Source organism: Heterodontus francisci, chromosome 48, assembly GCF_036365525.1.
Source record: "Heterodontus francisci isolate sHetFra1 chromosome 48, sHetFra1.hap1, whole genome shotgun sequence".
Classification (NCBI taxonomy): Eukaryota; Metazoa; Chordata; class Chondrichthyes; order Heterodontiformes; family Heterodontidae; genus Heterodontus; species Heterodontus francisci.
The window spans coordinates 4,887,744-4,949,397 of record NC_090418.1 but is presented as its reverse complement, the minus strand read 5'-3'; the positions used below and the strand labels follow the sequence as shown (position 1 = coordinate 4,949,397).

The window sequence follows — 61,654 nt, the reverse complement described above, 5'->3', positions numbered from 1 at the left end:
CCTTCAATCCCATACTTCCATATTTTCTGCAATAGCCTACCGTGGGGAACCTTATCAAACGCCTTACTGAAATCCATATACACCACATCCACGGCTTTACCCTCATCCACCTGTTTGATCACCTTCTCGAAAAACTCAATAAGGTTTGTGAGGCACGACCTACCCTTCACAAAACCGTGCTGACTATCGCTAATGAACTTATTCTTTTCAAGATGATTATAAATCCTGTCTCTTATAACCTTTTCCAACATTTTACCCACAACCGAAGTAAGGCTCACAGGTCTATAATTACCAGGGCTGTCTCTACTCCCCTTCTTGAACAAGGGGACAACATTTGCTATCCTCCAGTCTTCCGGCACTATTCCTGTCGACAATGACGACACAAAGATCAAGGACAAAGGTTCTGCAATCTCCTCCCTGGCGTCCCAGAGAATCCTAGGATAAATCCCATCTGGCCCAGGGGACTTATCTATTTTCACACTTTCCAAAATTGCTAACACCTCCTCCTTGTGAACCTCAATCCCATCTAGCCTAGTAGTCTATATCTCAGTATTGTCCTCGACAACATTTTCTTTCTCTACTGTAAATACTGACGAAAAATATTCATTTAACGCTTCCCCTATCTCCTCTGATTCCACACACAACTTCCCACTACTATCCTTGATTGGCCCTAATCTAACTCTAGTCATTCTTTTATTCCTGATATACCTATAGAAAGCCTTAGGGTTTTCCTTGATCCTATCCGCCAATGACTTCTCGTGTCCTCTCCTCGCTCTTCTTAGCTCTCCCTTTAGATCCTTCCTGGCTAGCTTGTAACTCTCAAGCGCCCTAACTGAGCCTTCACGTCTCATCCTAACATAAGCCTTCTTCTTCCTCTTGACAAGCGCTTCAACTTCTTTAGTAAACCACGGCTCCCTCGCTCGACAACTTCCTCCCTGCCTCACAGGTACATACTTATCAAGGACACGCAGTAGCTGCTCCTTGAATAAGCTCCACATTTCGATTGTGCCCATCCCCTGCAGTTTCCTTCCCCATCCTACGCATCCTAAATCTTGCCTAATCGCATCATAATTTCCTTTCCCCCAGCTATAATTCTTGCCCTGCAGTATATACCTGTCCCTGACCATCGCTAAGGTAAACCTAACCGAATTGTGATCACTATCACCAAAGTGCTCACCTCCATCTAAATCTAACACCTGGCCGGGTTCATTACCCAGTACCAAATCCAATGTGGCATTGCCCCTGGTTGGCCTGTCTACATACTGTGTCAGAAAACCCTCCTGCACACACTGGACAAAAACTGACCCATCTAAAGTACTCGAACTATAGTATTTCCAGTCAATATTTGGAAAGTTAAAGTCCCCCATAACAACTACCCTGTTACTCTTGCTCCTGTCGAGAATCATCTTCGCTATCCTTTCCTCTACATCTCTGGAACTATTCGGAGGTCTATAAAAGACTCCCAACAGGGTGACCTCACCTCTCCTGTTTCTAACCTCGGCCCATACTACCTCAGTAGACGAGTCCTCAAACGTCCTTTCTGCCGCCGTAATACTCTCCTTGATTAACAATGCCACACCCCACCTCTTTTACCATCTTCTCTGTTCTTACTGAAACATCTAAATCCCGGAGCCTGCAACATCCATTCCTGTCCCTGCTCTACCCATGTCTCCGAAATGGCCACAACATCGAGATCCCAGGTACCAACCCATGCTGCAAGCTCACCCACCTTATTCCGGATGCTCCTGGCGTTGAAGTAGACACACTTTAAACCAAGTTCTTGCTTGCCAGTGCCCTCTTGCGTCCTTGTAACCTTATCCCTGACCTCACTACTCTCAACATCCTGTACACTGGAACTACAATTTAGGTTCCCATCCCCCTGCTGAATTAGTTTAAACCCCCCCAAAGAGCACTAGCAAATCTCCCCCCCAGGATATTGGTACCCCTCTGGTCCAGGTGAAGACCATCCTGTTTGTAGAGGTCCCACCTACCCCAGAAAGAGCCCCAATTATCCAGGAAACTAAAACCCTCCCTCCTACACCATCCCTGCAGCCACATGTTCAACTCCTCTCTCTCCCTATTCCTCGCTTCGCTAGCACGTGGTACGGGCAACAACCCAGAGATAACAACTCTGTTTGTTCTCGCTCTAAGCTTCCACCCTAGCTCCCTGAATTTCGGCCTTAAATCCCCATCTCTCTTCCTACCTATGTCGTTGGTGGCTATGTGGACCATGACTTGGGGCTGCTCCCCCTCCCCCTTAAGGATCCCAAATACACGATCCGAGACATCACGAACCCTGGCACCTGGGAGGCAGCACACCAACCGTGAGTCTCTCTCGTTCCCACAGAACCTCCTATCTGTTCCCCTAACTATGGAGTCCCCAATGACTAATGCTCTGCTCCTCTTCCCCCTTCCCTTCTGAGCAACAGGGACAGACTCTGCGCCAGAGACCTGTACCCCATTGCTTACCCCCGTAAGTCCCCCCCCCCCCCCCAACAGTATCCAAAACGGTATACCTGTTGTTGAGGGAAATGGTCACAGGGGATCCCTGCACTGCCTGCTGGCTCCCTCTCCTTCCCCTGACGGTAACCCATCTACCTACTTCTTTTACCTGAGGTGTGACTACCTCCCTATAACTCCTCTCAATAACCCCCTCCGCCTCCCGAATGATCCGAAGTTCATCCAGCTCCAAACTTCATTATCCAGAAAGCGATTAGAATGTAGAACTTGCACAAGGAGTAGTTGAGGCGAAAAGCATAGATGCATAGGAGGAGAAGATGGATAAACACGAGAAAGGATTAGAATGATATGCCGTTATGGTTAGAACTCAAGCAGCAATTTACAAAGAACAATTGCGAATTATATTACCCATTATTGTTCTTTGGGTACTTGTACGTACTCATTTAAACCTGTCTGGCATCCTTCTTGGCCCCTCTACACTAAGCATAACCCAAACCTTCTAGGATATACCCCAAAAACTGGAACTGCTGAGAAATCCATTCAATCATAGGCACAGCAAGTTCTGTGGTCAGACACAGGCCTTGGCCTCCCTTACCTGCTTTTTAGCTTTAGCACAAGCTTTTTCTGTTTGATTTGCTCTGTGGTTGATGACCCAATCCGGAACCTTGAGGACAAGAAGTGTTCTAACTGTAAATAAAATCTAGATTTGAAAATACTTTTCCCTAATTCTAACAGATGAGAAATAAAACTAAAGTAATAAATCCTATAGACTAACAATCTTAATATTAATGCAATCTAGCAAAGCTTGATGCTGAAAAATTACATTTCAACAACTCACAAAAGCTCACACATCATCACAGAGTTAAGAGATAAGGCTGTAGACAACTCTAAGTCACCCTATTTATTCCTCTCCCTCTAACAACAATAATTAGTTATTAACAATGCTATTTGTGATACTGCACCTGCCAGAAGTCAGCAGACACACCAAAAGCAGTGTATTTTAGCTTTAGAGAAAAACATAGGCTCATTTAACTCTTGCAATGCCTAAACCCTCAAAAATACTCTCATGGGCCCATTTTCTTACATCTCTATTATGTTAAATGTGTCATTAATAAATAGAGTGGAGGCCCCAGCTAAGATCCTTTGGGATACAATAAGTCACATCCTTTCAATTCATTCATGATTATCCTCTCTCTTTTCTACTGCCTAACCAATCTCCTATCCAGGCCAATATTTTGCTCTCACATCCACGAGTTTTAATTTCAAGCTAACAGTCTATTATTTGGAATCTTATCAAACGCCTTCTGGAAGACCATATAAACTATATCCATAGACATTCCCTTGTCTACTACTTTAGTTACTTCCCCCAAAAATTCAATTAAGTTTGTTAGATACAACCTAACTTTTACAAATCTCTGTTGGCTTTCTCTAACCTGCTCAAGTTTCTGTAAGTGCTCAGTCCCTCTGTCCTTAATTATATCTTCCTTTAACTTAACCACAACAGATACTATGGTAGTAACCCTTTTATGCCTTGCTAACTCTAAACAGTGATGCCTTTCCATGAAACATCGAGATCATAAAATGCCAAAATAGAGACAAATATTTAGCAGGCCTGGAACATCTTGATAATAAAAGTACTAAAAATATTGGTGAAGGGTGATGGATGTGAGGGCCTGTGGATTAGTGTAGAAACGTGGAGAGATCATAATCAGTTTGAAGAAATTGGAAAGGTCCAAGTTGAGCTTAACTGGCTGTAACAAGCTGTTCTTTTATGGTGAAATCTTATGTAATCTAAGTATCTTGGTTCACTTAACCCGTAACAAACCTTGAAGTGTTTTTGACTCTGTGTTTCAAACTCATTATTAATACAAACACAGGACACAGCTTTTGTCTATATAATAAAACAAAAATATATGTCTATGAGGCAGTTAAAACAAGCAACTGGAAGAGGACAGGTGGATGAAATTGGTGTCTGATGCACACAAGGAGTCAGAGGGAAAACCTCCCTGTGGCTGGAGTCATACCTGCCACGAACGAAAATGGTGTGGCTGTTGGGCTAATTTTCACAGCCCCAAATCTTCACTGCAGGAAGTCTCCAGGTAGACATCTTTGACTCAACCATCTTCAGCTGCTTCATCAATGACCTTCCCTCTGCCATAAGGTCACTAAGCTCAGGAGTGGGGCATGTCTACTGACAATTCCAATGTTCAGCTCCATTCACAAATCCTCACACAATGAAGGAGCCCATACCAACAAGACCTAGATAATATCCAGATTTGAGCTGATAAATGGCAGGTAACATCCGCTCCACATGGGTGCCAGGTAATGGCTATCTCAAACAAGAGGTCCCAAGATCTCTGCTTAATCGCCAGCACCCGCACCATTGTCAAAACCCCCACCATCAGCATCTTAGGGGTCACCATTAACCAGAAGCTTAATTGGTCCAGCCATATCAACACTCTGAAAGCAGGGTAAGGACAGGGTATTCTAGATGACAGACGCATCTCCCAACTCTCATATCGGGTGTGTAATGGAACACTTACAACTTGTCAGGATGGGTGCGGCTGCAACAACACAAGATTGATACCATGTGGGACAGAAAAATTTGCTAAATTGGCACCCCTGTCATTAAACACAATGTGCACCTCTTCCATCATTGGTGCACTGTGGTTGTTCTTTTACAATCTCTAGGATGCACTGCAGAAACTCACCAAGGTTAGATCAACAGCACCTCCCTCCCCCGCGATCTCTATCAAACAGAAGGGTAAGACTAGCAAGGTCATGGGAACACCATCACCTCCAAATTCCTTTTCAAGTCACAAACCATCTTGACTTGGAGCAACATCAGCACGAGGACGACAGCAGTTCACTAAAAGGGTCCACTCCCACTTTTTCAGGGCAACAATGATGGATAATAAATGCCAGCCTCGTCCCATCCTCAAAATAAATAAAAAATTGTTATCAAGGAGAAAATAATGAGTTGGAAGGGATCAAGAATGGAGGTGACCGTGTGCCAACCATAACCACTTAGGTATAGGGGCAACCTTGATTCTGGAAAACATTGATAGTCCTAGTGTGTCCCAGGCATCACTTGTGGCCAATAGACCCTTCAAGTGGCTTTCAGCACAGTTGCTGCTCTTTTGTGCCTTTGGACTCCATTCACATGTCACCAGAGCCAAGATTCAGTGTTGCTCCCTTCTCCTTTTCTTGCCTGTTCCTGATAACTTTCCTTTCTTACCCTCATCTTCTGGCTAAAGGCAGCAAGGGGATGCTCTTAAGAGCTATCAAGAGTAAATGAAAGGGCCCTAGTTAAAAGCCCAGGGCCTGCTGGAATTCATTTCTTTCCATAAGGAACTGCTTGGTCTCTATTTGGCAATTGTACAACATAACAAGTTTTAAATCTAGAGCTCAGGCCCAAGTCACATTGCTCTGTGGCACAGGTTGGAATGCTCCAGAGAGCAGTCTTGAGCAAGACTGGGATCGGGCCCTCAACAAAAGCCAATGAAAAATGGCAGCAGTAGACAAATAACATCAGAAATAAGGCAATCTGGCAAAAATATTATTTTCTTTTATTGTAACAATACAATAATTATAATATCTTTGGGGAATAGTGGCGCTGAAATTATTTTGTGGAAGCAAAGGTTTAACTTGGTAATACTCAATTCCTTTGTGCACTATTATAAATGAAGCAGTAACTTATTTACTTGATATGTGTCAGCACCTCTCTAAGACTAAGGAGTTTAATACCAACATGTTAAGCCTTTTCACAATAATATCCTCAGGACCATTTCAAGCGCCTTAGAAAATTTGTTTCTGAAAGACTGTGTGCATTTTAGCCCTCATTCTATCACAGAAACTGGAAATTCAAACAAGTAGCACGAAAAATGTTCTGTCCAGCAATTGAAGGGTTAAGATGACATATCTAATCAGATTTCGTAGTAATGTATGAGGTCAGAGCCTGCCAATGGGGACAGAGCAAAATGGATGACAGTCTGAGTGCTGTAAAAAGAGCCACAATCAGGATGCGCCTTCCCACTCTTATATGGCTGACAAGAAACCCACTAAAGGTTCCATGATAAACCGCTGCATTCAATAGAGGGAAAAAATTCGCACAGAAATAAAATGGCTTTCAAGGACTTGTAATTGCCGACAGGCAATATGTAAAGTCAAAGTGACAGGGTGTCTAACACCAATCCATCGTTTCTCTGCGCTTTGACACTGCACTGCTGAAGTTCAGTTGTCTTGCCAGACTGAGGTGATGCGCTCCATGGAATTCTGCTTTACACTGCAATCTTCGTGTTCCGGAAGCTTGAATTGTCCCTGAAATGACAGACAAAACAGTGACTCAAAGCAGCATGGGTCAGCAAGAAGCGATCGGCCACAGAGCACTGGAAACAATTACTCACCAAGCATCGTGCACAAAGCCCCTGCCCACAGAGCATCAGGAGAGAATACTTACCGAGCAGCAGGTGAGTTTGGAACACAGATCACACAGCACTAGGCAGCCAGAAACAACCAGACACAGATTAAAGGATAGCTGGGAGACACTAACAGATTACCGATAATTGATGCTGGTAACAAGCAGTAGCAGTAACATGGGTGCTGAGCCAGGTTAACAATAATCTAAAATAGACTAGACCCCTAGTCCATTAGGTTTCAGTTTTATAAGTGTAAAATAATTATAATATGCCCTTATTAATTAGGTGACTAATTTCAAAGATTAATATATTAAAACATCGCCTCAAGCTAACACTCAGTCTGTTTTATCTCCTGGACTCGTTTTGATTGTCTGAGGGGGGGGGGGGGGCGGGTGGTGAGGTCAGAGAGAAATTTTACAGAGTATGTTTAGGGATACAAACCCTGGCTGACATTCCTTCTTCCTTATCTCAAGAGCACTGAACCATTCTGGATGAGATCAGTTTAACTCAGCACAGACTGAGAATGATACCTGGGACCAACCTAGTCATCAGGCTCAGCATCTCTTTAAGCATTTACTTCACTCACAGCTGCGGGGAGCTGTTGATGAGTTATCTATCGTTCAATTCTCAGTAAGAATTGATGGTGAGCCAATCTTACTTGATACTGTCTGTGTGCGTCTTGTACTCCATAATGGTGCTAGGCGGTAGGTTCAAAACACGGCGCAATGTGTCACGTATCCGAGCAGTAGTTGCTTGATCACTGGCTGTTTTGTTCCACACCGAAATGATATCTTCCTGCAAGTGAAAAAAGTTAAACAGGAGAATTTTTCACACAGCAGCCAATTTTCAACATAGAAAGTCCCATATACAGCAAAAACCGTCTTTCACAACCTCAGGATGTTCCAAAGCACTTTACAGCCAATGAATTGATTTTTGAAGTGTATTCACTGCTGTAAAGTAGGAAACGAGACAGACAATTTGCACAAAGCAAGATCCCAAAGACAGCAATGTATGAACGACCAGTTAATCTGTTTTGGTGGCGTTGGTTGGGGGAGTAAATATCAGCCAGGACATTGGGAGAACTCCCTTGCTCTTCTTCAAATACTGTCATGGGGCCTTTTATATCCACCCGAAAAAACACACAAGGCCTTGGTTTGACTTCTCATCTGAAAGATGGCAATTCTTACAATGCAGCACTCCCTCTGTCCTGTACCGCAGTGTCAGTCTATATTAGGTGCTCAAATCTTGGAGTGAGGCTTGAACTCATGACCTTCAAGACTTTTAGACAATGATACCACTGAACCAAGTTGTCACAATGCTGTCCCTGCAGGTCTAGTTATTTTTGCTTAGGACTGCATTTCTGCTGTTGACTGGAGTCTCCCAATGTAAAAGCACCCTGTATGAAATGTGTATTTATCTGATTGTTCTGTATGAGGTTCAAACTTAACCTCATATTGTTCCCGTTCTGCTGTATGGGACAGGAAATGCTGTTCCATAGCCACTGTTTTTTGTCATGTGGTAGTTCAAATGTTGTTCCTAGAACTTTATCCTATATTTTTTCCTTAAATTTCATGACAAATGTGTTTTTGACAGTGGGCAAGCTCCAATTACAAAAGTTGTAAACTGCCTGCTGTGGCACTAAGCTGTTTAATCAGAAAATTACAGAGTTCTGGTGCAGGCTGCTGCAAAAAGCTGCCTTTGCCTGCAAATCCTCTCGAATGACAACACAGCCCCCTAGACATTTGACTCCCAGTTGCCACCACTGACGTACTTGAAACCGGATCGACACCACAACTCCACAGATCTCCTCTCCAACCATAAACTGCTCTCCCAACATCGCCAGGATGATATTCTCCCAGAATCGGGATGCCAGGCCTTTGCGTAAGCGTATTATCCATTTACCACCATTCTTGTTGGCCTCATCCTGCAGTGAGATAGATCAGATTAGTATTGGCTGATAAATTTTAGTTTTGGGTGCGAATGAAGCAAAGCCATGAGTTAAAACCAGTATGGCACCCTTTTCACTCACCTCCCACATGGGTTTGATACCCTCTTTGAAGAGGTGGAAGTCACTGTGCCCTGTCAAGTCACCCGGCCTCACCAAGTGGCTGTAGAATCTCCAGAACTGTTCTACCTGGAAGAGCAAGTTACTAGTAAGTGAGCAACGGTAAACTGCAATTATACAGTCACGTGAATCACATCAGTGCAGTGCTAATAACATGAAAAGGAACAGCTGATCCCGATTGATAGAGCATTTATACAGTGCTGTTAAAGTAGTAAAACATCCCAAAGCGGAGATGGCGGCGGGGGGTGGGGGGGGGGAGGTGGTTGGAAGATAGGGGGGGGCAGAGAGACAGAAGTGGTGCGATTTAGGAGGAAAGTTCCAGACCTCAGGGCCGAGACAATTTAAGGCACAGCTACCAATGGTGGAGCAACGGAAGGGTAAAAGCCAATGCAGGTCAGTGTACACAGGGTGATGGACTGTATTAGCATCCTTCACATCTCTACCTTTTTCCCCATCCACTTTCTCACAAAAGCACCCTGTTTCTCAGACTCACATACATAAAAACACTGTCACTCGGGTTCGCTCACATGCAAATACTACATCTCTTGCACCCCCTCGCCAACACCAAATTGCTCGGCTGCTTCGGCTCCCATACGCACTAATACATCTCTTGCACCCCCCCTCAAATACTAGAACTTTAATTCTCAGACCCCCTGCTGCTTCGTCTCTTGGACCACATCCCCAACAATCACAAAAACAATTCCATCTCTCAACCGGGCTGAAGAACAAGGTTAAAAATATGTAAAATTAATTTTTGTCATGGGACATTAATCTAAATATTTTCTGGCAGCAGTAAAGAACTGAAGTTTTCCGCAAATTAAGATAATGAGAACAAGTTGTTCCCTCGTCTTATCTGTTCAATGTTTTCAAAGTTCCCTTCCGTTTTGTTTTTAAAAAGGCAAAGGATTTTTTGCTCATCCTCTCTAGTTTTAAAACCTATTCATTAGTCCAGATTGTGAAGATCGAACAGATGATGCAACCATCTGGACATCGCAATACAAATATTCCAGATTAGGAGTTATGTCACATCAGCATTTAAAGTATACGTTATGACATGTGTTATTGCTGATAGACCGAGAGGAGAATTCTGCTTCCTTCAGTCAGTATAAGCAACTCATCTCCGTTCAAGGGCATGTTACTCAATTTCAGTAGCAAAATCATATCCTGAATTTCACCCTTTATAATCATATACGGCACAGCTTTTGTTACACAATTCACTAGAAATGAAAGCATTGACATCCTCTCCCTGTTACTAGTCGGCACTATATTGTATTTGCAAAAAACAAAAAATCCGTTCTTCTATCACTGTTATAAGTGACTTACTGACGCGACTGTTCCAATCTGTTTAATGTTCTGTTCATAGCTCTGGGTGTTGGCTGGTCTGCTTGGTGTGCGCCTGGAGTACCAGAAGGTGTAGTTATACTGTAGAGGGTGCTCACCAGCTCCAGGTGTCACTGCCTGTGTAAACCACAATTTGTAAAATGAATCAACAGCACTTTGCAACTCTATTCCCCCTTCGACCACGGCTCTCAAGCTTTTTGACTTTAAAGGGGCTTTAGGTGTGTATCACAGAGCCTCATGGACCTGTACAGAGTTTAAATCCATGTTCACATTAATTTGTATATGTCTCAAGCTGCAGGTACTAGCAGAGTTTGGTGCTCTGAAATAGAATTTATCTGCCAATGAGGCAACAGCCCTGGCCAAACTCCTTCAAAAATGAAAAAGCATAAAATAATGAGGAAGAAACACAGAATCGTTGAATGATACAGAACAGACAGAGGCCATTTAACTCATTGTGTCTGTCCTGACTCTGAAAGCTGTTCAATTAGTCCAGCTCCCCAGCTCTTTCCCTGTATCCCTGCATGTTTTCCTCCTTCCAAGCGTGATACATTTTGGTAAGAAAAATGAGGAGAGACAATACAAGTAAAATGGTACAATTTTAAAGCAGGTGGAAGAACAGAGAGATATAGGGACAATCGTTTGAGGTAGCGGGACAGGTTAACAATAGAGCTGATAATGCAGAAGTTAGGAAGTTATAAAAAAACTATGTAAAATTTGGTCCCAGCTGGAGTATTGTGTCCAGTTCTGGTCACAACTCTTTAGGAAAGACCTGAAGACTTTGGAGAGGGTACAGAAGAGACTAAGTAGAATGGTTCCAGGGATGAGGGATTACAGTTACGTGGATAGACTGCTGCAGTTGTTAGAACAGAGGAGGTTAAGAGGAGATTTGATAGAGGTGTTTAAAATCATAAAGAGTTTAAATAGAGTGAATAAAGAGAAACTGTTTGCAATGGCTAAAGGGTGGATAACCAGAGGACACAGATTTAAATTGATTGGCAAAACAACCAGAAGCAACATGAGAAAAAACATTTTTATGCAATGAGTGGTTTGGGGTTGGAATACAATAATCTGATAGGATGGTGGAAACAGATTCAATAGTAGCTTTCAAAAGGAAATTGCATAAATACTTGAAGGAGAAAAAATTGCAGGGATATGAGGGAAAAGCAGGGGAGTGGGACTAACTGGATTGCTCTTCAAATGGCCTCCTTTCATGCTGTGCTATTCTACAATTCAATGAAGTATTTTATCTAATTCTCTTTTTAATGTTATTACTGAAGCTGCTTCCACCACTATTTCAGGCAGCACATTCCAGATCATAACAAATAGCTGTGCAACTTTCTTTCCCTCATGTCGCCTCTAGTTCCTTTGCCAATTACCTTAAATCTGCAAATACAACGGAGCTGTCTGGGCTTTGAGAACTGGATACTGGGTCTTGGGAGCCGCCTTTGAACACCTCTGTTTTATAGTTATGCACACCTTTTTGCTTTATTTCAGGAATCTCATACTATGTATTAACTGCTCTGTAGGTAAAACCACTCTGGCCAGGAGGTCTGCAAGAGCAGCACAGGTTGCCTGGCCTTCCATACTTCCCTCTGGGGAAACAGCTGGTGTCTGTTCAGTATCTTCAGCTATGTCCGGGAGCAAGTGCACTGATCTGTTTCCTACCACTGACAGCATTTCATTTACCACAGAACTCTGGTCACCTCATCATAGGAAGAATATTTTTGCCCCTGAAAGAACATAGAAACCAAGATGGTTGTGGGTCGTTGATTGTGAGTGAAGTTTAAACAAAAGATGGGCTTTTATTTCTTTGGGATAAATAAAGAAATGTTGAGATGGTCAAATTGATGGTTTCAAGATTATGAATGAAATTGACAGGCTGAATTGATCCTGGTCAGTCTTCAATCTAGTTCCTTCTGGGAGTTTGGCATTAATCAGCAACATCACTCCATGAGGATGGCTGGTGAGGGAGGGGGTACTCTTCTGAAGTTGGGGCTGAGGCACTTTGACAGAGATTTATTCTGCACCTGGCTTTGTTGTGCCTGGCTTGGGAGTGCTTGATGCCAACACTAGGTAATGCAAAAGGAAATGGTTCATTAACTAGCACCAACATCCCTCATCTGAATGAGCACAGAAAAGTAACAACTGGGTTTATATCGCTTATACCATATACGCTTACTTAATACTTTTGATAATTGAACAAAGTTTACTTCCCCTCCCTCTATCTTTACACAGTTATCAGTTCATTTTGGCTGCACAGCTTAGATTTGTCTAACCTTTTCTCATAGCTTGCCCCTCTACACTTGCAGTTCTACTTGCAAAACCCCTGCATTTTATGCAGTCGCTATTTGGGATCGTGTCCGCTTGCCTGAGTTTGCTGATGAAGATCAGCCAATTCAAACTTCCCTTGCAGCGGTCTGCAGAATCATCTCTTTGGCCACCGGGATTCCCTTTAGCTTCTAATGCGCAGGCACACTGCCTGATTACAAGGCTCCTGCACTGGCTGGATAAACACACGAGAAAGAGAGAGAGGGTTCGAAAAGCACAAGAGCAGCAACACCGACTGAAATAACATGGGCAAACTGACAAGATAGTGCCAATAGAAATGATGCTACATCTGTCTCTGCTCAGTGACAATTTATTTTGTCCGATGTTTTGACAAATGAATTTCAATATAGGTAAGTGAGGTGGTGCATTTTGGTAGGAAGAATAAGGAGGCCAAGTACTTCTTGGATAAAAGAGTCTAAATGGGATAGAGGAACAAAGGGATCTTGGGGTGCAAATACAGAAATCACTAAAAGTAGTGATGCAGGTTAACAAAGACATAAATGAAAACAAACAAAGCACTGGGGTTCATTTCTATAGGGAGATAACTGAAAGAAAAGCTATGTTAAACTTGTATTGAACCTTGGTTAGACCTCACTTGAAGTAATGTGCACAGTTCTAGTCTCTATATTACGAAAAGAATATAGAAGCACTGGAAAAGGTGTAAACAAGATTCATATGGATGATAGAAGAACTGGGAGGATAAACATATCAAGAAAAGCTGAACAGCTGGGGCTCTTTTCTCTAGAAAAGAGGTGATCTAAAAGTGTCTTTAAAATTATGAAGCTGTTTTGATAGGTTAGACATTGAAAAGATGTTTCCACTTGTGGGGGAGACCAGAACTAGGGGTCATAAATAGAAGACTGTCACCCAATAAATCTAATAAAGAATTCAGCAGAAACTTCCTTACCCAGAGAGCGGTTAGAATGGGGAACTCACTGCCTCATGGAGTTGTTGAGGCAAACTGTACAGATGCATTTAAGGGGAAGTTAGATGAGCACATAGAGAGAGAAAGGAATGGAAGGATATGCTGATGGGCTAGATGAAGCGGGGCTGGGGGAGACTTATGTGGAGATTAAATGCTGGCATAGACTAGTTAGGCCATATGGCCGTTTCTATGCTGTTATTGCAGTGTAAATTTGATCCAAGATACCCCGGGACATTTGTAACTTTAATTAAACTTGCAATGGAAAAACAGTCTGGTCCTACAACATGGAGATGAGCTTGGTGTTAATACTGCGGCTCTTCAGGTACAAACTAATCCTGACTAAAACCTCCACTGACTCAATTTATTTGTATTTAGCAGCTCTGAAATATGCCGTGAAATAAACAAGGCATGCCCTGGTTATCTGCCACCTATCCTACCAAACTTAGCGGTGGAAGGGGCAGGGTGTTCCTTCATTCACTTACACCAGTATCCAGTAAAAAAAAAATGAACTTGCATTTCTATAGTGTCTTTCATGACTTCGGGTTGTCCCAGAGCGCTTCACAGCCAATAGGGTACTTTTTGAAGTATCGTCAGTTATAATGAAGGAAATGCGCCAGCCAATTTGTGCACAGAAAGCTCGCATAGACAACAATGTTGGATCTTTTACATCCATTTGAGAGGGTAGACGTGGTCTTGGATTAACATCTGACCTGAACAACAGCACCTCTGACAGTTCAGCACTCTCTCACTATTTACACTGGGAGAGACAGCCCAAGTGCTTTTTTAAAAATTTGTTCATAGGATATGGCGTCGCTGGCCAGGCCAGCATTTATTGCCCATCCCTAATTGCCCTTGAGAAGGTGGTGGTGAGCTGCCTTCTTGAATCGCTGCAGTCCATGTGGAGTAGGTACATCCACAGTGCTGTTAGGAAGGGAGTTCCAGGATTTTGACCCAGTGACAGTGAAGGAACAGCGATATAGTTCCAAATCAGGATGGTGTGTGGCTTGGAGGGGAACTTGCAGGTGGTGGTGTTCCCACGCAACTGCTGCCCTTGTCCTTCTAAGTGGTAGAGGTCGCGGGTTTGGAAGGCGCTGTCTAAGGAGCCTTGATGCATTGCTGCAGTGCATCTTGTAAATGGTGCACACTGCTGCCACTGTGAGTCGGTAGAAGAGGGAATGAATGTTTGTGGATGGGGTGCCAATCAAGCGGGTTGCTTTGTCCTGCATGGTGTCGCGCTTCTTCAGTGTTGTAGAGCTGCACCCATCCAGGCAAGTGGAGAGTATTCCATCTCACTCCTGACTTGTGCCTTGTAGATGGTGGACAGGCTTTGGGGAGTCAGGAGACGAGTTACTCACTGCAGGATTCCTAGCCTCTGACCTGCTCTTGTAGCCATGGTATTTATATGGCTGGTCCAGTTCAGTTTCTGGTCAATGGTAACCCCCAGGATGCTGATAGTGGGGAATTCAGTGATTGTAATGCCAGTGAATGTCAAGGGGCGATGGTCAGACTCTCTTTTGTTGGAGATGGTCATTGCCTGGCACTTGTGTGGCACGAATGTTACTTGCCACTTAACATTGCCACTGGATATTGTCTAGGTCTTGCTGCATTTCTACACGGACTGCTCAAGTCTCTGGCGTGGGATTTGAATCCACAACCTACTGTACTCCAGAGCTGAGAATGCTCCCACATGGTGGATGCCCATGCCATCAAGGGTGCATCTGGGCTACCTGCCATTGCAGCAGCGCTAGAATGTGTAGCAGAGGTGTCCCAGCTGGGGTTGGTGATGGGAAGAGTGAAGGTAGGACTGTTGGAGCTTGCAAACTAAGTGTGGCTGTCCCCTGCTGTAAGGGAAAAATTTTTTTTTAATTATGCTGTCAAACTTTCAAGGATTTGGTCATATTCCACATCTACCGCTGGGAGGCTAGGTCTCACATGATACACCTGCAGCATCCGTACACTGAATAATGAAGGCCTGGGTCATGGAGAGTCTGACGTTCAAAATCCCCACCCACAGCTCAACGTCCCCCGCTGCATATAATTACAGTAGCAGTAAACCGAATGGCCATGGATTTTCAAGGCCATTATCTTTTGTAAATGTCAATCTTCCCCATTGTTTATACAGACTGATCTATTTTGTTTGAACTTTGGCAAATTTGTAGGTGAACCAGCTGTTGGTTTTGAGTTAAGCAGAATTCAAGTGAATGATTAACCTAGTCACAAGCTGCATTCAGTATGGTGATCCCACGAAAAAATAATCTGAATTTGAAACTTAGTAAAATTTAGGGCATGAGAATAAGAGGGGCGATGATAAGGAACTCATTTATCATGAAATAATTTAGTGTTATCTTGTATGTCCAGTCAACTCAAGGGTTTGAATTCTCTGCTGTCTTTCTCGCATCAAGCCTCCAAAAACTTCAACTCAGTCAAATCACAAACGCCTGCATCCACCTTTCGGATGAGGTCCTTACTTCCCTCTCAGGTAGATGTAAAACAGCCGGTAGCACTATTCTGAAGAAGAGCGGGGGTTCTCCTTTGTATCCTGGGCAAGCATTTATTTCTCAACCAACATCATTAACAAGCAAATTTCTGTCTGTGGAGCTTACTTTGCACAAGTCGGCTGCCACAATTCCTACATTACAACAATTACTACACTTCAAAAGGTATTGACTGTGGAAGCGCTTTGGGACGTCCTTAGGTTGTAAAAAGTGCTATATAAATGCAAGTCTTTCTTTCTCAACTGCACAAAGTTCCACAGTCCCATCACCTTTCCAAGCTGCTTTGGCTCCCTGTACCTCCGCATGTTGATTTTAAAGTTCTTATCCTCCTTTTAAAAATCTATTGTGACACCCTGCCTTGCATCCCTGCACACACCCTCCTTCCTCTAACATTCGACTTCTCATTGCCTTTTTTTTATTTTGTTAGCTTTTCTGAAGCAGCTGAACAACATCTGCTGGTTTTCTGAGTTGGCATTATAAGTAGGTTGGATGCGGGACTGGTGCTTTTCATTTCTCAACCTCACTTGTACCACCAGATGGCAAACCAGATGACCTTCTCTTAGGCCCCATCTTCCAAGTGAAAAAAGAAAACTTCCATGACCTTGGAGGTCTCAAAGCGCTTCACTGGCAATTAATACCCTGGAAGAACAGGAAGGTGGACCAGGACACAGGGACTCCCAAGGCTCTATGAATTATATTATGAGGAGAGATTACATAAACTAAGCTTGTATTTCCTGGAATATAGAAGGTTAACAGGCAATTTGATTGAGATTTTTAGGATTTTTAAAAGGAACTGATAGCGTATAGAGGAACATTTTCCACTGTTAGGGAACCTAGGACAAGGGGATATCATCTTAAAATCAGAGTCAGGCCATTCAGGAGAGAAGTTAGGGAACACTTCTTCACATAAAGGGCGGTAGAAGTGTGGAACTCTCTTCCACAAAGAGCAGATGCTAGCTCAAATAATAAATTTGAAATCTGAGATTGATAGATTTTTTGCTAGCTGAGGGTATTAGGCGATATGGAGCCAAGGTGGGTAGATAGAGTTAGATTATAGATGATGTGTAACCTAAGTGAATGGCAAACAGGATGGATGGGTTGAATGGGCTGCTCCTGTTTTTATGATCTTCTTCAATATGTGCCAACTTTTATATCTGAACCGACACAGCTTCAGTTTAATGTCTCACAGCGGTACTGCACTAGAATGCCAGCCTAGCTTCTGCAATAAAGTTCTACAGCAAGGCCTTGAACCCATAACCTTCTGAGTCAAATGCTACACATAGCCAAGTTGACTACAAGTCACTGGGATGATGCTGGATCACTTGTGCATGCACCAATGTTGCATGGAAACCTGCCAACTGGCTCCTAAAGTTGTTCATTTGGGAGGAATGACTGCAACATGAGGAGTTAGGTGCCAGCAGATCCTCCGCTATCCATCCAGATAACTTGATAACTGCAGAATTGCAGGTATAAACCCATGCTGCATTACTCTGGTGCTGCACATTTGAGAGTCAACACCCATGATCCAACGCCACCACAAAAATCCTGCTCGGTAATTTTGCTGCTCTGTAAACAATAATCCTACTGCATCCTATGAATACTATAGCAACAATGCTTGTTACAGGGCTGTTTAAGGAAATGTCAACGATTACCTTTCGTTTGGCTATGCTTTGTGTCTTCTCCTGGTCACATATTTCTGTTTCCTTTTCTTTCAATGACTCGCTCTCTTCACTGTGGTCATGGTCTCCACTATCATCATCTTTCAGACTAAAAAGATAGAACGTATACATGATAATGATAAGAAAAAAAATAGTGATGAAACCAGAGGGAATTTCACCATTAGAAATCCTTCTTTTGTGTGCAAATCTTGTGCCCATCATGTCGAGGGGTGTTTGTGCTAGAAAATGGAATACTTATCCATTATCAGCTATTCAGGTTCACATGATGTTAAAAGCAGGACCACATGGATAAGGCCTTAAAAAAGGTAATGCATTCTGAGCTTTATGTCAAGAGGTATAGAATATACAGAATACAAAAGTCAAGGAACAATGTTGGCTCCATCCTAAAACTACAGTACTGTGTGTAGTTTTGGATGCCATGCTAAAGGAAGGATGTTGAGGACAGATAGATTCACTAGGATAGTGCCTGTCATGAGAGAATACAAGCAAAAAAAAAGACTTAGAAAAACTGGGGCTATTTTTATTACAATTAACAAGATTAGTGATGAATTGATAGAAGCATTTAAAATTATGAAAGGATGGCACAGAGATAAACTAATTCCATCATTTCAGGGGACCAGAACAGGGGCCAGAGTTATGACAACAAATTGCATTTATATAGCTCCTTTAATGTGGTACAATGTCCCAAGGAACTTTACAGGAACAATTATCAAACAAAAAAAAAACAAAGCAGAGATTTAGGACAGAGAACAAGAGAAACATTTTTATAGAGGATCGTGAGGATATGGATAAATTGGCCTTGGAGAGAGTGCAGTGCAGGTTTACCAGAATTATACCTGGACTCCAAGGGTTAAATTACAAGGAGAGATTACACTAACTAGGTGTTCTGATGAAGGGTCACAGACCTGAAACGTTAACTCTGATTCTCTCTCCACAGATGCTGCCAGACCTGCTGAGTATTTCTGGCACTTTCTGTTCTCATTTCAGAGTTCCAGCATCGGCAGTATTTTGCTCTTATCTTACACAAACTAAGGTTGTATTCACTGGAATTTAGAAGGCTAAAGGGTCATATTATCAAAGTTTTCGAGATATTAAGGGAAGCAGGTAGGTTAGATACAGAAAAACTATTTCTGCTGGTTTGGGAGTCTAGGACTAGGGGACATAGTGAAAAAAAGCCTTCAGGAGTGAAATTAGGAAACACTTCTACACAAAGGGGGTAGAAGTTTGGAACTTTCTTTTGAAAATGGCAATCGACACCAGATTAATTGTTAATTTTAAAGCTGAGTAATAGATTTTTGATGATGGCTCTTTTGAAGCACCTTGGGACATTTCACTATGTTAAAGATGCTGTAGAAATGCAAGTTGTTGCTGAGGGTAAAGAAAATGCTTATATTTAATTGGTAGCTTATCATTGCCTCAGGACATCTCAGGAAGTGCTTCACATCAAATGAATCGCCTTTTGAAGTGCAGTCACTGACTTCTTGGCAAATGCAGAAGCAATTTTCACACAGAAAGGCCCCACAAATAGCAAATGAACAAATGACTGGATTATCTGATTTTGGTGGTGCTGGATGAGATGAATGTTGGCTAGGACACCGGCTTCTTTCATATCCATCTGAACAGGCAGATATCTCCTTTGAAAGATGCCACTTCCAAAAGTGCTGCACACCCTCAGTACTGAGGTATCACTCAGATTATGTGCTCAGATCCTTAAATGGGGACTGAAGCTACTGAAGCTTTTGACTCAGAGGAGAGAGCTCTGCCAACTGAGCCATGCTTGCACTAATATTGCTTGAGATCAATTCTCTTTTCCACAATTTGCCATCAAACACCATCTAAAACATATGTGAATTATACTGAAAACTCCTGATAGTCTGGTGGGTCAAGATGCCAGAGAACTGTTAGCATCTGCACTCCAGCAAACGTCTGCACCTTCAGAAGAGGAGGGGCAGAAAACAAGAAAAGGGAAAAAATACATATGAATAGATGAGTGACATGAAGGGAAGCTGCTGGAATATAAAGGCTCGAGTACAGAGTGGAGAATGGGCTGAGAAGGGTGAATTGGACGTAGCTGAGCATGGCCAGAGACAAGCATAACTAGAGATTAAACAACAATTTCTATCACAACATACCAGGCACATAGAACATTCTTAGCAGAGGAAACCTGATAAATATTTCGTCAGAAAAGAAATAAATATAAACCTCAATCAGATACAATCTGGTTTTGCTTCTGTCACTATAATGCTCAGGGTCAAATTGTGTAGTGATAATAGATTGATATCCTAAGTTTAATCACTAATCTGATCAGTTTGCTCCCTTTCTTTCATAAATGCATCAATTCTCTTGTGCGATACAGTTCCACGGGCACTGGCTTTCATCTGGGACCTCTCAATTATACGAGCCTGTGCGGCAAGTAGGCGATATGGAGTTTCGCAACAGAGTCTGATCCTGTCCTTGCCCAATGTCTGGATATATATGCTTTCAAGTAGGGTCCCTGGCGTGGGAACCTTGAGCTGCTTCTTTCTGCCCTTCTCCCCTACTGTTGCGCTATGAACATTCCTGGGCTACAGATAGATAAATCACCCAAGATTCCTGCTCCTGACCATTATCCAATGACCCACTGCTGTAAAGTTTTGTATGTGACTGACATCAGTGAGATAGTTGCAGGCTGAGTTATGATGCCCTCATGCACGAATTGCCTGCTGGCACTCACTGTCTAGACAGACACATAAGGAACAAGTTGGACAAAATATGCAACAGTTGCAGATATCTGTGAAATCAAATCTCAGCAAGTCACTACCTTCAGAGGCAGGCGAAGCTGGAAAAATATTTGAATTACATTTAAGGCAAAGACATTAAAGGGCGTGGATGAACAGAATCAGTAGGGGTTCAAATATCTAACTCCTTCAAAGCAAGGGTGGAGCTACATGAAGTCATAAAAATGTCCAAAGACATTTTGATTTTTATAAGTAGGGCACAGAGTACTGAAGTAATGATAAATCTGTACAAAACATTTTGTTAAGACTACAGTTAAAAGTACTGTATGTAGCTTTGATGTCCCATTATATAAGGAACATTAAAGTCATAGAGAACCTACAGGTTAGGTCCACCAGGATAATACCAGGGATAGGAAACTATAGTTATGAGGAGAGACCTGAGATACAAGGACTATGTCGATTAGAGCAGGGTAGGCTGAGAGATTTAATGGAGGTTTTTAAAATGGTGAGCTTTGATAGGGTGAATAGAAAAAGACTGTATTCTGTAGTTGGAGAGTCAGTAACAAGGGATGATCAATTCAAAACCAAAACTAAGACAGTGAAAGGAGAAATTTCTTTGCCTGTTACTGGAGCATGGAATGCTTTACCACAGGGAATGGCTAAGACAAATACCATTGTATTTTCTATGGGGAAAATAGGATAAATATTTGAAGTACATGAAGATTGTAGGGTTATGGTTCAGAGTTAATATTGACAAATGCAAACTTCAAATATTATCAGAAACAATATCTGTGTTGCTGGTATGGAATTATGTTTTGTGGAATGCAACTGATCAGGGTTGAAGTATACAATTATAAACAAGGTGAGCGATGCTGCAAATATCTACATTTGGTCCATGTAGCTCCACGAGGATGCAATGTTGATTAAAACATAAGAAGTATTTGAAGTTTGCATTTTTTTTTTGACTAGACGTTAATCAAATTCTCTCCAATGAGTCTCACAGGGCATTATCTATTTTCTTTGTGCTAGAATTTCTTATAGTTCCTTAGTCACTTTTTGACCAAACCCTCAATCATCCCTTCCAACACTTCCTTTTTTTTTTACACCATTTACAAACATACAAAAATGACAAAGGTAGAGACATACTGGTCCATCTAGACCATCCCACACAGTTGGGACACCTTATGCATCACGATACACACTTCACAACCATCTGCCAATTTATTGCCCATCCTTAACTGCCCTTCAGAAAAGAACTTGCATTTTCTGTCACACCTTTCATGTACCCTCAGAGTATGGTAGCAAAGTGGTTATTTACTGGACTAGTAATGCAGAGGCCTGGACTAATGAACCAGAGACATGAATTCAAATCCCACCATGGCAACTGGGGGATTTAACTTCAGTTAAGTAAATAAATCTGGAATAAAAAGCTAGTATCAGAGTAATGATGACCATAAAACATCCAGATTGTCATAAAAACCCATCTGGCTTACTAATACCCTTTAAGGAAGAAAATCTGCCATCCTTACCTGTTCTGGCCTATGACTCCAGACCCACAGCACTCTTAAATGCCCTCTGAAATGGCCTAGCAAGCTAATCAGGTGAATTCAAGAAAGCAGCTCATCACCACCTTCTCAAGGGAGATTAGAGATGGGCAATAAAAGGTGGCCTTGCCAGTAATGCCCACATCCTGTGAATTAATAAAAAAAACCTCAGAATGTCCCAAAGTGCTTTACAGCCACTGAAGCTCTTTTGATCTGTATTCACAGTGGTAATGTAGATAAAGTGGCAATTTGCACACAGCAAGGTTCCACAAACAGCAATGAGATAATGACCAAATAATCCTTAAACCACTGTAGCCTCCTTTAAGGTCAAGCTTTTGGTCATCTACCCCAACATCTCCTCGCATGGCTCGGTGCCAAATTTTGTTTGATAACGCTCCTGCAAAGCACCTTAGGACATTTTACGATATTAACGGGACTATACAAATATAAGTCATTGTCGGTTAAGGGATAAATATTGCCCAGGACACCAGGGAGAACTCTTCTTCCCTCTGCTTCAAATAGCACCGTGAGGTCTTTTACTTTCACCTGAGAGGGCAGACAGAGCCTCGGTTTAAATGCTCAACTGAAAGACAGCATCCACTCAGTACAGCACTGGAGTGTCAGCCTAGTTTTGTGCTGAAGGGTCTGGATTGGGAATCAAAATCACAACTTCTGACTCCAAGATGATAGTACTATCACTCAGCCAATGCTGACACTCTTCTTGTATCTCTGCAGTCCCTATGTCGAAGGTGCTCCCACAATGAAGCTGGGTAGTTAGCTCCAGGATTTTAACCCAGTGAAAGTGAAGAAATGGCAATATATATCCAACTCAGGATAGTATGTGACTTGAAGGTGATGATGTTTCTATGCATCTGCTGTCCTTGTCCTTCTGGATGGTGGAACTGCAGGTTTGGGAGATGCTTTTGAAGAACCCTTGGCAAATTGCTGCAGTGCATCTTGTAGATCGTACACACTGCAATCAGTACTCCAATGGTGGAGGGAGTGGTTGTCACATTTGCCTGCATAACAACAGCAGCACTTCAAAGGTAACCCATCGATTTTGAAGCACTTTGAGTCGCCCTGTGCAAAGCTTTTGTTCAACTATTGTCTTGGGCTCTTTAGTGTTCGCCTGAACAAGCCATCTTATTGAAAGGAACGTACTTATGTCAGTGCATCATTCACTCAAGCGTCAATTTACACCATATTGTTAAGATCAAGAGCCTGAGCTCTGCTGCAATTTTATCTGAAGTTTCTTTTTAAGGAATGTTTTAATCCTTTTCCCTGCTTCAGCCTGTCTGCTGCTGAAACCCTCATCCATACTTCTGTCCAACCTCAATTAGTCCATTGCTTTCCTGGGCAGCTTCCCATGTTCTACCCTCCAAAACTCTGCTGCCCATATCCTACACTACACTAAGTACCTCTCAATCATTACACCTGTCCTTGCTGGTTTATATTATTTCCCAGCCCCCCAGGACCTACAATTTAAACATTCTGGACAAGCATAACCAACCAGGAGTGGGCAGCCCTGGTACCATGGCCAATTACGGCAGTTCTGAAGAAGGGTCACTGACCCGAAACATTAACTCTGCTTCGCTTTTCACAGATGCTGCCAGACCTGCTGAGCGATTCCAGCATTTCTTGTTTTTATTACGGCATTTCTACTGTTGTCTATAGTGTCCAAAGGCTCCAGGGTGGAGATTAGGCAAATACACTGGCTGCTGATTATTACCAAGTGGTTACCTATAGGAAAAGGCGTGTGTGGATATCAATTTAGGAACATCGGAGCAAGAGGAGGCCATTCAGTCCCTCCAACCTGTCCGTCATTCAACGTTGTCGTGGCTGATCTCACCTCCATCCAATTGAAAGGTCAAAGACCTGAAACGTTAACTCTGTTTCTCTCGCCACTTATGCTACCTGACCTGCTGGGTATTTCCAGCACTTTCTGTTTTTATTTGAGATTTCCAGCATCCAGCAGTACTTTTATTACTCCGTACAGTGGCCTGGGAGCGGGAGGTACAAGCTAATCTGCGAAGCCCCCCATGGTTGAATAGTCTGCCAACACACACTCACCTCACCGCCCCGCCCCGCCCCGCCCCGGTATTTGCAGGTGTGAGGCAGGGAAACAACAATTATGAAAGGCACCTGTTGTGCCTCAACCAACCTTGCGCAAGCAAGTTACAACTTTGCTTTTGAGTAACGCGGCGGCGACCAATCAATAGGTTCCCGCCGCCCGCCTTTTTTTGCCGACCCACCAATCAGCGAGGCAGGCAGGCAAGCAGGGGCGGGACTTCCTCCCGGTCGCCCGAATGCGGCTCGAGCCGTAAACCGCCTGCCGAAAAGTTTTCTCCTGGCAAAAATAAATGACAGTTGACTTACGCTTGGAATTTATTGTTCATTTCTCCAAGGAGCTCCCACAGGAAACAAAATACCGAAAACAGGTATTCGGTAAAGTGCTGGGTGCTACCGTTAATAATTATTTAATTTTTTAAAAAATTGGGTACTTTTAAAAAAAATATACCGGACTCGCAACGATGAGGTGGATCCCGAGCGGCCCCGAATGCGCATGTGTGATAACCACCGCAAGTGCTTCAGGACAAACTGCAACGATCTCGTTTTCAAAACCTTTCAACTTAATGATGTCTCTCTGTGTGGGCTGAGGCAAAGCATTAAGTATTTGGCATTTATCCTTACTCAACTGCGCTGTTGAATTTTTTTTAATCTGGCGATTTTTAAATTAGATTTATGAGATGAAAAGAAAACCTTAAGTACAAATCTCATTTAAAAAAAACAAGTAAATGCTGGAAATACGTAGTCAATATCTGAATGGCCAGATTAATGATTCACATCAGCCAAGGTCATTGCCTCCAGTGTTAATCATCTGTTCCCTTTGTTGCATATTGATAGCGATGGTGCATAATCTTCTCCTCCCACCCCTCACCCAGTCTGGGCAGTGAGCCTCAATATAGCTTCACTTCACTTCCCTCTGACCCCATCCCTTCTGATCTGACCCCTTGCCGTGTATTCACTATACCCTCTGACTTCCCCCTCTCTGATGCTGAGCGTTCTGTACTCAGCAAAGGTCTTTGTTTTATCCCCTTACGCCCCCACCTCAATGAAATTCGCGCTCGGCATGACGTTGAGCTCTTCTTCCGTCGCCTCCGCCTCCGGGCTCACTTCTTTGACCAGGAGTCCTCCCCCCGACCAGCAGACCCATTCACCCGCCTCCAGCATTCTCCCTCCACCTGGACCCCTCCCCCTGGCCACTTACCCGCTCTTGATCTCTTCATTGAAAACTGTCGGCGAGACATTGGTCATCTCAATTTCTCTGCCCCCCTCACTCACTCTAACCTGTCCCCCTCTGAACTTGAGGCACTCCGTTCTCTCAGGTCTAACCCCAACATTGTCATCAAACCTGCAGACAAGGGTGGTGCTGTTGTCGTATGGCATACCGACCTCTACCTTGCAGAAGCTCACCGCCAACTCACAGACACTTCTTCCTACCTCCCTCTGGACCATGACCCCACCACCGAACATCAAGCCACCGTCCAAAGGACTGTCACTGACCTCATCTCCTCTGGAGATCTTCCCTCTACAGCTTCCAACCTCATAGTCCCGCAACCCCAGACAGCCCGCTTCTACCTCCTTCCCAAAATCCACAAACAGGACTGTCCCGGCAGACCCATTGTGTCAGCCTGCTCCTGCCCCACTGAACTTATTTCTTCCTATCTAGACTCTATCTTTTCTCCGCTGGTCGAGTCTCTTCCCACCTACATCCGTGACTCTTCTGACGCCCTACGTCATTTTGACAATTTCCAGTTTCCTGGTCCCAACCGCCTCCTCTTCACAATGGACGTCCAATCGCTCTACACCTCCATCCCCCACCAGGATGGTTTGAGGGTTCTCCGCTTCTTCCTGGAACAGAGGCCCAACCAGTCCCCATCCACCACCACCCTCCTCCGCCTGGCTGAACTTGTTCTCACATTGAACAACTTCTCCTTCAACTCCATGCACTTCCTTCAAGTAAAAGGTGTTGCTATGAGTACCCGCATGGGTCCTAGTTATACCTGTCTTTTTGTGGGATATGTCGAGCATTCTTTGTTCCAGTCCTGCTCAGGCCCCCTCCCCCAACTCATTTTCCGGTACATTGATGACTGTATCGGTGCCGTTTCCTGCTCCCGCCCTGAACTGGAAAACTTTATCAACTTTGCTTCCAATTTCCACCCTTCTCTCACCTTTACATGGTCCATCTCTGACACTTCCCTTCCTCGACTTCTGTGTCTCCATCTCTGGGAATAGGTTGTCTACCAATATCCATTATAAGCCCACTGACTCCCACAGCTACCTCGACTACACTTCTTCACACCCTACCTCCTGTAAGGACTCCATTCCATTCTCCCAGTTTCTCCGTCTCCGACGCATCTGCTCTGATGATGCTACCTTCCATGACGGTGCTTCTGATATGACCTCCTTTTTCCTCAACCGAGGATTTCCCCCACTGTGGTTGACAGGGCCCTCAACCGTGTCCGGCCCATTCCCCGCACCTCTACCCTCACCCCTTCCCCTCCCTCCCAGAACCGTGACAGGGTTCCCCTTGTCCTCACCTTTCACCCCATCAGCCTCCATATCCAAAGGATAATCCTCCACCATTTCCGCCACCTCCAGCGTGATGCCACTACCAGTCGCATCTTCCCCTCCCTTCCCCTGTCAGCATTCCGAAGGGATTGTTCCCTCCGCGACACCCTGGTCCACTTTTCCATTACCCCCACCACCTCGTCCCTGTCCCATGGCACCTTCCCCTGCAATCGCAGGAGGTGTAATACCTGCCCATTTATCTCCTCACTGTCCCAGGCCCCAAACACTCCTTTCAGGTGAAGCAGCGATTTACCTGTACTTCTTTCAATGTAGTATACTGTATTCACTGCTCACAGTGTGGTCTCCTCTACATTGGGGAGACCAAGCGCAGACTGGGTGACCGCTTTGCGGAACATCTCCGCTCAGTCCGCAAGCAGGACCCTGAGCTTTCGGTTGCTTGCCATTTCAACACTCCCCCCTGCTCTCATGCTCACATCTCTGTCCTGGGATTGCTGCAGTGTTCCAGTGAACATCAACGCAAGCTCGAGGAACAGCATCTCATTTACCGATTAGGCACACTACAGCCTGCCGGACTGAACATTGAGTTCAATAATTTCAGAGCATGACAGCCCCCCATTTTACTTTCATTTTTAGTTATTTTTTTCTTCCTTTTTTTACATTCTTTTTTACATTTTTTTTTTGCATTTATTTCATTTCATCTTAGTTTGTTCAGTTTGCTTACCGACTGTTTTTTTTCAGGTTTGCACTTGCTGCTGTTCAATATTCAGTGTATTAACACCTAATCTGTACTAATGCTTTGTCTTTCAACACACCATTAACATATTGTTTGCCTTTGCTTCGTGACCTTTTGGTCAGCTATGTGGCCTGGTCCAATCTAGACCTCCTTTGTTATCTGTTGCCCCGCCCCCACCTCACTTGCTTATAACCTGTGACTTTTCTAATATTTGTCAGTTCCGAAGAAGGGTCACTGACCCGAAACGTTAACTCTGTTTCTCTTTTCACAGATGCTGCCAGACCTGCTGAGTGGTTCCAGCATTTCTTCTTGTTATTTATTATAGCATAGTGGACCCTTGAATGGGAACACATTTATACTCTGCAACTGTTTATACAGTTGAGGAAGAGGACAAAATACCAGTGGTATAAGGGGAAAGAAAAATGAGTTAAATGAAGGAAATTATTGGATTGAGTACAAGTTTTTTTTTAAATTGGTAACAATATAATGGAACTTAAGTTGGCTATCAGCTGTGGATGGCTCTTTTGGTTGAAGTCCCACTCCAGAGACACAAGCATAAATTCCAGGCTGACACTCCCAGTGCAATACTGGAGGAGTGCTGCAGTGTCGGAGGTGAGGTTTTTCAGATGAGATGGGGTTAAACCGGGGCCCCATCTGCCCTCTCGGGTGGATGTGAAATAATCCCACAGCCGCTATTTCAAAAGGCACTTGACAAATTTTATTTTATTCATTCATGGGGTGTGGGCGCCAGTGGCTAGGCCACCATTTATTGCCCATCCCTAATTGCCCTTGAGAAGGTGGTGGTGAGTACCAAATAATAAACTTGTCAGCAAAATTAAAGCCATGGGATTAAAGGGATAGTGGCAGCGTGGATAAAAAATTGGCTAAGGGATAGAGAACAGAGAGTAGTGCTGAACAGTTGTTTTTCAGACTGGAGGGATTTATCCAGTGGTGTCCCCCAGAGGTCAGTATTAGGACCCCTGCTCTTTTTGATGTAAATGACCTGGACTTGGGTACACAGGGTATAATTTCAAAGTTTGCAGGCAATACAAAATTCAGGAATTTAGTAAACAATGAGAAGGTTGGTAACACTTCAGGAGGACTTAGACAGATTAGTGATATGGATAGACACATGACAGATGAAATTTAAGGCTGAGAAGTGTGAAGTGATACATTTTGGTAGGAAGGAAGAAGGAGGGAGATGCAATATGAACTAATGGTACAATTTTAAAGGGAAACTTTGTATACATATCTTTGAAGGTGGCAGGACAAAGTTGAGAAGGCTGTTAAAGCATACGAGAGGCTGGATTGTATTGATAGAGACATAGAGTACAAAAAACGCAAGTTATGCTAAACCTTTATAAAACACTGCTTGGGCTGCAACTGGAGTAGTATGTTCAATTATGGGCATCACACTTTAGAAAGGATGTCAAGGCCTTAGAGAGGTTACAAAAGAGATTTAGTAGAATGTTATCAGGGTAGACAAATTTATGTTATGTGGACAGACTGGAGAAGCAGGTGTTCTCCTTAGAGCAGAAGATAACTAGGTCCAAAATCATTAATGGTTTTGGATAAGGAGGAACTGTTCCCAGTGGCAGAAGAGTCAGTAACCAGAGGACAGTCCTCATCATAGATCACATATTCTAATAATTATAATTGTCATTGATTGGCAAAAGAACCAGAGGTGACGAGAAAAAAAATTACACAGTGATCTGGATTACACTGCCTGAAAGTGTAGTGGAAGAGATTCAATAGTAACATTCAAAAGGGAATTGGATACATTCTTGAAGGGAAAAAAGTTATGGGGAAAGAGCAGGGGATGTGGGAATGGGAATTGATAGCTTTTTTGAAGAGCTGGCACATGCACATAGATTGAATGGCCTCCTTCTATGCTGTATGATTCTATGATAGCTCTCATCTCTGAATCTCAACAAACCTTGCTGTCAGACCCACCTCCTTCTCACAAAGATACTTGACTCTCTGAACCACAGCATGCCAATTTAAAAATCACTTATAATGTCAATCTTCCCTGACCAGCCGCTAACAAGTAAATAAATAATTCCATCTTTCCTCCAAATTAATTCACACAATCTTCTGCATTACATGTATGAAATTTGATTATCTCCCTATCATAGTTCACAAAGATTCAAAGAATGATACTTAATTCAATGACAGTCCCAACCAACAATGAAGTAAATATTTAATTTGGTGCCATTCAGAACTCCTCCGATGCTGAAGCAGTCCTCGCCTGCATGCAGCAAGAGCTGGACAACATTCAGGTTTGGACTGATTAGTGACAAGTGACATTCAAGCCACACAAGTGCCAGGCAATGACCATCTCCCCTTGACATTCAATGGCATTACCATCGCTGAATCCCCCACCATCAACATCCTTGGAGTTGCCATTAATCAGAAACTTAACTGGACCAGCTGTATAAATACTGTGACTATGAGAGCAGTTGAGAGGCTGGAATTCTGTAGTGAGTAACTCACCTCCTGACTCCCCAAAGCCTGTCCATCTACAAGGCATAAGAGAGGAGTGTGATGAAATACTCTCCACTTCCCTGGATGAGTGCAACTCCAACAACATTCAAAAAACTCATTACCAAGACAAAGCAGCCCATTTGATCGGCACTGCATCCACGACCTAAACATTCAGTCCCTCCATCACTGGTGCACAGTGGCAGCAGTGTGTACCATCCACAAGATGCACTACAGCAACTCACAATGCTCCTTAGACAGCACCTTCCAACGCGCGATCTCTACCACCTAGAAGAACAAATGCAGCAGGCGCATGGGAACACCACCAGTTGCAAGTTACCCTCCAAGTCACACACCATCCTGATTTGGAACTATATCGCTGTTCATTCAAAATCCTGGAACTCCCTCCCTAACAGCACTGCGGTTGTACCTACATCATATGGACTGCAAAGGTTCAAGAAGGCAGCTCACCACCACTTTCTCAATGACAATTAGGGATGGGCAATAGTGACACCCACATCCGAAGAACAAATCTAAAAAAATTTCAGTAACACTACCTGAACTGCTTTCCAAAATCTTAAGAAATTAATCATTCTCTTCAAACTACAAATTAAATTTTCAGTGTATTTCATATGCTCAATCACTTTATGGATTTGCCAACATTTAACATTGACAATACCTAAGTAAAATGTTATAATAAAATTCCTTATCTAAGTAGGTGCCTGTGACACTGTGGTTGCAGGTTGTGGTCACAAGATGGTAATGTAGCCACACTGTATCCTGCACCTACCTGTCCTCTTGTCCACCAATAAATGAGGTAGCCAACTACACACAGCAACCTCACACAAATAGTGATGAGATACTGAGTACTAATCTGTCTTAGTACTATTAAGGGTAAGTATTGGCTAGAACACCTGAGCAAACTCCCCTCCTCTTCAAAATCAAGGCCATGGGATCTCTGGAGAGGACCTTGCTCTCATATCTCAACCACATGATAGCACCTACTAAGAGTGCAGCACTCCCACAATACTTTTACTACTGTGAAGTTGCTTCACAGACTCTCAAGCCACTTGTAACTTTTGTGGCTTGGATATGTCTATGTTCCATGCCTGTAAGGAGTGTGAGCGGTTGCAGTCTCAGTTCCATTATTTGAAGTGGCAGCTCCTCAACTTCTGGTTTCTCTTCAGACCCAAGCTCCATTCTTTGTCTTTTGTATGGTTTGGGTATTTATTAGTTTTGCCCCTCTAAAAAGGGGGCTTTTAGTTAGACTTCTTTTATGATCATACTGGGGTAACCCAACGTCTACTTAAGGATTCAATTAAAAGAGCTATCACCTTCGTTGCAGAATAATGCATTGTACATGCATAATATAGCAGACCTCTCTTTATAAAAAAAACATATTGTTTGAGTTACCACAAGCATTCGAATGGGAAATGTGAGTCCAGCATACTTCACAGCCTAGGAGCGTACTTACGTCGACTGAATTTGCATCAGAACAACTTCAAGCCCTAAACCGTCCAGAATGAATGCCTCATTATTAAGTGACAGACAGGCTATCTAAACTGCAAGTGTATGCCAGTTTGTAGGTTACTGTCTATATTAACATTCTGTGATAACCACCAGTTGTGGAAGGCTTTGGAAAGAAAGCCTTGCATTTCTATAGCACCTTTCACTGCACTGGAAGTGACAGCCCAGATTTTGTGCTCACATTCTGGAGTGAGGCTTGAACTAACAAAGAGTGAGAATGCTACTCATTGAGCCACAGCTGACACAGTACTGGTTAGTAAACCGGGGCACACTGCACAGGCATAATCCATTGTCACTGGGATCAGCAACTCCTAGGCTCTGGAGCTCAGTCCCACACCTCCCATTGCAACTGAGCCAGGGGTGGGTTAATTGAATACACAAATTTCAATAGGATTTATTTTTTGAATGAGTATAGAAACACACATCTGCATACATCTGTATTAATTTTAAAAAATCTGTGAGGTTGTGAGAGCAATTCACAATAAATCAGACTGACAGTAAATATGTCCAATAAGTCTTGGCTCAAATAGATCCAGTTCTAAGTTGTGGGGAGGGAGAGGTAGGGAATTGGGGCTGAAAGAGACATTTGTGTGGAAAGTACAGAGAAAATGCATTTGAAGTTTAACTGCTGTTAACTCAGAGTTGAAATCTCATAATGAAGTTCAGTAAACATGTGAGTGAAGAAATGAGTGCAGGACTGACATGCCAATCACTTAGGGATGTCCAATTAGATTAAGTGAAAGGGGAAGGGCTCACTCCGTACAGTACAAATAACCCATAAAGAGGTACCAAAGAAGACTTTTGACTTTGAACCTTGCAGAACTTGGTCTGACAATGCTGCTTTTTGCAGACTCTTTGCAGAATGGCACCCTGGCATTGATTGGCACAGTGACATGCCTCTACTACTTTGCTAAGTACAGTTGGAAGCTCCTAGTTGGCATCAGGACTTACATCCTTGCCAAAATTTGGAAAACAAACCTGACGTCCTACGGGGAATGGGCTGGTAAGGTTGTGGTTTGTTTTTTGCTCAGATTTTCTTGCTGTCTTCTGACGCTGAAGATTCTTTTCTGGGTTGCGAACTCGCGGCACAGTCACTTTCTACCACCTGACCCCACGTGGCAGGTACTTGCATGTAGACCTAAACCGTGAATGTTGGCAGATTTAGATTTTTTTTTTAGATTTAGAGATACAGCACTGAAACAGGCCCTTCGGCCCACCGAGTCTGTGCCGACCATTAACCACACCATTTACACTAATCCCACATTCCTATCACATCCTCACCTGTCCCTATATTCCCCTACCACCTACCTATACTAGGGAAATTTATAATGGCCAATTTACCTATCAACCTGCAAGTCTTTTGGCTGTGGGAGGAAACCGGAGCACCCGGAGAAAACCCACGCAGACACAGGGAGAACTTGCAAATTCCACACAGGCAGTACCCAGAATCGAACCTGGGTCGCTGGAGCTGTGAGGCTGCAGTGCTAACCACTGTGCCGCCCCTAATAGGCAGGGTCTATTTGCATCACAGCAGAGGCCAAATTGTAGTCACCTGACACTCCCCCTGCCTCCAAAGCACTTGTGTGCACACACACACATACATATTTACATCACCAGGGAAGGGTTTCTGGATAGTGATCAGAATGGGAAGTTCTGGCTGATTTCCCCCCGCCCCCGAGGTAGGACATAAAGGTAAGGAGTGTGCAACATCACAAATTTATATATTATGGATGGCTATTTGTGAGTGGTGTGGTTGTATTTAGCCCTAACTAAAAGCTAACAGTTAGTTTAGTGTATGTTACCTGGGCCCACTGCCCTCCCCCAGCCACACCTGCTCTTTGTTTTCTCAATGAAATTGATCCGGATGAAACTGACGAGCACAGCTGTCGAAACTTTAATCTCCGATCCTGCTGTTTTCACAGTCCAGAGTGTCTGCAGCCAGGGCATGTGGTAAGTCCATTGAGGTGAAGAAGGAGCAGCGGGACCCTAGGGAAGTCTTGAGAAAAGGTGCCCCGATCACCCAAAAAATCCACGCACTGTCGGCAATGCTGCATACCTTTATTTAAACCACTGCAAAAAAAACCCCATAACGAATGTAATCACCTCTGTAAGTCTGCCAAAAGATGCTTCACCTCCCGAAGGATGTGGATGAGCTTTCCGGACGTCGATGGTGGGCACTGAGGAAATGGCTTATTACCTGCACCCGCTTTCCCTCCTTTCCCCCTCTCCTTTCTCCCCCCCCTCTCCTTTCTCCCCCCCCCTCTCCTTTCTCCCCCCCCCTCTCCTTTCTCCCCCCCCCTCTCCTTTCTCCCCCCCCCTCTCCTTTCTCCCCCCCTTCCCTGCTCCACCCGCTCAGCTCACCCCGTCCCAGCCCGCCCCCCCTTGCACCATCTTCCCCCGTGCCCCCTTCCCCTGCACCCCCCCACCCCCTTACAGCCCCCTTCCCAGCTCCCCCTCGCCCCCCCTCCCTCTACCCCTCCCTCTCGCATCCCCTCTTCCCACCGGCACCATCCTACACCTGTGTAGGGGCCCCAACAACCCCACTGCCTTGTGGGCGTCTCGGGAGAGACCAAGGCTAAGGGAGTAAACCCTAACAGATAATCCGGAGCGGAACCCCGTAGGCGGTCATGTGTCACCTTTGGCATGTTTCCGGCAGTTCCTGCAGCCATACTGGTGCCAAACGTCGTGCCCTGCACTCCTTTGGACCCCACCAGAAAGACCGAGAGGGGGGTTTTGACGACTGGGCAACTCTCAACCTCCATAAATTCGCCCAGGCATACGCCATGCAGAGGTCACTCCATAGTTGCCTCACAGTGGTTGTATTGGGGAATTTTTCTGAGATTAGTCTGTTTCCAGAATATTCTGATTCCCAAAATTCACTTGGGAAGCCACCCTGAAGGAGCAAAAATAACATTATTTTGAAGTAGGTGCTCTCTTTGCCTAGTTTTACATATGTGCTCTCTCAATTGTTAATTCATGCCTTAAAATGTAATTGAATGGTTTTAGCCCAGGCAGCATTGACGTGCTGCAGGGTAGTCAGCTATGGCTCTCTCTCGCTTCTGAGTTAGAAGGGTAGGGGTTCAAGTCCCACTCCAAAGATTTGATTATAAAATCTAGGCTGACACTCCCAGTGCAGTACTGAGGGAGCGCTGCACCATTACTTTGATGAGATGTTAAACTGAGATCCTGTCTACCCTCTCAGGTGGATGTTAAAGATTTCATGCACTATTTGAAGAAGAGCAAGGGTTTTCTCCCAGTGTCCTGGCCAATGTTTATCCCTCAATGGATTATCTAGTCCTTATCTCATTCCTGATTGTAGAACCTAGCTGTGAGCAAATTGGCTACCATGTTGCCTCCATTGCAACGGTGACTACACTTCAAAACATCATTGGCTGTAAACTACTGTGGGATGTCCTGAGATCATGAAAGGCGCCATAGAAATGCAAGCCTTTCTCTCCATTGAGTCTTAATGCCCCTGAGCTGAGGAGGAGAGAGAATGGGAGGAGGGTTGGAAACAAATTAAACTTGTTTCCTGTGAACCTTCTCTGGAAAGAGTGGATATTGGAAGGGGTTTTGGGGTGACAGTAGAATCGGGGTCTGCTGTGTTGCCTCTTACACTTGAAGAGCCTGCCACTATAACTGGAAAAATAGCCACTTGGCATAAGTAGTAAAGCCACTGCATTCAGGAATGAATCTGGCATTCTTTCAATCTTGCAATCGGAGATAAATGAAGATAAACACTTTTCTAAAAACATTTTGAAATGCTAGAGACATTAATGTCTACCTGCATTGGTGTGAAAACCTAAATATTGAATGTTGACAGCGCTCTTGGACCACGGTGTGGGAGATAGAGTTGGGGCCATCACAGCAGGAGGGGGTTGAGGTATCACAGCAAAAGCTTTTTTGACCTCACCTGAGACCCCTTCCATACAGCAGCATCTCCATGAAGGATTTCTGGATAGTGATCAGAATGGGGAGTTCTGGTGGGTCTCCCCTGGTGGAGGCGTGAGTGAGTGACTGGACAATTCTGATTTAAAATGATTGGTGAGAAAAAAGCCAACGGGGAGATTTAAAGAAATGATTTTTCAGCGGCTTGTTAATCTATTAGACGACTGTGCTTTTAGAAGTTTAGATTTGCGAAAGTGTTAAGAAATTCATTTGAGGTGAAACAAATCACTTCAGTTGCTTTCAGTTTTAGTTCTGTAGTTAAAATATTTAGAATTAAAAATACTTGCAAGTATTAGTAGATGATCAACAAATCTATATGGCTGTAACTCATTATATAACTCATTGGCGGCACAGTGGCTAGCACCGCAGCCACACAGCTCCAGTGACCGGGGTTCAGTTCTGAGTACTGCCTGTGCGGAGTTTGCAAGTCCTCCCTGTGACCACGTGGGTTTTCTCCGGGTGCTCCAGTTTCCTCCTGCATGCCAAAGACTTGCGGGTTGATAGGTAAATTGGCCATTGTAAAAAAAATTGCCCCTAGTGTAGGTAGGTGGTAGGAGAATTGAGGGAAGGTGGGGATGTGAGAGGGAAAATGGGATTAGTATAAATGGGTGGTTGATGGTTGGCATGGATTCGGTGGGCCGAAGGGCCTGTTTCGGTGCTGCATCTCTCGATGACTCTATAAAATAGGTTTGGATCATCTTAGAGTCATTTACAGCATGTTTATTCTTTTTTACATGTAAATAGGTAAGGTACTTTATATAATGTTCTGATAGGTTCAGCCAACACCTAATGTAAAACCAAGCATGACGGGTCCATGGAGGAGGTAGGTGATGTAATTTTTTTAATATTTGTTCTTGGGATGTGAGCATTGCTGGCAAGGCTAGCATTTATTACATATCCCTAATTGCCTTAGAAATGGTGGTGGTGAGCTGTGTCCTTGAACCGACTTTTAATGGCCTTTTAGCCAAATTGAAAAGCAGAATCACTTGTAATGTGAGTTGGGAAGAAGGGAGACGTCTGGCGGATTGAGCTTAATGGTCTACAGTGTGTGTGACTGCATCTTATGTAATCTTGTTCGCTGTGAGTATGTTCTTAACTTACAAGCGTTTTTGATTCTGTATTTGAACGCACTGGTTGATTCTGTATTTGAACGCACTGGTTGATTCTGTATTTGAACGCACTGGTTGATTCTGTATTTGAACGCACTGGTTGATTCTGTATTTGAATAGCTGGACAGGACTGCAGACTCTGTCTATGTATAAAAACAAATTTAAATTCTTAACGATGGCTCCAAGTTTAAAGCTCTCGAGGCCCCCGAATCTAGGTTAGAGTGCCTCCAATACTGTTTGCCTGGTTAAACTGTCTCTAAGCTAAACTGTGTTGGAGAGTGAAGTGCATGTGGTAGATGGTTTTTCCAGCTTTTCTCCTCAGTCTCATCCCATATTCAGGCACTGTTATCACAGCTAAGTGACCAGTAAAAGAAAAACAAATTCCCTCAAGTTGTCATCGGTGGCTCAGTCAGTAGCACTCACTCCTTTTGAGTTCAGAAGGTCGTGTGTTCGCACCTCCAGAGACTTGAGCCCAGGCTGACACTCCCAGTGCCAGTACTGAAGGAGCACTACACTGTTGGATGTGCTGCCTTTTGGATGAGATGTTAAACTAAGGCCCCTGTCTGCCCTTTCAGGTGGACGTGAAAGATTCCATGGCATTTTTTGAAAAAGAGCAGGGGAGGTCTTTGCCAGTGTCTTGGCCAATATTCATCCCTCAACCAACAATATTTATACCTCAACCAAATTATCACTTTGCTGTTTGTGGGAGCTTGCTCCGCTTAGGTTGACTGCTCTGATTCCAACATTACAACAGTGACTATGCTTCAAAGGTTGGCTGTAAAATGCTTTGGGAGGTCCTGAGGTTGTGAAAGGCGATATGAAAATGCAAGTCTTCCTTGAAATCTTTAGCACTCTACCTTTAGAGATGACCAGCTCATCTATAACCAGTCCTTTAGCCAAGGTATTTAATACATTGCCGAGCAACTAAAGTAAGCAGCCAAGATTGCAAAATGGCAGGGGTGGGGGTGGTGGGATGTGAAACCGAGAAGAGATGGTCAGGTGACACTAAGCTTGGGATTTAAAAGCCTATAGTTTGTAGGAGAAAAGGGATAAAGAGGGAGGTGAGATAATGGGTTAGCGAGTGGGAAGCAGACTCTGTTTCAACATTGCGACAATAGAGAAGGGGAAGACTGAGCATGTAGGACAATATACTGAAGTTTAGGAGACCCAGAGTGGAAAGTAGATAGGAGGTGGGGAGATGGTATTCAGTAAGAAAGGAAAATTTAGTTCAGCATAAATGAATTGTACATTAGTAAAATGGGTCTTTAACCAGTTCATGTTTCTAGTTGTAACAGGTGCAACTGATGGAATTGGAAAAGCCTATGCTCATGAGGTAATACAAATCTTTGACCTTGAAGTATTGTCTATATTCATAGAATGGTACAGCAGAGAACAAGGCCATTCAGCCCATTGTCACTCTTTGTTAGCTATCCAATTAATCCTACTCCCCCTGTTCTTTACTATCTGTTTTGTAATTGAACTATTACAGAGATGAGCTTGGTTATGTTTGCATATATTTGCTACCATGTTTTTGGTGTCCCCAGACTTGGCCATTCTGTTGGCCTCTCGACAGACCTGCCGCCTTCCGTAAACTCATGGTCATCTAAAACTCTGCTGCCCGTATCCAAACATGCACTAAGTCCCTTTCACCCATTACTCCCATGCTCAGTGGCCTGTTTCCTGTCCAGCAACGCCTTGATTTAAAATTCCCATCCTCGTGTTCAAATTTTTCATGGCCTCACCCTCTCCCTATCTCTTTAACCTCCTCTAGCCTTAACCCTCTGAGATCTCTGTGTTCTTCCAACTGGCCTCTTTTGTCTCCCTGATTTTCTCTGCTCGACCATCGGCAACCAAGCCTTCAGCTGCCCAGGCTCCAAAGTCTGGAATTCCCTCCTAAACCTCTCTGGCTCTCTCTCAACCTTTAAAGCATTCCTTAAAACCTACCTGTTTGACCAAACTTTTGGTCACCTCTCCTGATATCTCCTTATGTGGCTTGCTTTCAGATTATGTCTGATAATGCTCCTGTGAAGTGCCTTGAAACGTTTAACCACGTTAAAGACACTATATGAATGCAAATAGTTGTCGTATTTTTAAAATATTCAGCTTTGTTTTCCAAATTTTCTCTCCACCTCTCATGAAGGAGGTGTGTCCTGTTAGGGTACAGGTCCACTGTTGATGGCCATCCTCCAGTATTTATCGTGGCCATTCTTCATGACAGAGCCCATCCAGCGGGTGTTAGCAGGCCTGTTAATTGTCAAAGCATCATGCTGGAGACGAACCCAGACAGTGTTTGGGAGCTGGAAGCCTGGCTCAATTATTTTCCCTTCTCCCAAGGATACTGAGGACAACATTGGTACACAAATAATGCCCCGGCTGATACCAGCTATTTCAGCAGAAATCTGGGATCTTTCTGGTCTATATGCCTCAGTACTACACTGGGACAGTGGAATCAGATGTTGAGCTGCTAGGGAACTCCTCCTTTTCTTCTGTTGGAACATTGTATTGCGATATCCGATCACAGCAGAATCTTCTCAGTGCTGTATGGTGCTGGCACAGTCCTCAACTTGGCCCAAGTGGCCTTTACTAACCAGTGTCCCACTGGATTAATGCATTTCTTTTCCTGATTCGCAGTTGGCAAGAAGGGGGCTCAACGTGGTGCTGATCAGCCGGTCTTTGGAGAAGCTGAGAGCCACAGCAGAGGAAATAGGTAAGATCTGTCGAAGATTCCCACAGAAGGAAGTTGTTCAGCCCATTGTGTCTGCAGCACCTCATTGCTAAGATCAATGCAAAATTGATCCCACTGCATAGACCCTATGGAGGCACAGTAGGTCAGTAATCTTGTGTCAACCACACATGATGACATAGTCTTTCTGCATTTCTGCTGTTTCATAATCACGACTAAATTAGCTATTTGCTATTATAATTAGCTTCGGTGTCCCTGGGTTACAGCGGAATTAAAAATCAGCCAGGCTTACTCCTGCTGTTCACTGTCTAATTTGTATTCCTTGAAAGTGCAACTGGTGAGGATCTAGCTCAGCTGTGATGGCCCTCACTGTTGAATAGCCTACTCTCACACATTGCCTGCACTCTCATATGAAGAATTGCCTTTTTGGGCAAAGCATCCAAAGCAGCACTCAGTGAGAAAGGTACCCCTGTGAGGGTCAGTGTCTCCAGGAGAGGAGGGAAGATCCCTGGGTATAGGCAATGAGAAACCAGTGGAAGCAGAGTTTCACATCTCATTCAGAGTAACCAGCACATTCACTGCTTATAAGTATGCTTCTGGCCGGCAGCATGTCAGAATCCATGGGGAAAGGCATCATCACCCTCATCTACAAGTGGAAGGGAGAGAGGATGAAAATCAGAAATTGGCAGCCCATCTCACTGCTTAATGTTGACTACAAGATTCTGTCCAAACTCATTGCCAGTTGGGTCAAGTCTGCTCTGGAGTTGGTGATTCACCCTGACCAGACCTGCACTGTACCCGCGGGAAGATCTCTGATAGTCTTGAGCTACTCAGGGATATGATCGCCTATGTATAGGGCAGGAGGGTGGACACCTGCCTCATCAGCTTGGACCAGGAGAAGGCTTTTGACAGGATATCGCACACATACATGATGGATGGGCTCTCCAAAATGGAGTTTGGGGAGGGAATCTGCAATTGGATCAAACTGATCTACACAAACATCAGTAGCGCAGTCTCAATCAATGGGTCGGAATCAGAAGTTTCCCGATCCAATCTGGAGTCAGACAGGGCTGTCCTCTCTCCCCTGTCTTGTTTGTTTGCTGTATTGAACCCTTTGCTGAGTCTATTAGGAAGGATGAGGGCATAAAGAGGGGTGGCAATCCCAGGCAGCAGAGGCACTCCGGTAAAAATCTCCCTGTACATGGACGATGTCGCCGTCTTCTGCTCGGATCCGCTGTCCGTGCGCAGACTAATGAGCATCTGCGACCAGTTCGAACTGGCCTTGGGAGCCAAAGTTAACCACGGCAAGAGTGAGGCCATGTTCATTGGGAACTGGGCTGACCGATCCTTTGTCCCCTTCACCGTCAGGTCAGACTACCTGAAGGTGCTGGGGATATGGTTTGGAAGGGCTGGGGCGTGCGCCAAAACCTGGAAGGAGCGATTAACCAGAGTACACCATAAACTGAGCATGTGGGAGCAGCGATTTCTCTCCATTGTAGGTAAAAACCTGGTCATCAGGTGCGAGGTACTCACATTGTTGCTGTATGTGGCGCAAGTCTGGCCCATACCCCACTCCAGCGCCTTGGCGGTCACCCGAGCCATTTTCCACTTTATCTGGAGACTTAAATTGGACCGGGTCCGGAGGGACACGATGTTCAAACCTCTGGATAAGGGCAGGAAAAATGTACCCAACGTCGCCCTCATCCTGATGAACACCTTCGTGTACGGCTGCATCAAGCTGTGCGTAGAGCCCCAGTACGCAAACACCAAGTGTCACTACGTGTTGAGGTTCTATCTGTCCCTGATGTTACGATGGATGGGTCTGGTCACTGCCGCGGAAAGCTCCATCCATTTGGACCGTGCTATACCATCTATCCTTGGTGGGAAAGTTTCTGCGGGAAAACAAATTGACCATCAATCCATCAGGCAGTGGTCTGCACGGAATGTCCTCCGGGCCCTACGGGAAAAGGAGATGGTGGATCCAGTCAGATGGTTCCCCAAGCAGACCGCCAAAGTCATTTGGCAGAATGCCTCATCACCAGAACTTTCAAACAAGCACCAAGACATAGCTTGGCTGGTGGTGAGAAGGGCCCTCCCTGTCAGATCCTTCCTGCATGCCCGGAGTCTCGCCCCCTCCACACGCTGTCCTCGAGGTGGCTGTGGTGGGGAAGAGACAGTTGCCCACCTCATTCTGGAATGTGTCTTTGCAAAGCAGGTGTGGAAAGAGATGCAGTGGTTTTTGTCGCAGTTCATCCCAAGCAGCTCGGTAACACAGGAGCCTATGCTCTACGGGCTGTTCCCAGGGACGCACACCGAGACAAACATCAACTGCTGCTGGAGGACCATCAATTCGGTGAAAGACGTTCTTTGGTCTGCCCGAAGCTTTGCTGGTTTTCCAGCGCAAAGAGTTGTCCACGACCGAATGTTGCAGACTGGCACATTCCAATATCCAGGACTACGTGCTGAGGGACGCACTAAAGCTTGGGGCAGCCGCAGCAAAGGCTCAATGGGGAAAGACCACTGTGTAAGGTCCTCCCACCAAGGAGAACTGAGGGGCTGGATCCATGGGAAATGCCTTGGGCTGTATACACCAGATATGTATACACCATGGCATGTAAAATGAAATGGAAGGGTTGTGAGGCAACTCACTCCTGTACTAAAGAAAACTGATTTCCTTTGCACTTTTTGGAATGTCATCTCGGTACTGTTTTGTAATGTATTTTTTACAGATTTTTATGAATAAAGTATATTTTTGGGGATAAAAAATTCACCGCTCACTGTTTCATAGCTGTTGAATAGTAAGTGAAAACCTCGGTAACTAATGATTCCACATCATGAGATAGGAACGCAAAGTGGGAAAACTATTGCTTTTGGCATTAAGATTTACACATTAAAATATCTCATAAGTTACTCCAAAATGGGACAATTTGACCCGAATCTGGTTGGGTGAGAAGCTGGCTGCATCTTTTCACTTACTTCACCTTATCCACAGTCCACACTCCCCATTGAAAAGCAACGTTAGACATTCCAGTGTTGGAAGAAAAGCTACTTTTGTTCTAAAATTTAAAATAATACCCATTGTGCATTGGGCGCTGTGATACAAAGATGCTAGGCCCCAGCTGCGGTTTAGCGTACAATTCTGGGCACTACATTTTAAGAAGGATGTCAAGGCTTTAGGGAGGATGCAAAGAAGATTTATTAGAATAGCAACAGTGATGTGGGAGTTCAGCTAAGTGGAGAGACTGGAGAAGCTAGATTTATTCTCTCAGAGCAAAAAAGGTTGGGAGATTTTGTAGAGAGATTCAAATTCATGAAACATTTTTACAGAGTAATTAAGGAGAAACTATTGCCAAGGACGGAATGGTTGGTAACGAGAGGTGACAGATTTAAGATAATTGGCAAAAGAACCAGAGGAGACATGAGAAGTTTTTTTACTCAGCGAGTTATTATAATCTGGAAGGCACTGTCCAAAGGAAGCAGATTCAGTAGTAACTTTCAAAAGGAAATTGGATAAATAATTGAAGGGGAAAATTTTGCAGCTCTATGGGGAAAGAGCAGAGGAGTGAGACTAATTCTATCAGACATAAAATGAGGAGTGAGAGTACCCTTTCAAAGAGCCAGCACAGGCTGAATGGTGGATCCAGTCAGATGGTTCCCCAAGCAGACTGCCAAAGTCATTTGGCAGAATGCCTCATCACCAGAACTTTCAAACCTGTGCTGTATTATTTGATGGTTGGGTGAGAGGACATTTCGAGTGATTGTGGAAGTTATTGAGACTGTGGAATGATGACTTGTTCCTCTCTGGGTAATTGCAGAACAGGAGCATGGCAAGAAAACCAAGATTGTTCAGGCCGACTTTACTTTTGGTGCCGAAATCTATGGGCCAATCGAAGCAGCGCTGAAGGATCTGAACATTGGAATCCTGGGTAATTTCACTTCGTTCCCAAAGTTTAGACTTTACAGGAAATGTAAGAGCAATCAAAGACTGGAGGAAAGAGTTACTAATGTAAATAATTTAATTCAGGTGTTTTAAAAGATGGGAGGAGTTCACCATCAGAGAGCATTTATCAAATAGTTACACAGAATGATCACAAATTCAAATTTAGTTTGTTTTACTCCACAACATTGACAGCTTTTTACAGAACTGGATTATCAGCAGTAGAGATACAGTCAGTAACACACGTCACTGGAGGAGAGGGGTTACTGCGTGACAGTGTGAGGGAGCTGGATTAACATCAGTCGAGATACAGGGCTGAATTTTATGCCACCCCAGCGGGTCGGATGGTGGCGTGGGGACGGCATAAAATTGGGAGGCTCCGGGAAAACTACCCACCCCGCTTACGCCTCCAGCCAAGTTTACAGTGTCGGTTGGGGGTGGTGGTGAAACGGCCCGCCCACCCGAGGCCAATCAAGGCTCTTAAGTGGCCATTTAACAGCCACTTAAGGACCTTCGCCCGCCACCATGGGTATTTTACCCGTGGCAAGCGGGTGTGCTGGGGACATGAAAGGCTGTCCAGCGATAGCTGCCGGCCTTTCTGCGCCCCGGGGTGGGGTGGGGTATGGCAATCAGGCACAGGGTGCCTGATTGTGGGCCACCCCCCACCTCCCAACCCACCCCTGGGACCCAAGACACCCCCCCCCCCTCCTCCCAAACGACCACTCCAGCCACACCAAGATACGACCGATTCCCCCTGGTGAGGCATGCCCCTACTTACTTTCCCTCCTCGATCCATTGGGCTGGATTTTACCTTAGGCGGGTGGGAATTCGCCATCGACATGAAAGTGGGTGGCGAACCTGCTTCCGCCTAGCCCGGGGATCTGTCCTGCATTTTAAGAGTCCCCGGGCTTTAACTGTCCCGAGGAGGGACTTCCACCCGCTTGAGGGAGGAAGTCTCGCCTCAGTGAGCTGCCGGCCAATCAGTGGGCCAGCAGCTCTTAGTCCCAGCAGCGCCACTGGGAGCAGTGGCCACTGCTGGGACTGCAGCCCAGCCAAAGCCATGGATCGAAGAGGGAAGGTAAGTAGGGGCATGCCTTACGAGGTGGAATCAGTTCTTTCTTGGTAAGGCTTGCATGGTTGTTTGGGGGGGGGGAGGGGGATGTCTTGGGCCCCAGGGATGGGTTGGGAGGCGAGGACGGCCCTCAATTGGGCACCCTGTGCCTAATTGCCATGTCCCCCCCAGGGGCGTGGAAAGGCTGGCATGCTATCGCGGGGCGGCCTCTAACGTACCAAGCACACTCGCTTGCCATGGGTAAAATACCCATGGAGGCGGGCGAGGGCCCTTTAGTGGCCACTGAAGGGCCTTGATTGGCCTCGGGCAGGCGGGCCGTTTCCCACCCCCAGCCAGACGCTGTAAACTTGGCCAGAGGCGGAAGTGGGGCGGCTTGGCCTACCGGTACCTCCAAATCAATTTTACGCCGCCCCCACGCCACCATCCAACTTGCTGGGGCGGCGTAAAATTCAGCTCATGGTTCGGCTGGGCTGCAGTCCCAGCAGTGGTCACTGCTCCCAGTGGCGCTGCCGGCGGCCGGCAGCTCACTGAGGCAGGACTTCCTCCCTCAAGTGAGTGGAAGTCCCACCTGGGGACAATTAAAGCCCGGGGACCCATAAAATGCGGGACGGATCCCCGGGCTAGGCAGAAGCGGGTTCACGTCGGTGGCAAATTCCCGTCTGCCGAAGATAAAATCCAGTCCACAGTCAGTAACACAGGTAACTGGGTGGAAGGGGTAACAAAGTTGGACATTTAATGACGTGATGCTGATCTAATTGTAATTTTCTTTGTTTCAGTGAACAATGTTGGGAAGACCTACCAGATGCTTCCATGTTACTTTCTAGATGTCCCAGATGTTGAAAAGGTGTGGTACATTACACATTGCCTTAGACTGTGTGTTACATAGGACAATTATCTGGCCCATTATACAGTCCAAGATCTCACTAGAATTACATAGGCCTATTTCTGTGCTGTAGATCCTTTCAGCACAACTAGTTTATGCCGGTGTTTATGCTCCATATGAGATTCCATCCACCCTCATCATCTACTCATCTTCTAACCCTTTAAGTTCATTTTAGGTTCCATTTCTCTCTATTTCAGGTTGAAGTTGATGCACAGCTTGTCCTCAGACCCTGCCTCCTTCCCCTCCCACTTTCCTTCTCCACGTCGTGCTTGCTCCTTGTTAGGACTGGTTTCTGCAGAACATTCACCTCAGGGAGTCAGCTGTTGGAACGAAAGTCTCCTCTGTGTGGTTATAAAGGACAAACGTGAAATGAGTTTTGAAGATTTGCTGGCACTTTTCCTCGTGGGTCCACAACACAAAGTAGGAGCTGACTCAGCAGCAAATGTTCAAAAGTCAAAGAGTGAGAGTGTGAAATGGAAAAGTGTTGCTTTGTGTTGGAGAAAATCCAGATTGTCCCCAATTGTTGAACAAATTCTCCGGACTCAGACGTTGAGAATCAAACCCTTTATTGCATGATATCATGGGGAATAACACCTTACCTAAATGCGGTTCAGTGCTACTCCCCCCAGTTACAGATCGCCGTGGACTTATATAGTATATCAGAGGCAGAACAGACAGTTTCTCAATCAGACATTTAACCGCAAGATAACCACAGGACTGCCTACGAGACTATACATCATGCACAGTCCGAGGTCAGCTTCGCATAAGGCTGCAAGTCCATTGCTAACGTCTGTCTGGGTTGCACAAGCAATTTGCAAAGCAGAAGGTTCAGCAGAATATTCTTTGCCCACTTCCCCACATTTGCCATGAACTCTGTCTACATCTTGTGACAGTTGATTGTGGTTAGCTGCTCGTCTACAATTTATGACCGTTGGTGTGGTTAGATTAGCTACAAGCTGTGTCCTGCTTTTCTGCTTCTACAAAGTTATGTAATAATTAGCAAAGCTCAGAAAATTTCTCCAACACTTTGACAGTAAGGAGTGCTTCTTCTGGGGCTGGACCTAAGGTTGCCAACTTACAGGATTGACCTAGAGTCTCCAGGAATAAAGATTAATCACCTAGACAATGCTGTAAGCAACCCAAGAGAAAAACAAATCAAAGGGGCTGAAAAAATTGTCTATTTTTAATTTTCTTTGAATGTTTTTGTTTATTAGTTATAAAAATATTGAAGATTGGGAGAAAGGCTATTTGATTTGGAAGGGGGAGGGGGTTCAAGGCAGGAGGTCATATGATGAAACTGATGAAACTTCCAGGAATACATCCAACCAGAGCTGGCAACTCTAGTTGGGCCTGAGGCCTTTGACAAGAGGGTCAGAATGTACTGCGAAATATCTGATGCATTACAGCTTGTGTTCTGGCTGAGAAATTGCCTGCTTAAGTTGTGCTAACACTGTTAAATTTCTGTGAATTTGTTACACTTCAGGTGTCACACTGTCATGCTTACTCTCCCCAATTGACCTTAGGGTCTGTTGAAAGCATCTGGTCTGTAATTGATCCATCAGGGTCATACATAGTTATGCATAACTGAACTTTGGCAGCAGAGTACTGCATTGTGTGTGGCATGGCATAACAACATCTTTGTGCTTTAGAAAAGCAGGGCATGTCCCATTTTTAAACAGGGCAGCATGCAATCAGTGCGCCTTGTGCAGAAGAAAGAACTGCAGAAGAATTAGGATTAACAGAAACTTTGGGCAGGATTTTATGCACTGTTGGAAGGCAGGTTTTCTGGCGGGGCCGGAGAATTGGCACAGATTCACCCACCACAGAACCCGACGCTGTAATGCCGGGTTCCGATTTTCTCGGAGATGGCCAAGTTCCATGGCGGCACCTCTGCCGCGAAGCGATGGGATTGTAGTTTAAATCTGTTAAATACTGTTTTGCATGCATTAGTATATAATTTGCTACCAAGCTTTCACAATCTTCTGCATGACGTGCGGCACTCACGTGCCTTCACTTTCCCGTCTTTGAAAAGCTGGCACCACTGAGACGGGAGTCCTCGGTGCCTGCAAAGGTTAAGTAAGTTATGGAGATGCCATAAGTGGCGTCGCCAGTGCCGCCCCTGCCACAAGATGGGGGGGGGGGGGGGGGGCCACCATCGTTATGCTAATTGGCGGCAGAAAACATCACAAGTGGCGCTGCCACCATTTTGCGCATCCGCTGCCATTAGCAAAATCCAACCCTTTATTTCTGATTTTGGTGGATGGAACCCCAAGGCTTAACCCCCCCCCCCCCCCGGCCTTTGCTGAATTAGCTGGGCTAGGGTGAGGATATTAGCCAAGGTTCCTGCTCCAGATCACTGTCCAGTAGCCCTGTGGGAAATGGAACGTGTGTAGACATCTGATGAGGAAAGAATTGGGCGCAGCTAAATGGTCAACTGTTCTGCCGACACTCTAGGCTCACACACGGAGATTGGCCATTCAGCAAGGTATCTGAAAGTTCCCATTGTAACTGTACCTCAGTATAGGAGGCAGTGATGTCAGGATGGGTGGAGAGAGAAATTGGAAAACAAATTAAAAAGAAACACTGCTGTGTAAAATCTGGGGGTTCCCAGGAAGGACCTTCTAAATTTTTTTTTGCTTTTATGTTTCAGGAAATTCTTAATATTATGAACTGCAATATCCTTTCTGTACTGATGGTAAGTATTTAAGTACTGAGATGTACTGTATTTTAATTAAAGGGACAATGCCCTTATGTTTGTGGAGGTCATATAATTGACACTGTGGTGTCGCATCTGTAGTGAGATTCTTTCTTGGGCAAGGGGCAGAGCAGACCAGTTCTGGCTGTTCCACAGTTTCCAACCACCCCAGGAACTCCGGAATACAATAGTACAATAGCTGCCCACTCCAGCACCTAGATGCTCCAGGTTTCAATCAGAGAAAGTTTACAGCACAGAAAGAGGCGACTTGGCCCATCGTGTCTGTGCTGGCTGAAAAATGAGCCACCCAGCCTAATCCTACCTTCCAGCATTTGGTCCGTAGCCCTGCAGCTTACAGCACTTGAGCATATCCAGACACCTTTTAAATGTGTTGAGGGTTTCTGCCTCTACTACCTTTTCAGGCAGTGAGTTCCGGACCCCCACCACCCTCTGGGTGAAAAAAATCTTTCCTCATCTCCCCTCTAATCTTTCTACCAATTACTTTAAATCTATGTCTCCTAGTCACTGACCTCTGCTAAGGTAAATAAGCCCTTCACATCTACTCTATCCAGGCCCATCACAATTTTGTACATTTCAATCAAATCTCCCCTCAGCCTTCTCTGTTTCAAGGAGAACACCCTCAGCCTATCCAATCTTTCCTCATAGCTGCATATTTCTAGTCCTGGCAACATCCTCGTAAATCTCCTCTGTACCCTCTCTCGTGCAATTACATCCTTTCTGTAATGAGGTGACCAGACCTGCACACAGTACTCCAGTTGTGGCCTGACTAATTATTTATACAGTTCCAGCATAACCTCCCTGCTCTTACATTCTATACCTTGGCTAATAAAGGAAAGGATTCCATATGCCTTCTTAACCACTTTATCAACCTGTCCTGCTACCTTCAGGGAACTGTGGATATTCACTCCAAGATCCCTCACTTCCTCTACACCTGTCAGTATTCTCCCATTAACCATGTATTCCTTTGCCTTGTTTGACCTCCCGAAATTCATCACCTCACACTCCTCTGGGTTGAATTCCATTTGCCACTTTTCTGACCAGTCCATCGATATCTTCCTGCAGCCTACAGCTATCCTCCTCACTAACAACCACACAGCCAATTTTTATGTCGTCTACAAACTTCTTGATCATTCCCCCTACATTTAGGTCCAAATCGTTAATACACACCACAAAAAGCAGGGGACCTAGAACTGAGCCCTGTGGAACGTCACTGGAAACAGCCCTCCAGTTGCAAAAACACCCGTCAGCAATTACACTTTTTTACCTGCCACTGAGCCAATTTTGTACCCAACTTGCTACATTTCCCTGGATCCTATGGGCTTTTATTTTTTTAACCAGTCTGCCATGTGGGACCTTGTCAAAAGCCTTGCTAAAATCCATGTAGACCACATCAACTGCACTACCCTCATCAATCCTCTGTTATTTCTTCAAAAGATTCAATCAAATTAGTCAGACAAGATCTTCCCTTAACAAATCTATGTTGACTATCCTTGATTAATCCATGCCCCTCTAAGTGACAGTTTATCCTATATCTCAGAATTGATTCCAATAATTTGCCCACGACTAAGGTTAGACTGACTAGCCTGTAATTATTCGGTCTATCCCTTGCTCCCTTTTTAAACAAAGATACAATGTTAGCAGTCCTCGAATCCTTCAGCACCACACCTGTATCCAGTGAGGACTGGAAAATGATGGACAGACCCTCCGCTATTTCCTCCCTGACATCTTTTAACCACCTGGGGTACATTTCATCTGGTCCTGTTGATTTATCCACTTTCAAGGATGCTAATTCCATTAATACTTCCTCTCTCCGATCCTGGGACCTTCTGGTCAATATTGTCTAAAGAAGGTGATCCCACTGAGCCATTGGGGAGCTCTATCTTACTGTTTAATTTTGCATGGGAATTGCTTTCTGCAGTTAGGCAATGGTTTTTCACCTCTGGTATCTGGATTCAAATCCACCCTTGACCAGCGGGCTGAAGGACTCTTTTATCGGATGAGTCTGACATGGAAGAAATCTCAATCCAGTTCTTGCTGGGCATGGGGCTACAGAAGAAAACCACCTCTAATTTGGCATTAGTTAAGTGTTAGCCTGGGCTTAGTGGGTAGCACTCCAGCTCTGAGAAGATTGCGGGTTCAAGTCCCACCCCAGAAACCTGACTATGTCGAATCTAACGACTTTATCAATAACTCAAATACACTGATTGTTAGAAGCAAAGCAGTATTTTATTCAAGCATGCTTGGGAGTAGGCTGCTCAGGATACCACACTCGATTCCTGGTCAGGCTGACTCCCAAACAGGATTTCAGTACATCTTTTTATACATATAAAAAGGGGTAGTTGCTTATTCCTAAAATATCAGGCGGTTTTGTAACTCTTCAAATCTGCACGTACACAACTCGAGGTTTATGTTGCATAAGCAAGTTTTAATAGAAGTACAATTGCTCTTTACATGATAACAGGATGCACCTTTAACCTGCTCTAGTTAATAATTCCAAACAGGCAAGTGTCGTTTCCATGTTATATATCTTTTAGTTCCTTAAAAAGCATGACCAGCACTTTTAAGAGTTTGTTAATTCATTGCGATATGTTGAAATACAGAATATGTTGAAATACAGAAATCCACAACTACATAATTCTAGGCTGACACTCCCAGCGCAGTACTGCGGCAGTGCTGCACTGTTGGAGGTGCCGTCTTTTAAATGAGTTGTTAAACCATCTCAGGTGGACGTAAAAGATTCTGTGGCACTATTTTGAAGAAGAGGAGTTCTCACTGGTGTCCTGGCCAATATTTATCCATCAACATCACAAAAACGGATTATCCAGTAATTTGTTTCATTGCTGTTTGTGGGAGCTTGTTGTGCACAGACTGGCTGTTGCGTTTCCTACTACAGTGACTATACTTCAAAAGTACTTCATTGTCTGTGAAGCAGTTTGGGAGATCCTGAAGTCATGAAAGGCGCTATAGAAATACAAGTTCCTCCTTTTTCTTTTAGTTGGAATTGCACTCACTAACCTTCAAATAGTTGGTGTAGGGAATAAGAGATGAGTGTCACCACTGGTACCACAGGAGGTGTCCTTCTGAGGTTGTAGCTGAAGTGTGTTGTTGGCCGTGTAGAGAGAGCCTTAGTCTGCATTTGGATGTGCTCCCCCTTGATGACTCCAGTACATGCCTAAGCATAGAAAATAGAAAGTGTTCCATCCCTTAGCACAAACTATCCCTTATATCAATAAGAATAAAGTTGCACTGCTTCTTTTCTCAAGTAAAATCTTCACAAAATCAAGCAATTTCACTTCCAAGCTGCACCAAATGCTGCTTTGAACAGGCAGTCTGTGGGGAGGTGGTATTCCAAATTTTCTTGCATCATCTCTGAGATTTGAGAAGTAACAGGAGTATACTGCACACTGTACCTATTGCATCGCTAAGATTGACGACTTCTACTTCTGTAATATGGCTCATCTTTCCCCCTTCCCCCTCCCCCCCCCCCCCCAACTCCGCTCAGTCGCTATGGGTACCCGCATGGGTCCTAGTTATGCCTGTCTTTTTGTGGGATATGTCGAGCATTCTTTGTTCCAGTCCTACTCAGGCCCCCTCCCCCAACTCTTTTTCCGGTACATTGATGACTGTATCGGTGCCGTTTCCTGCTCCCGCCCCGAACTAGAAAACTTTATTAACTTTGCTTCCAATTTCCACCCTTCTCTCACCTTGACATGGTCGATCTCTGACACTTCCCTTCCCTTCCTCGACTTCTCTGTCTCCATCTCTGGGGATAGGTTGTCTACCAACATCCATTATAAGCCCACCGACTCCCACAGCTACCTCGACTACACTTCTTCACACCCCATCTCCTGTAAGGACTCCATTCCATTCTCCCAGTTTCTCCGTCTCTGACGCATCTGCTCTGATGATGCTACCTTCCATGACGGTGCTTCTGATATGACCTCCTTTTTCCTCATCCGAGGATTCCCCCCCACTGTGGTTGACAGGGCCCTCAACCGTGTCCGACCCATTCCCCGCACCTCTACCCTCACCCCTTCCCCTCCCTCCCAGAACCGTGACAGGGTTCCCCTTGTCCTCACTTTTCATCCCACCAGCCTCCATATCCAAAGGATCATCCTCCGCCATTTTCGCCACCTCCAGCGTGATGCCACTACCAAACGCATCTTCCCCTCCCTTCCCCTGTCAGCATTCCGAAGGGATCGTTCCCTCCGCGACACCCTGGTCCACTCCTCCATTACCCCCACCACCTCGTTCCCGTCCCAGGGCACCTTCCCCTGCAATCGTAGGAGGTGTAATACCTGCCCATTTACCTCCTCTCTCCTCACTATCCCAGGCCCCAAACACTCCTTTCAGGTGAAGCAGCGATTTACTTGTACTTCTTTCAATGTAGTATACTGTATTCGCTGCTCACAGTGTGGTCTCCTCTACATTGGGGAGACCAAGCGCAGACTGGGTGACCGCTTTGCGGAACATCGCCGCTCAGTCCGCAAGCAGGACCCTGAGCTTCCGGTTGCTTGCCATTTCAACACTCCCCCCTGCTCTCATGCTCACATCTCTGTCCTGGGATTGCTGCACTGTTCCAGTGAACATCAACGCAAGCTCGAGGAACAGCATCTCATCTACCGATTAGGCACACTACAGCCTGCTGGACTGAACATTGAGTTCAATAATTTCAGAGCATGACAGCCCCCCATTTTACTTTCATTTTTAGTTATTTTTTTCTTCCTTGTTTTTACATTCTTTTTTACATTTTTTTACAATTTTTTTTTGCATTTATTTCATTTCATCTTAGTTTGTTCAGTTTGCTTACCCACTGTTTTTTTTCAGGTTTGCACTTGCTGCTGTTCAATATTCAGTGTATTAACACCTAATCTGTACTAATGCTTTGTCTTTCAACACACCATTAACATATTGTTTGCCTTTGCTCCGTGACCTTTTGGTCAGCTATGTGGCCTGGTCCAATCTACACCTTCTCCTTTGTTATCTCTTGCCCCACCCCCACCTCACTTGCTTATAATCTGTGACTTTTCTAATATTTGTCAGTTCCGAAGAAGGGTCACTGACCCGAAACGTTAACTCTGCTTCTCTTTCCACAGATGCTGAGTGATTCCAGCATTTCTTGTTTTTATTCCCGCTCAGTGCTTTCCTGTTTCCTTCCTTCTATCCTCCAAAAACTTGAATTCCTCCAAAACTCTGCTAACTCACACTGAGTTCCATTCAGCCATCACCTCCATGCTAGCAGGCCTACACTGGCTCGTGGTCTGGCAATGCTTGATTTTATAATTGTCGTCCTTGTCTTCAATTCCCTCCATGGCCTTAGAGTCATTTATGGCACAGAAAGAGGCCATTTGACCTCCCTATCTGTAATTTTCTCCTGCCCTATGTCTCGCTGAGATCTCTGTGCTCCTCCAATTCTGATCTCTTGGGCCTCCCTGATTTCCTTCACCCCATCATTGGTGGCCATGCTTTCAGCTGTCCGGGACCCAAGCTCGGGAATTCCCTCCTTGAAGCTCTCCGCCTCTCTCTCCTTTAAGATACTCCTAAAAACCTTCTTTGGTCAATCTGAGACGGAAGCATGGAAGCATAATGGTAAAGTTACTAAACTAGTAATCCAGAGGCCTGGCCTAATGCTGTGGAGACATGAGTTCAAATCCCACCACAGCAGCTGTGCAATTTAAATTTCATTAATAAATCTGGAATAAAATCTAATCTCTTTAATAATGATCATAATACTACCAGATTGTTGTAAAAACCCATCTGGTTCACTAATGTGGTTCAGGGGAGGAATCCTGTTCTGGCCTACATGTGACTCCAGATCCAATATTCCCCTGAAATGGTATCTCAAACTGCTACAGAAAAAAAAGTACTGTGGGTGTACCTATAACCAAATGGACTCATCATTAATTAGGGATGAACAATAAATGCTGTCCTTGCTCACATCCCAAGAATGAATTTAAAAAAAAAAACTTCTGGTCACCTGTCCACATATCGTCTTATATGTCAAATTTTGTTTGATAACACTCCTGTGAAGTGCCTTGGGGGCATTTTACTGCGATAAAGAGGCTGCAAAAATGCAAGCTGTTTGAAATAAGCTCGGAGAAATGTTCCTGCTAGGTTGCAGGTGCACACGGCCATGGAGCAGCCTGGAAGGATCTGTGCAGGCCTTGTGTGGCCATGCAAAAAAATTTCAAGGTACCAACGCATTGAAAAAAACTGGTCACACACAACAACAACATTTTAAAGGGAACATTGGGTGGGAGCCTATTTTAAATATTTCAATTAGTAGCTTTCGATAACCGTAGCAGCGGTTCATACAATAACAACTATGAAGTTGATGGCGCTTAATATTTCTGCTTTCGCAAGCATGTCATGTCTAAATTGTGCCTCTATCCTCCTTGGTAGATGACCAGAATTGTCCTGCCCCACATGCTGAAAAGGTATTGTAGCAGCTTGTTACTTGGGAGGTTACATTATTATTAAGTGCAACAATAAAGGTGGTGCTAGGGGTTGCGTTTGATGTTTATTTTGCGGCTGACTTAAAAGTAACTGAGCACCTCAGATTCATGTCGTAGGATGTCAAAGCAAATTGTTAGATGGGGTTGGAAAATGGACCAGTTGTTAAAATACAGATTGGCGGGGTCCAGTTTGCATTCCAGGGGGCTGAATTTTACTGGCTCCCGGGTGACGGGAACTGAGACGGGTTGGTAAAATAGCAGGGAGTCGTATTGGGATGGCTCTCTGTTGCTGTGCTGCCGGGCAAGTTTCCCAGTGGTGGGTTGAAAGACAGTTTGGCTGCTTATTCCATGGGAACGGGCAGCCAATTTGCATACTTAAGGGCCCGATTACAGGCCATTTTACAGGGCTGCCAGCATTTTGTTGAAGGCAGAGCAACACCCTGCCATGTGGGGAGGCCGTTAGCTTCAGAGTGGTGACGTCCCTACGGCAATCCAGGGAGTCATTGGAGCCGGAGGCTGCACAGCCCAAAGAGGGGGCTGCAGGCAGGAAAGGCTGCCCCTGCGGCCCAGTGATTTCCCCAGAGCTCCTCCATCCCATGGGGCCTACCGCTGTTGGCCCTCTAAGTTTTAATTTGTACATACCTGTCCAAGGGCACCTCCATTTTAAGGTTCCTCTGAGATCTGCTGCCTGCCGTAGCAGCGCACTCCTCTCCCAGTGGGGCCACTGAGGCTTCAGAGCTGCTAGCCTTCTGATTGGGCCAGCAGCATCAGGAGCACCCCCTCCCCCCCTCCCGCTGTCCTTAATTGGATAGCTGGCTCACAGGCAGTCAATTAGGAGGCCTCCTGCAGTAAAATAGCCGAGTCAGTCCCACTGCTGGTAAGTGCAGGCTCAGGACCTGCTTTTCAGACTGACTTTGGGGTCCCGAAGCCCATGGTAAAATTCAGCCCTTGAGATTTCCGGGATGGTGAGGTTTCTCCTCTACAAAACCAAATCTTAAGCAGGAAATACACCTCACAAGCAATTAAGGAAAGTGAACTGCAAATGGCATTTTACCACAGATTCACTACTCCAGGATTTAACAGCTGCATAATTCAGCTCCTTCACATTTGTTGACAATCCCAAACTTGCCTCAAACGCAGTTGGGTGGAGAGGCAGTGGGAGGGAAAGGCAGAGCTCACATGAGCTTGGGGCAGTCCGAGTTTGTATTCAGGAGTCTAAGGTTGTGGGTTCAGGTTCCACGGCAGAGATTTGAGCACATAATCCAGGCTGACACTCCAGTGCAGTGCTGATGGAGTGTTGCATTGTTGGAGGTGCCGTCTTTCGAATGAGACCTTAAACTGTATCCCCATCTGCCACCTGTACCCTAATCCTTGATTTCACCTCAAATCTGTTCTCCAGCTCTTTCCAATGTCAGTGGTGTCCTGAATCATGGGCCTCGACCCTTCTCCCCCTCAAAAGAAAAACAGCCTTAGTCTTTATGTTCAGGTGATGGTGTTTGTTTTGAACTTGTCAGGAAAAAGGGCGTCATCATCAACATTTCTTCAGAAGCTGGGACTCACCCTCACCCACTACTCACCATGTATTCAGCTACCAAGGTATTCTTTTATTATTCTTTAACTCTGTCAGTGGATAGCACTCTTGCCTTTGAGTCAGGAGGTTATGGGTTCAAGGCTCCCTCCACAGACTTGGGCACATAATTTAGACTGACGCCCCAGTGCACTGTTGAGAGTGCTATCAAAAGGTGCTGCCTTTTGGATGATGTGAAACTGAAGCCTGACTGATAGTTCCAGTGGCTCAATGGATATTCCCCAGATTCAGACCTGTGCAGCAAACAAGTGATTTCTGCTCATTTCTGTTGAGTGTAGAAATCGTAGAGTGAAGTACAATCATAAAATCTTACAGCACAAAAGGAGGCCATTTGACCCATTGTGCTGGCCCTTTGAAAGAGCTATCCAATTAGTCCCCTTCAAGTATTTATTAAATTCCCTTTTGAAAGTTATTAGTGAATCTGCTTCCACCACCTTTTCAGGAAGTGCATTCCAGATCATAATAACTTGCTGCGTGGAAAGTTTCTCCTCTCACCTTTAGTTCTTTTACCAATTGCCTTATCCTCTGGTTATTGACCCTTCTGCCAGTGGTAAGAGTTTCTCATTGTTTCCCCTCATAATTTTGAGTACCTCCGTTAATTCTCCCTTTATCCTTCTTTGCTCTAAGGCGAACAATCCTAGCTCTTCCTGTCTCTCTACAACTGAAGTCCCTTGACCCTGGTTCTAGTAAATCTGCACCCTCTCCAAGACCTTGACATCCTTCCTAAGGTGTGCTGGTCCAGAATTGGGCATAATGCTCCAGCTGGACACTAACCAGTGATTTATAAAGGTTTAGCATAACTTGAACGTTTTGTGTAATGAGTGAAGGGGGCCACAGGATTGTAGAGTAGTTCATTAGATGAATGGGCTCCTCAGTCTGGGATCTTTCTCTCCCACAGGTCTTTGTTGACTTCTTTTCTCGAGCACTGAACGCAGAGTACAAGCCAAACGGGATTGTCATACAGGTGTGGCAAAATAAGTTACTTTTTTAGTGATTAAAAATGCTCAAGATAAGATGAAAATTGTAGAATAGAGTTCACAGCTGTAGGTGTGACTAGGATTGTCAGATGACCTAAGCAGGTGAATTGGGCTATGCTCATACTTTGCCCAATCCTGGTTGATGTCGCATTTTTGTGCTTCATCCCATTGGTTTCGAGGTGTTGCCTTGTGCCCAATGTCAGAAGGTTGTGGTTCAAGCCCCATTTCAAAGATTAGAGCCCATCTTCTCGGTTGACACTCCAGCGCAGTACTGACAGAGTGCTGCACTGTCGGAGGTGGTATCTTCAGGATGAGACGTTAAAACTGAGACCAGTCTGCCCTATTTTGAAAAAGAGCAGGGGAGTTCTCGGTGTCCTGGACAATATTTATCCCTAAAGCATCATTGCTAACACAGATTATTTAGTCATTTATCTCTTTGCTGTTTGTGGGAGCTTGATGCATGTAAATTAGTTGCTATGTTTCTCTACATTACAGAGAAACAGAATCACAGAATTGTTACAGCACAGAAGGAGGCCATTCAGCCCATCATGTCTAAGCGGCTCTCCGAATGAGCAATTCACCTAATGCTATTCCCCCGTCTTCTCCCCGTAACCCTGCACATTCTTCCTTTTCAGATAACAGTTTAATTCCCTTTTGAATGCCTCAATTGAACCTGCCTCCACCACACTCTCAGGCAGTGCATTCCAGATCCCAACTGCTCGCTGCGTGAAGAAGTTTGTGCCCTCTCATTCTTGATCCTTTCACAAGTGGGAACAGTTTTTTCCCTATCCACTCTGTTCAGACCCCTCATGATTTTGAATACCTCTAACAGATCTCCTCTCAGCCTTCTCTTCTCCAAGGAAAACAGTCTCAACCTCTCCAGTCTGTCTTCATACCTGAAGTTCCTCATCCCTGGAACCATTCCTGTGAGTCTTTTCTGTACTCTCTCCAATACTTTCACATCTTTCCTAAAATGTGGTGCCCAGAACTGGAAGCAATATCCAGCTGAGGCCAAACTAGTGTCTTATACAAGTTCAACATAACTTTCTTGCTCTTGTCCTCTGTGCCCCTATTAAAAAAGCCCAGGATACTATATGCTTTATCAACTGCACTTTCAACCTGTACTGCCACCTTCAATGACCTATGCACATATATCCCTAGGCCCCTTTACTCTTGCACCCCCTTTAAAGTTGTACCCTTTATGTTATGTTGTCTCTCCACGTTCTTCCTACCAAAATGACATTTCTCCACATTGAATTTCATCTGCCCATTCCACCAACTATGTCCATTTGAAATTCAACACTATCCTCTTCACAGTTCACAATTGTTCCAGTTTCGTTTCTTCCGCAAATTTTGAAATTGTGCTCTGTACACCAAGGTCTAGGTTATTAATAAATATCAGGAAGAGAACGGGTCCCAACACTGTCTCCTGGGGAACTCCAGATTTAAAGTTTCAGGTCTGTGATTTTTCATCAGAGTATCTCTCGCCACAGATACTGCCAGATCTGCTGTGTATTTCCAGCACTTTGTGTTTTTATTTCAGATTTCCAGCATCTGCAGTATTTTGCTTTTGTATAAGAGAGAGGTCGACTTGGCCGCCAATGGGGTGAGGGGGTGGCACAAAGGATACTCAGAATGCACAAGAGACCAGAATTGGAGGAATACAGAGATCCATAGGATTTTAGGGCTGGAGGAGATTACAGAGATAGAGAGGGACTGATACCGGGGGGGATTTTTAAATGAGGATGCGAATTTTAAATTTGAGGCGTTGCCAGACCTAGAGATCAGCGAGCACAGGGGTGATGGGAGAACGGCACTTGGTACGAGTTAGGATATAGGCAGCAGAGTTTTGGGATGAGCTCAAGCTACAGAGAGTGTAAGATGTAAACTTGGCCAAGAGATGATTGGATTCGCTGGATATTTCCCATCCTAAATAATAAGAGAAATATTACGGAATTAAAAAAAGTATGTAACGTGGCTGAGTTAGACGTTGTTTTTCAGTGCGTGTTGCCTCTCATGGTCTCCACTAACATGACGCACAAAACAGAAACCAATCTTTTTGTGAAGAAAGCAGATGACTACGTCCGAGAAGCTCTGAACACAGTTGGGATAACAGAGCAGACAAATGGCTGCTTGTCCCATGCCATACAGGTAAGTGCTAAAGTTGCTGCTGTACTGTGTTTTGGTGTGTAACGACAACTCCCATGGAGCTAAGTCGTACTTTGTGAGCTCGATCCCATTTTGTGTGTCTAGCTGGGACAGGAGTTACATCACCTTCCAAACCCATGACCTCTTCCACCTAGAAGGATAAGGGCAGCAGACGCGTGGGAACACCACCATCTGCAAGTTTCCTCCAAGCCACACACCATCCTGACTCGGAACTATATCACCGTTCCTTCACCGTCACTGGGTCAAAATCCTGGAACTCCCTCCCTAACAGCACTGTGGGTGTACCTGCACCAAATGGACTGCAGTGGTTCAAGAAGGCAGCTCACCACCACCTTCTCAAGGGCAATTAGGGATGGGCAATAAATGGTGGCTTTGCCAGCGATTCCCACATCCCATGAAAAGAATTTTTTAAAAAACACACCCAAGCAAGGATTAGTGCAGTTGGGAGAGGCAGTGAGAAAATGGGGCAACAGCCTGATGGAACGAGAGATAGCACAGCACTCTAGAGCCCCAATACCAAGGGTGGGCTGGTAGGATGTAGCATCTCGCTATCTACCTATGCCTGCCACTTTAGGAGATGGAAGGTGGAGGCTATGCACTTCCTAATCTTGGCCTGGGAAGTAATTGGGGAACTAAAATTAGTCTTGGTGCTGGAGGTGGGTGGGGTACACCAGCCAGAATCCTGCTATTGTAAACTGACAGTAAGAATGTGTTAACATCTTACCTTCCCCACCCCCCTCCTCCGACATGGTTGAATAGCGTGGGAGCCACCTACCCATTTAGTTCATACAATAAGAATGGGTTGTTGGGGAATTAGCCGAGTGCAGCCAATTTCTCGGGAACTGTGCCCCAGTGAAATTCAGTATCCTATTATTGGACAACATTCGCTGAGCATTTCAGAGAGCTCTGCACTCCAGCTCTTAAACTGTAAAGTGATCTACGGTTTCCCCAAGGAGCAGGAAGTGTGATATCATGTTGTTTGTATGTGAATGGAGGGAGTTGGGGTAGGGGCGATAGTTGTATTGGAACCAGCTGCCAGTTTATTCTGATAAAATTCTTTTTCTAAACTGTTCGTCCAGCATTTCTTCTTCGAAAGGCTGTTTCCGGAATGGCTCCGACTGACTCAGTTCAGCATAAATAATATGAAGAAAATTTGTGAAAACAGAAAGCCATTGGTGGAGAAATGGAGCGGGAAGTACAAGACAACATAGTCACAATGTAATTGGAGGGGATGGGGTGGGGGGAGAGAAAGACAATTTCAGTACTTCTCTGATACCATAATTATTCTGTGGTCCTGTTGCTATCTGTTGCTTGTGGTTTAGTTTAATGACATCTTTAACGTGATCCATCTAACTGAATTTGTTAAAAAAAAAGCTGAACTGGTTTTCTCATTATTCTAATTTAATAGTCTATAAGTTTTTGAACACAGAGAAATGCAATGGTCAGAAAAATTACAGGCTGTGCAAAGTTATATAAAGGTGGATATACGAACATACGAATTAGGAGCAGGAGTAGGCTACTCGGCCCCTCGAGCCTGTTCCCCCATTCAACAAGATCATGGCTAATCTGATTGTAACCTCAACTCCACATTCCCGCCTATCCCCAATAACCTTTCACCCCCTTGCTTATCAAGAATCTATCTACCCCTGCTTAAAAATATTCAAAGATTATTTTTCCATTGCCTTTTGAGGAAGAGAATTCCAAAGACTCATGACCTTTTGAGAGAAGAATTTCTCCTCATCTGTCATAAATGGGTGACCCCTTATTTTTAAACAGTGACCCCCAGTTCTAGATTCTCCCACAAGAGGAAACATCCTTTCTACACCCACCCTGTCAAGACCCCTTAGGATCTTATATGCTGCAATCAAGTCACCTCTTACTCTTCTAAACTCCAGCAGATACAAGCCTAGCCTGTCCAACCTTTCCTCATAAGACAACCCGCCCATTCCAGGTATTAGTCGAGTAAACACAGTGGTTAGCACCGCAGCCTCACAGCTCCAGTGACCCAGGTTCAATTCTGGGTACTGCCTGTGCGGAGTTTGCAAGTTCGCCCTGTGACCGCGTGGGTTTTCGTCGGGTGCTCCAGTTTCCTCCCACAGCCAAAGACTTGCAGGTTGATGGGTAAATTGGCCATTATAAATTGCTCCTAGTATAGGTAGGTGGTAGGGGAATTGAGGGAAGGTGGGGATGGGGTAAGAATATGGGATTAATGTAGGATTAGTTTAATGGTTGATGGTCGGCACAGACTCGGTGGGCCAAAGGGCCTGTTTCAGTGCTGTATCTCTAAATAAAATAAATACAAAAATAAACCTTCTCTGAACTGTTTCCAACGCATTTACATCCTTCCTTAAATAAGGAGACTAATACTATACACAGTACTCCAGATTTGGTCTCACTAATGCTCTGTATAACTAAAGCATAACCTCCCTACGTTTGTATTCAATTCCCCTTGCAATAAATGATAACATTCTATTAGCTTTCCTAATTACTTGCTGTACCAGCATACTAACCTTTTGCAATTTAGGTGGAAGAGAGGGCCTACCCGAGAAGACAGTATAATGGCCAAATGGTGCAACCAGCTTGCTATATAAAGTCATATCATTTTAAGTTCAGCACACTGTTGAATGCTTCTAGTGAAACTTTATTTTCAGTATGCACTACATCCTATTGTAGATGACTGCACAGTAAACAATTTTCTGGAATCTAACCTAATATCCAGGTTTTCATAACTGTTACTTATATATCTCAAGTTCTTCATTGCTTATTTAGCTCAAGTAATCTATCCAGATGGACAGAATCAAATACTTTAGC

At 44.6% G+C, this 61,654-nt stretch overlaps 2 protein-coding genes across 5 annotated transcripts; one reads left to right on the top strand and one right to left on the bottom strand.

Moving 5' to 3' along the window:
* Positions 1 to 6,008: 6,008 nt before the first annotated feature.
* Positions 6,009 to 24,536, bottom strand: LOC137357600 (eukaryotic translation initiation factor 4E type 2-like). The gene is made up of 7 exons (XM_068024060.1): positions 24,349 to 24,536; positions 17,685 to 17,799; positions 10,267 to 10,401; positions 8,908 to 9,012; positions 8,650 to 8,802; positions 7,537 to 7,673; positions 6,009 to 6,780 (listed from the first exon to the last, which is right to left on the bottom strand). The coding sequence occupies exons 1-7, from the start codon at positions 24,366 to 24,368 to the stop codon at positions 6,741 to 6,743; spliced, it is 705 nt and encodes a 234-aa protein (XP_067880161.1). The 5' UTR covers positions 24,369 to 24,536; the 3' UTR covers positions 6,009 to 6,740.
* A 7,556-nt stretch (positions 24,537 to 32,092) lies between these two features.
* On the top strand, positions 32,093 to 61,313 carry LOC137357599 (very-long-chain 3-oxoacyl-CoA reductase-like). Of its 4 annotated transcripts, none has more exons than XM_068024056.1 (11): positions 32,093 to 32,309; positions 37,650 to 37,696; positions 38,995 to 39,070; positions 42,862 to 42,972; positions 44,832 to 44,899; positions 47,589 to 47,633; positions 54,057 to 54,091; positions 55,624 to 55,705; positions 56,596 to 56,661; positions 58,676 to 58,825; positions 59,923 to 61,313. In XM_068024056.1, exons 1-11 carry the CDS (start codon positions 32,141 to 32,143, stop codon positions 60,052 to 60,054), a joined length of 981 nt encoding a protein of 326 aa, XP_067880157.1. In that variant the 5' UTR covers positions 32,093 to 32,140; the 3' UTR covers positions 60,055 to 61,313. The 4 variants fall into 4 exon arrangements, with proteins under 4 accessions (XP_067880157.1, XP_067880160.1, XP_067880159.1 ...); XM_068024059.1 differs by lacking the exon at positions 32,093 to 32,309 and adding an exon at positions 35,329 to 35,350; XM_068024058.1 differs by lacking the exon at positions 32,093 to 32,309 and adding an exon at positions 35,719 to 35,758.
* The last annotated feature ends 341 nt before the right edge of the window (positions 61,314 to 61,654 follow it).

Coding starts and splice junctions, on each gene's coding strand:
- LOC137357600 (XM_068024060.1), bottom strand. CDS start 24,368: ATGAACAATAAATTCCAAGC. Junction 10,402..17,684: donor AAAGCATAGCCAAACGAAAG/GTAATCGTTGAC, acceptor TGGTTTACACAG/GCAGTGACACCTGGAGCTGG. Junction 8,803..8,907: donor GTATCAAACCCATGTGGGAG/GTGAGTGAAAAG, acceptor ATCTCACTGCAG/GATGAGGCCAACAAGAATGG.
- LOC137357599 (XM_068024056.1), top strand. CDS start 32,141: ATGCTGCTTTTTGCAGACTCTTTGCAGAATGGCACCCTGGCATTGATT. Junction 39,071..42,861: donor AGCCACAGCAGAGGAAATAG/GTAAGATCTGTC, acceptor GGGTAATTGCAG/AACAGGAGCATGGCAAGAAA. Junction 55,706..56,595: donor CCATGTATTCAGCTACCAAG/GTATTCTTTTAT, acceptor TCTCTCCCACAG/GTCTTTGTTGACTTCTTTTC.